The sequence below is a fragment of the Salarias fasciatus genome, chromosome 16, assembly GCF_902148845.1.
Source record: "Salarias fasciatus chromosome 16, fSalaFa1.1, whole genome shotgun sequence".
NCBI classification, from domain to species: domain Eukaryota; kingdom Metazoa; phylum Chordata; class Actinopteri; order Blenniiformes; family Blenniidae; genus Salarias; species Salarias fasciatus.
This window is the reverse complement of record NC_043760.1, coordinates 25,061,788-25,114,034: the sequence shown is the minus strand read 5'-3', so window position 1 is coordinate 25,114,034 and position 52,247 is coordinate 25,061,788. Positions and strand designations below refer to the sequence as shown.

The 52,247-nt window shown below is 44.5% G+C and overlaps 1 protein-coding gene across 1 annotated transcript; it reads right to left on the bottom strand.

Annotated features, from left to right (window-relative positions):
• Positions 1-3,371: 3,371 nt before the first annotated feature.
• On the bottom strand, positions 3,372-45,910 carry anos1 (anosmin 1). The gene is made up of 14 exons (XM_030111861.1): positions 45,664-45,910; positions 39,272-39,319; positions 25,076-25,138; positions 24,526-24,748; positions 19,532-19,716; positions 19,041-19,170; positions 16,588-16,793; positions 14,865-15,009; positions 13,737-13,883; positions 9,854-9,942; positions 8,507-8,678; positions 7,860-8,080; positions 6,992-7,133; positions 3,372-4,612 (listed from the first exon to the last, which is right to left on the bottom strand). Exons 1-14 carry the CDS (start codon positions 45,853-45,855, stop codon positions 4,554-4,556), a joined length of 2,022 nt encoding a protein of 673 aa, XP_029967721.1. The 5' UTR covers positions 45,856-45,910; the 3' UTR covers positions 3,372-4,553.
• Between the last annotated feature and the right edge of the window lie 6,337 nt (positions 45,911-52,247).

Below are 52,247 nucleotides of genomic sequence, written 5' to 3'. Positions count from 1 at the left end.
GAGGCGTATCTCATAAAAACAACAACCACCTTGGAAATCAATCAATCAAACTACTTGGGATGAGAAATATCAGCATGAGATGCTATTAGTTATAACTGAATCAGGAGGTTTCAAACACAGAAACAAAACAATATAACAGTAAATTCTTAAAATGATTACTCTAATTAATGACCTCCCATTAGCATTCGCCCCAAAGCCACACTGCAGGGGTAAACCTTTTCAAAACATCTGAGAAAAACAGTTAAGACGGTGAGATTTCAGACTTTTATGTAGATTTGTAACCTAATGTAGCACAAAACAAGACAGGATTACTTATTCTTTAACGTGCAAGTGGAGAGTTTTGGACATTTTACTGTGTTTTGGAAGAATCAAGCACCTAATCTTGTTGAAATTTTATGTTTATACTTTTTATGATGTTGCTTCTTGCATCAGTTTGTGCTGAAATATTCACAGTTCTCATTATTATTTCATTTTGCAGGTTGAGCCCTCTCAGAATTTAACTGGCCAATATGCGGCTTTTCCACTGAAATGAGTTTGACACACCTAAACTAAACACTCACCGCCAGACTAAATACTTGATGCCATGGCGTGCGCGCTCACGCTCACGCTCTCGCTTGGCAGAGGGCACAGCCGTGTCTTGAAGCGCCTGAATCGAAGATTTACCGAGGAGGAGCCGCATTCCTCAGACATATGTGCATATATCAGGTTTTGGCTTCGACAATCGACTTCGAACAAAGGGAGGTATTGTCTGATATCGGCCGAAGAAAAAAATATATAAAAAACTTGTTGCAACAGAGCGAGAGCGGAAAGAAAAACAAACGAGTGTTTGGATGTGGCGCAGCTTCCCAGTAATACAACTTTTTTAATCACAGCACAGACACGCCTGTCAGCTTCCCTCGGCTTTGTTGGCCTGTAAAGAACAGGAGAGAGTCGGCGGCGTTGTGCGTTCTCAGGCCGGGTGTGTGTGTGTGTGTGTGTGTGTGTGTGTTCTGGTCTTCATTAGACTTTAGACGGAACATCTCTGCGGCCTGACAGGGGGATCCTTTCATGTGTCCCCTGCACCGGTCCCACTCGCCGGAGCCTAACCAGAAACACGCCACCGCCCGGGGCAAGGTCAGATTTCTCACCACGCTTCTCCTAATGGAGGCGGCGAGATGGTGGGGGGGAAACACTCTGCACTCTGGTTATTTCTCATCAATCTCATAGACGATATATTCCATCTCATCACGCTGACGGAGTGCCGGTGCATTAGTCCATGTGGTAGTAATCTGCCGGGTGATCTCACTGACCTGAAACTCACATGAGAGTGAAATCTGGGGCTCTGGAATCGTCGGGGTTACGGCGGGTGTCGTCTCAGAAAAGGGGGGGGAAAAAACCTGAAGTCCATCCATTTGGATTTTTCTGCCCCGCACTTCAAAGCGGAGCTTCGGCCTGTGCCCATCGTCGGAACGCAAAAATTCCAGCCGCCGTTTAGGGAGTAACGTTACAGCCGCTCCGTCCGGTATCGTGGGACGCCCCGCAAAAAAAAAAAAAAAACAGGGCCCAGGTTTGATAAATAGCGATGCACGGCTCGCTGCAGCGTTAATCTGCAGAACGGGTGCGAGGAGGTCAGAGGAAACTTGTGGGAGAAACAGCCCATCTTTGTGCCGCTCTGAAAGGACTCACTGTGTCATTGGCGGCGCTAATAAAATAGGCGCTAATGTCGAGCAGGAGATGGGTAAATATTGAACCGACTCAAGGGCCAAGTGAATAATTCTATTTTCAGAAATGCGTGTTTGAATGTGAAGCCATTATCCCCTGCCTGACTTTCACAATAGGGACATAATGTCATGCAAAGTGTATATCAGCCCTCGCTGGCCTTGTAACGCCGGAGACAAAGCTTTTGTGCCGACGACCGGCCCATTATTTAGTTGTTGCATTTTTTTCCTTTTTCTTTTATGTCCTCGGAGACTTGGACGTCTTGCAACATGCCTCAAAGAAGGCTGGAGGCCCTTTTGTTTTGAGGTTTTCACACTTGAGGGCCATGGTATTTGTATGTGTGTGTGTGTATGTGTGTGTGTGTGTAGAGGGACTGTGACAGCCTGAAAAGGGGAGAGAGGGGCTGGGCTGGCCGACACAGAAAAGGAGCCTTGGCTAAACACTGGCCTGGCTCCTAGAAAAAGAAAGAGGGATTAGTGTGCACCGACCGAGGAACTAATCTCCTGTGACATAATAGAACTGTACATAAACAACGTCCCTGAGAAGTGAGCGGCGAAGCATTGACCGGCTGAAGAGGCTGAGTGTGTGAACACGAGGGGCTCGGGGTGATTTGTCGCCCGCCGCAAGAGAGCGGCGACGAGAGCAGGCCTCGACCGCAGATTCAAACATCTGGACGTCTTTTCTTAAAAACAACAAAACAAGCACATGCACACACACAAATATGCAGGAATCAAAGCCCTGGTGCACAGATACACGCATGACACTGAATGGAGGCTGATTAATCATAACAGCAGAGTTTGGAAACCGAGGCTTTGTTAGTGGCACATCTGGGTAATTTAAGCAGTCTGGGGAGAGTAATTGTTCTTTTATCAAATTAGGATGAATTACCGTGCAGCCTGAGGCAAAGCCATGACTCATCAGGGTTTTTTTTAGAATGAGGATGTGTTTTATTAAACTGTTTTTTTCCATTCAAAATGATATTTAATTGCTTTTTTTTTAATGCGATTGCATTAAAACAAACACCAGTGATCACGAGCGCGCATGATGTTTTTCACGTGTTTTTGAAATGAACCGAATCTGAAGGACGTGTAAAACACAACCGCATGAAAAGCAAACTTGTAAAAATGCCTGTTGTGTTAGAATCTAGAAGAATATGTCTTAAAGACAAACTGCTGTGAAACACCGCACTCAGAATTTCTAAATATCTGCTTTAAAAGGCTTTCACTTCCACACATGAGGAAAAACAAAGAAAGTTTGCTTCAGCTTTTAACACAACTGTCACACGCTCGCACACGGCACATTAGGTTTTAGCTCTCAGTGTCACTTTCCAGCTTTATTTTCTTGTAAACATCTGCACTTTTCGTTTTACGAGGGCGAGAGCCCGCCGGGCAGAAGCGGCGTTTAACGCTTCTCGAACACAGGAGAAGAAGGCCGAGCCGGTCGGCTCTCCGGCGTGTTTATTTGGACTCGCAGGACACGTGTCTCCGGCTGCAGGACCCATCAGTGGCTGCGCTGTACGCCGGCTCTGCCACGGCCGATCCCACAGCCAAAATAAGCAACGCTAATTGCCAAATACTTGCAAATTGGAGGGAAGAGTGTGTGTGTGTGTGTGTGTGTGTGTGTGTGTGTGTTTACTCCTCACAGCAGCTCCCATCAAACAAACAGCAACAGGCTCAGGTTAAGGATTATTTTATTACTTAGCAGTTTGTACAGTTTCTACCATGGAAAAATAACATGTAACATAAGACTGTATTTACAATTCCATTTTTACAAAATGTCTTTACAAGATTTTTTTTTTTCCTTTTTTGTCGGTTCAAAAATTTGAGACTAAAACACACAAAAAAAAAAACAAACATTCACATTCACACACATCCAAACCAAACTTTGTAATACACACATAAATAAATATAGACATTCACTGACTGCTCCACGACAAATATTTCTACAGCCAAGAACATGTACAATTCATCGTTTCCACACACGTGATAATTTCATTAATAAACATTACGTATTACTCCAATATATTTATTTGTTAATCTGTTAATGAAATGTTGCTAACATATCGAAAAGAAGTTAACACAGACGTTACCTCATGCCAACTGAATGCTAACGGTTGTCATGCAAAACCATTACAAGCTTACAATTTGAAGCAGGTAATTCATTTACAGTTCTAAAAAATCAAAATGGGCGACATGCAACGAACTAGGTGAGAAGGCCTGGGAGTTAGACGACGACGACGACTTTAGTTACATGATCCATCGGTACGGACTGCGTGCCGAAGCGCCTCTTTCATGGGTAAACACAAAATAAATAAATGGGTTTCTACTTTTCCTTTCTTCGTGAATGAACACTCGCTTTGACAAGTTCGGGCCTTTCAAGACGTCCTCAGTCCGGATCCCAGAGAAAATGTGCTGCTTTCAGATTTTGACCGAATCAAATTAACAGTCTGTTCCTTGTGCACAATGACAGCTCGATCACAGTAATTCTGCTGGGGAGGGAAATGGAGGAGGAGGAGGAGGAGGAGGAGGAGGAGGAGGAGGGGGATGAGTCAGGAACCAGCGATAAATATGAGAGCTCGCTGTATAAATTTCACTGTACGGGACGAAGCCGTCCGGTGACTTATAAGTCAGGAGAGGAGTTCAGAGGGAGGAGCTGACATGTTGTGGAGCCTGGAGAAGATAGACCCATATTTCATGAGCCAGGTGGGGGTGGGGGGGCGCTGGAGGGGGGGGGTCAGTTCATGGTCTGGTGCGCGGCGTTTCTGTTTGGTTCCACACATTCCTTCGCTGACAGACAGGAGCGAGCAGAGGGCCACCGGTACGTCTCCCCCGTCGGGTTCGCCTCGACCCGCAGGCTCAGTGCCTCTCTACCGACGGCTTCTGGTGGTGGGAGTGGTGCTGCCGCAGTCTGGGTCCTGGAAACACACACACATACACACACTTATTCAAAGGCTTGCGAGAGAAACACTTGAGGGGGTTAGATCTTAGTAGAGAAGCAGAGTGGATTACTGCCTTTATTCCCGCCCTTCATAGTGATCAAAGCTGCTTCACCAGCAGACGGGAGGAGAAAAAAAAACACAAATGTACTTGAATAAAGAAATGTTAGTGACTCACACGATATGCACACACTTTACAGTTTCTGTTGTTTGCTTTGTTCTGTGCTGGAGTCTGAAATGTTTGCTAGCTGGAAGATTTTTCTGATTATAAACCTTATTGTCACTCTGCAGTCAGATCCTGATACATGATCATTTGAACAGAAGCATAAAGATGTGAAGTTTTGTGTTTCAATATATTTATTTAAACTAAATCATCATTATTTTGACCTGCTATTTGTTGCACTTTTATATGATTTCCCACGCTCCACTTTAATCACAAATCCCACCCTGGTAATAAGTGATGGGAACTGAAGCTGCGTCGCTGTTTTGCTTCATGCTTTCGCTGATAAACGTAATCAGCTGAGTTACACTATCGCTTCATATCAGAAATGTTCATGATTTCAGCTTTCTCAGGGTAGTTTGGCTAAGTAGCGACCTTAAATCACTATCGCGTGTGTGTGTCACCCTGCTTTGGAGTCAGATCCAGTAACACTGGACTGGATGAAGCAGTACAGAGAGCAGAGGAGGACAGATCATGCTGTTTTTAGTTGTTTACAATCAGAATATCCTTTCAAACAGAAAACTATTCCCTTGTCACATATTGAACTTCGCCAGATTTCACTTTATTTTCTTTGGTTCTTACCTTGTGTGGCCTTCCTATGAAATACTTTCTGACAATGAGCAGGTTCAACAACTCCGGGTTTTATTTACATGAATCGTGTCAACAAACCTGAAACTGGCAACTCGAGCTGACTGAAATTTACTGGAAACTTTCTCAGCTAATTCAAACTTCTGAGCCTGTGGGAGACTTGAAACACACAAAGCATTCTGAAGCATGAAAACAGTGATGTCTGAAGGTAAATCATAATCGACAAGATCAAATGTTATAAAAACATGCTTGTCCTTGGCTGATGAAAGCAGTATCTGACACGGCTTTCTTGACTTTCTGTCTTTTGTGAATTCTAAAAGAAAGAGTCAGAGAGGAGACAATAAATCCGTTTGATGAGTTCACTGTCACTTGAATCTTTATTTATCATGTCTCAAAACTATTCAAGAGTCTAGATTTTAAGAGTTGACAGAATGACTAGTTTTAATTGTAGATAATAGCTGCAGTCTCTCTCTGAATGCAATCCTGAGCTGGAAGGATGAAACCGAGTGTAAAAGCATTAACAGTCTTTTCACCTTTAATGCGTCTCACACTGACATCTACGAGCTGAAGAAGTCGAACGGTCTGAGAATCTCTTACAAGGAGATCATGCTGATTTTTAAACAGTCGGCTTGTAATCTCCTCATCCAGGTTTCAGACTGATGAAATGTGGGTCGGATGGTGAGAAGGAACCATTTATCTTGAGCATATTGTAGTTTGGTGCCGGTTGTATTTGCAACATAAGTTACTCTGCACATGAAAGCGGTATTGTCTCAGAATTTATTGTTTTAGGTTAACTGGAATGTGGTAATAGACAAGACTATTCTGTACATCAGTTATGGCCAAAATGACAGCGTCCTGGAGGACCCCGGCCCGCCCAGCGCCCCCCTGAGGCTTCACTCAGGACCGCTGTCGTCCTTATTTCCAACAAATTGTTTGACATTTCAGAAAAGCTGGGTGTTTTCTCGCTACACTAAAGTAAAAACCGCAGACGGACTGTAGACTTTTATTTATTGCGGTGACGTCAGACCGGGATCTAGTTTGTTATTCGGCGCTCGTCAGGAAAAAAAAATAAGCACATTGACTCGGATGACAACTTCAAGCTTTGAAGAAAGATCTCAAGAAGACCATTAGCAGACGTCAGAAAACGGTGATGAAAAAATGTCTCATGAAGGGTTTATTAGTCAAATTACACCCAGAAGGAAAGACATCAAACTCTCAATGATGCTAATCACATAAAAATCGATGCCAAAACCGCAGTAATCACTAATCGGAATAAGACACTTCATCTTGTCCTTATCTTAACTCCCTGCTGGACCTGTGTGGACAAAGCCTGTTCATCTGAAGCCCCTCCCCTCCCTCCTCCTCCTCCTCCTCTCTCCCCAAACCCATCAGAAAGTGAATCTCTCCTCTGGAGGAGTGAGCTCTAACATCCATGTGTGTTTTCATTACGCTTTTTAACTGTAAAATGTTTCAGGGTGTTGATTCCCTGGTCTGTTTTTGTCCTCTGACCACATCAGTAATTCGGCGTGTCAGCAGCTGACAGTACTTACGATGCTGTATGACGGGCAGTATGCTCGGGGTCTGGAAGGTCTTGACGGTGGCGGGGCCCTCCCCGCCGGTCGTGATGACTTGCACCTCCAGCCTGTAGTAGGTGGACGGCCGCAGATTCGACACCACCAGCAAGTTATGATCCTGCCGGGAGAGGGAGGGAGGGAGGGGAGCGGCGGGGAAGACACGCAATCAGCCGAAATACAACCGAGCACGCCTTTTTTGCAACTTGACAAGCGCTTTAATTTGAATGATCTGTGAAACACGGGAGTGTGACTGTCTTTGCGCGAGCCGCAGACAAAAACAAAGACTTTGTTTTCAGAAGGCTGGCTGCCTCTCTGCTCGCTGCCAGCTTGATAAAGAGTGCGGTGGGTGGTTTTATTTATAGACGAGCTCTCGGGGCTGGGAGGTGCAGATAGGCAGAACGTGTTGTTGATGGAGCAGATTATGTCAAAGAGCGGCTTCTTTTTTTTCTGAGCGCGCACGTACGCACGCACGGGTGGATGAAAGAGGGAAGACGTGAAGGCACATGAAAAGGGAGGAGGAGGAGGACTTGCAGCAGGACACAACACCGCCTCAGATCAGTCCCGGCGTCGGTTCACGTGCCTCCGCTTATCACAAGATTCATGCAAAGAGGCCACGGCGGCGTTATCCTCAAATCACCGCCACCTCTGACAGCTGTCGCAAATTGAAAAGCTGAAGACGGAGTGTTTTGTCCTGCTGCAGAGGATAAGAGGATTCCTACTGTATGTGACAAAGAAAGGCCCCCTGTGGTATCAGAGAGGAAAAAAAAACTAAACTACATGGCCTTTAGTGTGAAGCTGTTAGCACAGAAAAATAAAATCCTCTTTGACCCTAGAACAAACGTACCGGCGGCAGGATCTGGGACTGGGAGATGATGCTGTTCGGCAGGCTGTTTTGCCGGCTCTCAGTGGTGATCTCGGCCCAGGTGACCTGGAAGCCTGTGATCCGCTGGTGGGGGGCGACCCTCGACACTCGCCACAGGAAGTTGCCGGTGATGTTTCCCTCATTGATGGAGAAGGAAGCGGTGAGATTCTCCGGCTTCGCCAAAACTTTTGGAAGGCCCGGAGCTGTTAACAGAAAGGCGGTATTAATACCAGCGGAGACGGTTTCATATATTGAATAATACTTCATTTTTTGGATGAGGAAACTGACACCACTCAAATAAGAGGAAACTCTCTTCACAGCTTTGCCAAAATATAGAAAAAAAACCTTGCATGTTGTTCTCGAACCACACAGTAATAAATGGCTTGTTATATTTCCTGGTGATTCATTTGTTAAAAAAAAAAAAAACTTTGACATTGAGTTCTGTGCCAAGATTTTCAGAGCGCTCTCAGCTTTAGCCGCCAAGAATATCTCACAGCCTCTTCTTTTCACCCGGTATAGATTTTATCCATCATCATAATTACGCCATGCCGGGGTATCTAATTACTGTGTTTGCATTGTTGTGGATCAATGCGAGCTGACCTCTAGGTGTCAAACGGCTGAGCGCTCACCTCCCTCCCCGGGGCAGGGGATGTGTTTGTGAGTCTTGCTCCGGATGGTGGCGCAGGATGGGGTGAGGAAGGTGGTGCTCTCGTCCTTGGAGCGTCTCTTGGACTTCAGCATGTGAACGGTGACTTTGTACTTGCAGGAGAACAGCAGGCCCGGGAGGTTGATGTAGTTCTCCTGAGCGGGGAGAAGCACATTATTCAGTCCTGATGACTTTGACGTGTCGCCCGGGTCAGGTCCCGCGGAGCTCGGGAGATAATTAAATACACGGCGCCGGGGCGGATCACGTTCCCCGCTCAGGCTCCAGGAGCATGGCCCACATTACCCAGCGCTCACATGTTAGGGGTGGAAGAACCCCGTCCTCATATTCTAACAGTGATATAACGGCTTTCCATAGCTTGTAACTGTAGCATAAACACGAGAGGAGTTTGAATAAGGAGAAGCGGCGGAGCCGTGTTGATGTGTAATTTACGATGAGAATAGCAGCAACGTCCAGGCTAATGAATGCTGCGCGGCAGTGATGCACTTTACATTCGTTTTGAACTTTAATCATTTATTGATCTTAAGGAAAAATGATTTTCTCGTCTCTCTCTTCGAGGAAACAAAAAAAAAAAGAAAAAAAATCCAGCTGACTAGTGGATTCAGACCATGCAGTAATAGAGGGCTTACATTAATAGGCAGTCCCCCGGGTATGGGTGTGTGTGTATATTCTCTCTGATATGAAACGGCTTTGATTAAAAGTGAATGAGGCGCTGCGCTCACATAAAAGCGCCGGCCTGGAATCCTTTGTGGTAATCTATAGAAATGGACGTATATTTCCTAGCAACCACGGCGCCGCTTCCCCAAGAATGTGTTGACTGCCAGGTCTCTGCCACGCCGCATCAGGCCGAGGCCAGGCAGCGAGCCTCTACCCCCACGGCCCCGCACACCCAGACCCGCGCACAGACAGACACTATTGCATCCTGCAACAAAGCCCCACGCAGCAGCCCGGCCGGGGCCACTGGAGGTGAACGATCCCCCCCCAACAACACCCCCGCCATTCCGGGAAACATTGTTTAAGTAAATGCGTTTTATTGGCCAACACACCACATGCCTGACCGCACGACTGACTCATAATATTCAAAACAACAGCCACCAGTGATCTGCCCGGTGCGAGCCCGGTGCTGCGGGGGTTTCGGGTTCACTCGGCGGAGCCGTTTCCTTTAGCCGAGTTGTCCTTTTCTAAACACCAGACAAAAGGTTAGGCACGTGCTTCGCATAGCACCGAGCCGCTGATCAAGCCGTGGCTCTGCGCGCCGCTCTCTGAAAGCGGAGCCCCGAGCTGGGAGTTGCCGATGGGGGGGGATGCTGACCTGCGTGACGGATTTCTCCGGTCCCCGGGTTTCGTTTTGGCTGCAGTGCTCCGGCATCCACTGGACGTGGTAGCGACTCACGGAGGGATCTGGAGACAAAGAATAAGAAGAATGATTGCACCGTTTCACTGAGGGGGAAGAAGAAAAAAAAACTACTCAGATTTCATGTATTTTTTTTTATATCTTAATAAATGCAAACATACTCCACATGAGGACGGCCCTGCAAGCTAAGTGCAGGAGTTATACACATAAAAATATACAAGGACATGCCTTTAATTCAAGTTTTGACAAAAAAAAGCTCACATTATTTCCATTTGAATGTATCACCACCAAGTATACTGTTACACATTTTAAAGTATGGAAGTTTTAAACTCCATGTTTTGACTTTCAACGGTACTTTAAATGTCAACTGCATTAGACGCGAGGCGTGTACAGTACGCCACTTCCCACATCAGTGAGGAGCATGCATCTGGGAGACGAACAGAGGAGTGCAGAGCAGCGTGACGGCGTTCGGCACTTGAATGGTGGGGGGGGTCAAAGGGCAGGGAAGATGTGGAGCTCGTGTTGCTCAGTGCTGCGCTGGTAAATAACATCTTTTGGTGGAGGCGGTGTGATGGTGTGAGGCGGAAAACAAAACAGTTCATTCCCAGTAGGTTGCACACTTTATCAATACTTTTAGATCAAATTCAAATGATAGTGAAACTCGCCATTTCAAACCAGGGGCGTAAAGCTCTGATGTGTTTTCCCCTTTGTTTTACTGCAGAGATGCTCGAGTATCTTTTTCTTGGCAACGCCTCTAATGAAAAAGCTGAAATTTCTTTGAAAGTCTTTTTTTTTTTTTTTTTTGCCACAACGATTTTCTTCAGGCTTATTTGTGCAACAGCTTTCTCAGGCTGTGAGATTTCTGCAGCCTTCAGCGTGCACGTTCGCACAATCTCTCCCTCACAGTATAGATGCTAATGTAATCTTGCTGACAAAGAAGTAGCCGGCTTTCACGGCAGCGTCTTGCTGGAATTGTCCGTTTAGTTCTTGGTCTTGCCGTTACAGAAAGGCAGATAACACATTTCAATGTAGAAAGGTACAATAACCAGAAAACTCTGTCCATGCTCAGACTCCCACCTCCCCCAGTGATTTCTACCTGTGTGTGAATCAGGTCTAATGCTACTAAAACAGTGCAACTTACAGCAAGAAAATTCCACTTAATGTCCTCTTTATAATTTTCACACTTTGCATTATCGTGCCTGTCTCCTGCCCTTTTGGCAGTTTCTGCTTTAAACTATTTATTCACACCTCGTAGCAGCTGCAGCCATGCTTATACAAAGAATACGTGTTGACAATGCTTCTGAAAATATTCTTACCAGCACAGGAAGGCACAAAAAGTTGGGCGCTGCATGAAAACAATATAAACACGAACAATTCACCGACTGAAAACAATTACCACATCCATGTACGGAGCGAAAACAACCGCTGCTGGTTCTGGCAACTGAAACGCTGCAAGATTGCTGACCAACAAAAGTGGCCTATCTATGTGGGAATTTCTTCCTTTCTCTTTTCTTCTCTAAATTCAATCGGTTAACCCAAAAAGCCAAAACAATTCCATTTAGTGTTCCCAAGAGAAAAGTCTGAGGTTTTTTTTATTTTTACTGCTTTATATAAGCCGGTGCAATGGGTCATTTAAGATTGTCAAAGTTTTGTGTCAATTATCTGTTAAGTAACTGGTAACGAGTCGCTGTAGCTTCGCTGGAACGGAGGTTTTAGCAGCTGATCTACATTATGGTCCCTGAGCTCCTCTTCCACATACAAATGTGCTTCAGCAGCGCTCGCCAACTTGCTCCCAGAGAATTACTAGACATAAAAATGTGACTCTGTGGAAAAAAAACAAAAAACAAAATGTGCTGTCAAGTAAATGGGATGTTTTTAGTCATCAAACAAATGCAGCAGGGTAAGAATAATAAAACTCCTGGCTGGATTTAGGGCCCTGGTTTATGCGTTAGGGTTTTGTTAGGATGACATTAAAAGACAATCTGACAGGCTCAAATGATTAACTGATTCACATCTCCCAGATTACAACTCTCCATATCTGAAATCGGCATTTTCACGATAACAGACGTCTCTGAAAATAAACAGAAACTTAAAAGTATTATCTTCTCCATCTTCATATTTGCTTATCAATCCTGAGCTTCCTGTTCTATGAAGCCTTTATTGAGTGGTTTGGTCTGTGCTTTGACGTGGAGGCGCTCGTCTTGGACGGAGCGGCTCTGTGGAGCGCAGACTCCAGCAGCCAGGTTCACGTCAGTAACGTACGGGAGCTTCTTACGCACTCATCAGTTGTGTTTATCGGCCCATCTCCCTCATCTTATGTTACAAGATTTATTATTCATTCCACTGTGTGCAATACTTGGTTGATTAATAATTGAGTTGTGCTATGTTCACCCCTCGGCAGGGGCCTGGGTTGTAGTGGGGAGATAAAAGGGGTCCTTTGAAGGCTTAGACACAGATCTGGCACTTGAAGCCCCTGAGCTCTTTGGAAGCAGAAGAGAGGAATTACAGGGAAGCGGGAAATTGGGGAAAAAAAAAATAAACAAGATATGCTCAGCCGAGTTTGACAGAGAGGGGAAGCGCGATGTAAAACAAGAATTGGGACATGGAAATCAGGTAGGGAACAGAATCTTAGTGTTGTTGGATAAATCACGACTGGAAGCGAGCCTCAGAAGTCCCGCCACCGCCGCGCTGCTGCGTATCGTCTGGACTCAGACAGACGAGCGATATTTTATCTGAGCTGGTGCGCACCGTACACTCCTCCTGGAGACAGCCCAGGGGCCGGGCTGCTTTGAATCACAGAGACAACGACGGAGGGTTTAATCATGGTTCAGTTAACCTGTCCCGCTCACTGTCACACAAACCAGATGTCCAGAGACCCCGGCTCTCCGGGCCATCTGCACGTCTGCATGTTTACAGTAGTGGAACCCAGGTTGTTGGGAGTCGAAGCCAGGGTCATCCCTCAGTCTAACGAGTGGCGCGCACACACACACACACACACACACACACACACCGCAGACCAGGACCACAAAACGACACACAGAAAGGGAAACGGGACCAGGATTAACTCTGCACTTGCAACACTGCGATTCCCCAGGCAGGCTTGATCCCCATCAGCAACACTCAGCTGTGTGAGAGCAGGCCAGCCCTGCTAACAGCTCCGGGCCAACCCTCTCTCTCTCCCCCTCCGCTCTCCTGCTCTCAGTCTGATTCAGCAGTTGGTGTCTCACCAGGCCTCTCCTCCAGCCAGGGTTTGCATTCTTGACTTCAAGATGTGGAGTTTGGCTTGGGCGATGACATATATTAGTAACATAACATAGACCAGTGAATGGGACTTGACAGGTTACCCTGAGAGCATGGCTTTCAAGGTTTCCATATTTTCACTTTGGTATTAGCAGAAGGTTTTGGGAATGGACGCTGCCGGGGATGGGGGTTGGGGGGGCGCTATAGGCTTTAACCCCTTGCGGTGCTACAGTCCAGCAGCATGTCTGCTCCCCATGACATCAGGTCTTGTAAAACAAAGCGCTCCGCTTCAACGCTGATGCAAGAGTGAGAATCCATTAAATGCAGCTGTCAATAAATCCCATCGCAGGGCTCCGGCTCTGTGTGTTTACTGTTCTCCGCTAAACGGTGGCTCGGCTCGACCGAGTCCACCTGCAGCTTTACAGCATCTCGCCCAGCACACACAAAAAAGACACGTTGTTCCATTTACGCCATCCGATATCACGTTTCTCAGAGAAATCCGCAAACATTTAAGTCAATAAGAATCAGTCTTAACAGTTTATCACAGCGTACATGGGTTTTATTGACTGATGGCCATAACGGGGTGCTATCGAGTGCTCACCTCCTCGGTTCTTCCAGTATACGCGGACCTGCAGCTGGCCGTCCTGGTAGAAGGGCGTGCCCACCTCCAGAGGGCCAGAAGGACGTTTGGCTAGGGTGGAACCAAGAGGGGATATCTCCTCCTTCTTCGACTTGAGCACTGATTTTGCTGGGAAGTGAAAGAAAAAAATGTTTGCTGCTATAGCTCAAATATGACAGTTCTTGCAATCGGTCCAGCGTGGTAACAAAAACACATAATAATTTCTGAGTAAGATCAGAGCAGCAAACAACGCAGCGAACAAAACGGTCGCCATGAATTATTGTGCTTTAACTTGACGTGTACACACACCGCGAGCACTGTCAAGGCTGGAGGTTCAATTTACTCGACGACAATGCTTGCAAAAGAAACAAAACTAAAAAGAAAAAAAAAAAACATTCAGCCTGTGCTTCCTAAATTATCCCGAATACTCAAAGCTCCAAATGATTGCAGATGTGCTGTCATCATATCTTGGCCATTCATGCGTTTTGCAATCCTCGCGATGATTGTTTGCCTGAAGACTGTCAGTAATTTAGCTAAATTCGGCTTTTATGAAGAGCAAACAAACAAAAACAAAAGCGGATTCTGCTCAGCCGCTTCAGCCAATCTTGTATAGATGTGCAATCAGAGAGCTGCAGTTACGGCCAGCTTTTGTTTGACTCCGGGTTCTGCGTGACCCTGCGAGTGGGTCCAAATCTGACCTGTTCGGTTCGCCAGATCACCGCAGTTATATCACTTTCTGAGTGGGTGGTTTACAACACTGATGGGTTCTGTAAACATGGCAACATTTCTACGAGCTACTATGCTAGAAGCTTTATGGGGATGTACTTGAGCAGGATATAATTTTTAACAAAACAGGATTGTCTTAATCCATTGTTGTGCATGGCGATATTGCTACACGAGGAAGGGATTTGTTCTCTAAACGACACAAACGCACGGGGCCACATAAGGATAATTAGGAGGCTCACCGAAATCAGACTCGAAATTTTAAAAGTGGATTTCACTGACTGGCGGACAGAGCCTTGCCAAAACTAAAAAAAAAAAAAAAAAAATCAATACCACACAGGGTTGTCAAAGCTGAGGGGACGGTACAGTGGAAGCAGCGATGGTTACCTGATTCATTATTCTGGTGGGTGGTGAAGTGGAGAGAAGCCTTGGAGCTCTTCAGGCGCACCTGTCCCCAGTATGTGACAGCCTGCAGCTCCACGGTGTAACTGCTGTTCTGCTGCAGCCCCTCCAGCTCCACCCAGCTCTGGCCCTGCGACAGCATAGAAACACACTCTGCACGTTGGCATTTTATGCATTACCACACCGACACTCGAGCCTCCTCCTCAAAGCCCCGGCGTTACTGTACCAGCCGTCGCGGCAGCCCGGCTCGGCCCCCGGCCAGCGCGGGCCTGTGGGAAAGCCCTGCTTATTGAGAACACATGTGGAGCGGAGGAAGAAGGGACGGCGGGGAAGAGATAGCCTTCGGGGCCTTATGAGAGAGAGAGCCGTGTTATCAGAGCCTCCCAGGGCTTCTTCGCCGTGTTTAACTTGCAGCATTCCTCCAGCAGCGTGAACTTGATGAGTTCTTGTTATTGACTGTGCCGTGTTTTGACATTCTTCAACCAGCAGGCTGCTTTCAAAGCCCCGAGGTGCCAAAGTGGAAACCAGTAGTACATGTGTCAATAGGTGTCTGGTGTCTCCCACCTCTATCGACTGCGCGCTACATCTGCAACGCATTTCTAAAGCTAATTCAGGAGAAGACTCCATAAAGGTGTGCGGGGACTGTCTAGACAATCTGTCTTTCTGCTGGAGTCTCTCACAGGCCCTGGGACACATGCTCTGTATGTCCAGTCCTCTCGCTTATTTTGTAAAAGTTACAACTTTTAAAACACCAAATGCATTTAGTTATGCGCATATAAGTGAGTTTTGAGGAGAGTCGATGATTAATTTATACAAGCTCATGGACCCAGTGCACCAGTTCAATCATGTTTTTTTTACTTCAAGAGGAAACTAAAAGTCTGTGAGTTTACGAATTTTCCAAGTTGAGAACTGTAAGCTTATGTAACTCGCTTGTATGTTTCTTTGTGAGAGAAAGCAAGGCGTTTGTCTGTAACGTGTCAAATAAAAGGTTATAAACCCTCTTTTTTTTTTGGCAGGAGCCAAAAGTTGTGAATATTCCAAGGTGAAAACTAAACTGCTTCAAGAAATAACAAGAGCCTTATTCACGGGAATCGGGGGACCCTCATTTAAGCACTATATTTATGTCACTATTACAGAATGTTTCCTCAGGTTAGGAATTTTAAGTACAGTTATGTAGACACTCAATTCTTTTGAGCCTACTGAGAATTGTGGTTGAAAAAATAAAACCAATAAAAAACAAACAACACTTCTGAAACAACAGTTTTCTAATCAAAGCCAAAGAAAGAGAAAACGAATGAGTATTTCTGGCGAGAAAAAAAGGACAACACAAACTGAAATAGCTCAGAAAAATCAGTCCTGAAATGATTAATCAGCATAAACACAGCTATTCATCACACTTAATGTGTTTTCTTTAAATTCCAAACTATGTTTAACAGTTCTTTCATCAGTATAGGAAATTCGAACAAATGAAGAACATGTTGCATCCATCTGTGTGTGACTGATAGCCTTGCAAGTACATATAAATAAATGCTACTCCTACTGCGCGTTTATCTTTTTCTTTTTCACTCCAGTGCTGTTTGCATATTTAGAGAGACATATTGAGGCTGGAGGGGGAAAAAAAAAACGCTGAAATAATCTCAGTTGGGTCTTAGAAAGAGGATAAAGGGACGGAAAAGAACACATCACTAAGACAGCGTAAGAAGATTACCCCATTGGTGGTCTTTCTCCTTTTCTTCTTGGATGGCACCATGGACTTGGTGGGCACGGTCCAGCTCCAGAACACTTTGTAATGATGGATGGGAATGTCGGGTTCTTCTGGCAGGGTCCAGTTGAGCCGAGCGGTGACCGAGCCGTCTTCGCCCAGCGTCACGTTGGTAACGCGCAGACTGGTGGGTCCGGGAGGGGCGGACGGATCTGAAGACACGGCAACGGGGGGGGAAAAAAAAGGAAGAATTTAATACACCTGTGAGCATTTATGGAGGAACACGGTGAGCGAGGAGCGACTGCCTCTTGTCTGTGACGAATCTTAGTCCAAGATTATTTCAGGTAGAAGGTTTTTGTTTTACAGGCCGGGGAACCTTTCACCACCGCAGCTGAGGAGGGACGGGACAAGTACGGCGCTGTGTAAAGTAATTAGTCCTGCACCGACTGTCTGCCATGAGGTGTTATGACAGGTGTCATGTCATGTCCGTGACAGCGTTCTGCAGGACCGTGAGTGCAGGTTAGGGGTTAACAAACACATGCTGCTCTCTTTGGCTGCACACTCAACATTCCTGTACTCAAACTCATATGAGTGTGTGTGTGTGTGTGTGTGTGTGTGTGTGGAAAGCTGGTTCTGAACCTATCCATATGTGCTGTGACCCAGCCTGCTGCTGGCTGCTGATGTCAGCCTGGTTGCAGGAGGACTGGCAGGGCCACATGCCAGACGCCAGACTATTGGGAGCGATCCTGTAATGAGAAAATGATTCACGCCGCAGCCTGGTTGGCTCTCCTTCTCCTCTGCCCTCTTCCACCTGAAACACATTTAATCCAGTCCAAATACCAATTGGACACATCGGTTCACCATACCAGCTGATGTGGGCTGCGCAAGATAAATAAGCAGTCGGTTCCTACAAATTGCCCTGACAAAGTCTAGTGGTGCAAAATTGCATTCAGATGACTTAGCTGCACTATGTAAATAACAACGGCTTGACAGATCTGCCGGGAGTTCATCAAACCCCTGACAGCTCTCATCAATCTATCAATGTTCTGGCTCTGATTGGCCTGATTGGAGATGGGTTTCCATCCATGCAGCAGGATTCCTTTCCCACCCGCTGTCTGTCTGACAGAGGCCCAGATTTGCTCTGGGGAGCAAAATGTACGATGAAGGTTTGACAGGACAGGTCAACATACTACCAAACACAAACACACTCTGCATTTGGCACTGATTCTACTTTTTTGGCAGAATATAACAAGGACATCTGCTGACACTTCGCTCAGGAACGCCTTCGTACATACATGAATACACCGATGTGCAGTATATATTACATAAATCATGAAGTCGTCCTCGCAGTGTGTGTGAAGGACATAACTGCTGGGCACGTGGTTTTCTCCTCACACGCCAAACAAATGTTCGCGATCTGATTCCAATCAGATGAAATCGAGACGCAATGATATATTTTCAAAATCTGTAATTCCCAGGAACCGCAAAACAACTGTCCGTAACAGATGCCATGTGCGGCACAACGGGGCGATTGAGAAAGTGTGGTAATTGAGAGTGAGGCGGTAACACAGGATGCCATCGCAGCTCGTTTGCTAATCTGTGGCTCGGATCTGAAATGCGCCTCGGTTACGTCACGTTCTCTGGGAGCAAGACAACACTTGCATTCATTTGAAACCTGCTATATTAGGACTAATTCAGACTTATTACATTTTATATGACTGTAAAGAGGGGAAACCCCCTCCTTTGAAGACAGAACTGAGGATCCTCTTGTAGCGCAGTAATGTGCAGACTCGGTCGCTTTCTCCGTTCCTGCAGCAGTCTGCCTGGCATCAGCATAAATTTTATGAAGTCCCCAGAGTGAATTCGTAGAAACTCTGGTGGGGAGGCCTGCACTTAAAAAAAATTGTGGATAACAAGGTACGTGAAATAATTTAGTGGTTTAATTTTGCAGTTGGGTTTTGAAAGCATCAAAGCAGCGTAAAGCCCATCCAAACTGTCAAAAGTGATTCATCTACGTTTGGTTTTACCAATTACGCCGCAGTCATAAACAATTGGCTGCTGTTGATTGAGTCATTTGATTGAGTCACACCAGGAAAGGCAAACATGACTGAACGCACGAATGCACACACACAAACACACACGCAGAGGGGCCAGTCACTTGGTCAGAAACGATTGCCTGACATGAAAAATAGAATTAAAAAAAAAAAAAAAAAAAAGCATTTCATGAATCATAATTTCTTAGAACTAAGAAGTCTAAGTAAGCTTGGCCGACATGTGGAGGGAGTATTCGTCACGTCAACGTTGCTTTTTGTGGTCAAATGAGTCTTAAAACTCTTGGCCGGACTCCACCTGTTCGAAGGTCTTACCCAGAACAAATGGAGGGCAGTGGCTGTCAAACAGGAACTTACACACAATGCAAAGCCACACACTCACACACACACATACATATACACACAAACCTCTGGAGGAGCGGAAGTGTTTGCTGGGTGCAGTGAAGCCTCGGGTCCCGTGGACATTGACCGCTGCAACTCTGAACTGGTACCATCTGCTGGCTCTGATGTCGGCCAGTTGGATGCGCTCCTCTGCAGTCTGAGGGACAGATGGGGGGGGGATGGGGGGATGGGGGGGGCAAACCACAGGGGTCAGGGTTTACGTAGGGTCACAGCCCCATGTGAGTTTGCTGCCACATCAGTCATCTGTGTGTTTCTCTTTGCTAAAGTTTCAAAGACACTGCGACGGCGAGGAATGTGCAACCGCGTGCAACAGTCTGTCAGCAGGAGCACAGCTGCAGCGTGTCGCACGCCGGGACACGTGAAACTGTACTTCAGCTGCGACTGAAGCCCATCTGATTAAAAAGAAACCTAAGAGCACATCTGACTGGATTTGAAATGAAAAAGAAGAGGCTTAACAATGTCTCAGGTGCATTCCTCAATATGTTGCAGGTTTGTACCTGAGCCACTGTCTCCCACTCGGTGGCGTCGTCCTCGCTGGGGTGGATGCCGTAGTTCCAGCGGCGCTGCACCACGTAGAGGACGGGCTCCACAGAGATGTTGAACTTGGAAGACCAGCGGATCTCCAGCTGACCCGACGGCTGCTCCAGGAACACCAGCTCCTTCCTCGGCTTCAGGGGGACTCCTGAAGGCACAAGCAGAGGTTTCTGATGCTGTGACAAGGTGTGGAGCATTTCATCTGAAAATCAACTTGAAATCTGTTGTTTCACTCTTTTCGGACAAATGTAGGCTGAGAAGATAAATGACGGCGTCAGAGTTGGACAGATACAGATTTGAAAAGGAGACATGACTTCATCGCAGCAGATTTAACGCGCGCTGTGGGTCAACAGCATCATCTTTCTACTGTGACAGATCGTGATATTTCCTGGCCAGAGTGTTTTCGTAGCTGTACGTCTTCCTGATGACACACATAGTTTGCATTAAGGTATGCGAGATGGAGCACGTAGAATTACGGTCTCTCGTTTGTCTTTTTTTTTTGAAAACTTCATAAGACAAAAGTACCAACACACATATCTGCACTGAAAGGTAATTTGCATCACTGATCTCTAAATTCAGCCTTTCAGGCAAAGTCGCCGCGGCCATGTGCAATAAATTAGAGATTTATTAAGTGCGGGACTGGGCCAAACACTGTGCCAAGTCAAACCGGCTCTCTCAAGCAAATTTATTGCTGTTGAGACGTAGTGAGTTGTTGATTGAGCATCGGGTACAGTGATAATGAGATGGAGATTGGAAAAGCAAGTTTGGTAGTACAGGAGAAGGCCGAACACATCCCACAGTCCTCAATAAATCACCGAGCACTTCAGACCATTATGTTGGACCTGTGGTGCTGCAGAGCGATCCACCGCTGCTCCACATTTACGAACAGCTCTGCTGTATGAAACTTTGCTGCATGTCAGTAAACAACCTAATGAGGACTGTGTTTTGTATGCAGAGCATTAGAGCTCCTTATATTTCTATTCAGCCTTCATACACTGCATGTAAACATGATTGATTGAGTCACATAAAATTGTAGAAGGTGGAAGATGGAGGCGGATCCTTGAGCCACATGTATATAGAGTGTGCACTTTTTTTTTTTTTTTAATCTATGCGTTCTATCAGTTCCTTGCACACGAACAGCTGGGGGTCATTGTGCTGTGGTTTCACAGCTCTGCAGCGGAGTGTGTGCGCGTGTGTCTGTGCATGTGCGAACAAATGTGTCACGGTTCCCGCACAATAAACAACACCAAGGTAACCACAGCATTCCTCCTCTCTCTCTCTCCGTCTCTGCTCATCTTCCTACAAACTTGCACACAAGCGCACACACACAGCAAAACGCACACACACCGCCGCTCGCTTCGGCGATATGTGGGAGGACAATGAATACACTTTCTCTCAGACCGCTCCCTCCAAAGATAACTTTTAGGTCAGGTTTTGGTCCAAAAATCATACAGCCTTCATTTTTCAATGACTGCGGGTTTACTCCAAGCCATGATGCAACGGCTGTTGAGGCACGATCCAGAGTGCGGCGTTCATTCATGTCCTAATCACACCAACAATTACACTCCAGGAATATAATTCTCAATACTCACGCACATACTGTCATAATGACTCCTCTAATTACAGGGCTCGAACATAACATGGCAAATTCTGTTTGCGTCGCGTCGACTCGCAGCGCAGCGAGGATAGGACGGCGTACGGAGTCGGGGACTGGCTGGCTGACTGACTTGTTGTGACAGTGCAAACATGACTCTCACCGAATTTGATTTGATCTAATTTAATTCCGACACCCACGTTTTTCTCACATTATGTTTCGGAGCTTTGCTCTTCTTTTGATCAGAAAACATGCAAAACGAGTTGAATAGCATCATGTGTGGCGCTGCTTATTCCAAGAAAATGAAGGAAATGAGATATCTGCCAACATTAAAAATAAAGGCAATGGAGAAGTCTAACACACGTGGGGGTTTTGTTCGTTTCTTTTTCCGCCATATATGCAGAGCACGTTTGATCGCTGGCACGCTCACATAAATAAAATTCTGAGACAACATTACACAGTACCAAACCGTGTACAGCTTATTAAAGTAGGAAAAGAAGAAGCTTTGTTACAGATGAAAAGCTCAGCGGGGGTCCAATATCTCAGGGGTCCTGAAGTTTTTTTTTTCTGTTAGGTGCATGTACATGGGCAGGGGATCCCAGCCTACACACACACACACACACACACACACACATCTGAGAGTGATCTCACATGGGGAAACGCTCCATTTCTCCCCGCTTGTGTTTGCTAATGGCTTCCAGCATCATGGCTCATCACAGTGAGGACTGCGTACACACTTGTGCACACACAGAAACAATTACGCTCTTCAAACCATGAGCACCTAATTAGACCTTTAACACTGAGGACCGGGACAGGAATTCCATGTGGACTTTCACCAAAACGCTCGGTGTAATTCAGTGTAAATGCGGCGCTGACGGCGACCTGTCATGAGCTCAGTGTTTGGACTAAATCAGCAGGGGAGGCTGCTTGATTCTGAAGGTCTCACAGAGCGCTGAATGTTTTTCATTGACTGGAACACTGTATTGAAATTTTCAAGGTTACGCCTGCTTTCATCTTTCTTATATTAACGTGCCGTACACCTTTTTGAGCATGACATTCACCGTGAAGTCCTTCAGGACGTTTCCAAATCAAACACAAACACTATCAGGCTCTTCAGTATGCATAAGCTCAAACTGGCGAGTCACATGCTTTTGCCACTCGGTATTAAACACAGTCCACACGGTGAGAACGTGCTCAGATTTACCGCAGTGTGACTCAAATAGCTATAGTCTATCACTGCGGCGTTTCAAAGCTTCATTTAAACTCATCTTCCACTGCTCCCACTTCAACATCTCCTCAACTCTGTTATGGCCCGGGGCTGCAAGCAATTGTGCGCTGACAGTGTACATAATGTCGTTCCAAGTCCCGTCTCCGAGTTCAGGGGCCCTGGATTCTCGCACGCAGCGACTCGGCGCCCTCAGAACATCAAGTAGCCGTGGGATGCGCTATTGCTCTATTTTACTGGAGCAAAAGCTTCTGGGTACACGTGGGTCTGTGAAGGACTCCGTATCCAATGCAGCGAACGTAAGGCGAGATGTATTTTCTAATCTACAATGGAGAAAACATAAAGAATGTGGAGGGGAAGCTGAATGCAAAGAGATTAAATAACATTCATGGTCCCGAAATATGCAGCTACGTCACTGAGGATGCAAATGTACGTTTAACGCAGAGTGATTAATTACTTCAATGCTATTTCTGAAAATTATGCAAACTGCTGCAGCTAATCACATTAAAAACAGGATGTCTGTGTTGGACCACTGCACGATATGAAGTGTCTATTGTTGAATATAAAAAGTCGAGGAGGAGGGTGGATCTATTATTAAACTGAAACCACACTGAAAACAGCTCTGAGCAACAATTTAAAAAAGGGATGAATTAAGTGCATGGACAATTAAACACGTTTATGTTTAACAGTTTTGCATCAAAGCGAGTCAGCCGGGCTGCACTACTTTTCATTTCCAGCAATTAACACATTATCATGTTTTCTATCTGTTTTCCACTGCTTGGTTTATTTCTTCATCTCCACTGTTGTGTTTAAACACACAGAACCTGTACAACCTACAAAAGCTTTTAAAGTTCCTTAAAGGTTTCTACATGTAATTTTTGGGTTAAGACTGTGTAATTTAAAAACAGGTATATCAATTTCATCTTCACTGGTTACAGAAATGCAGAAATTGACAAGGTGTTGTAAGGATCACTTTTTGCTTATCAATTATCACTTTATGTTCACGCACTAGAATAATAGAAAAATAACATTTATTGGTAATTTGGCTGATAATGACTGAGAACATTTAAGTTATACTATAATATTTCTTTGTTTTTTAGTTGTTTGAATAATTTTTATTATCATTAATTCATGCATTTTTTTCTGTTGTAGGTTATTTATTATAAAACAAAATGTTTATATTTAAAAGAAAAGCACACAAAAACAATAAATTAAGAAGGAGGAAGTATATCGTCATTTTTTTTTCTACATTTTAAACTTAATTCAGATTCAAGCCAAGTGACATTCACATGGGGGAAATGGTAAAGTTATAATGCTCACAATTATCATTTCAGTTGATTGTATTTTCTCCACTACCTTCTTGCTCTATTGAAATATGAAATGCAAATGCCTGCCTCTCTTCTGTTTAAGTGTGTGTAACTCACTTTGTGATTTAAACTGTATCATTCTGGTGACTTGATTGTTTTTGCTTTCTCCCTTTATGGTTCCGTTCATAGTTGCCATTAACATGCGTCTCGGGTGAAGTATCGAGTACTGAAGACAGGTGAGAGAAGGCACCAATCTGGTGGTCTGGCTTTATGGTGCCAACTAAACCAGTTATTTTATTTTTTTCTGTTTCTGTGTGGCGTAGAGTGGGGAGGGCGGAGCCAAGTATCACTTTACCTAAGCTAATGCCGAGTGCGAACAGGGCCGATGGCGCAGCTTTACGTTACAGGCATTCAGCTCAGAAAACATGGAGGGTGTTTACTGTGAAACAGGCAAGAATTGCGAGAGCTGGCAGCCACTGTTCATTAAAAATGCATGAACAAAAATTAATGCTGGCATTTTATTTTTATCAGTGGATCAAATTTCAATACTGCAATAATGAAATGGATTAACAGGCTCCTCGGCAATGTACCATAAAGTAAGCTGACTTGTGCAATTTGCATGAAAAAATAAGGTATAGAAGAATGATTTAGGCTTGCAAAGTAAGTTTTCACTTGTTTTTGGTTGCATTTTTAACAGTATTTGTGAATATTTGCTATAATCGAGTATAAATGAGATCATAAGTAAGTGTGTTTTTAATGTAGTACCACTTTGACATACACCTGTTGTTGCAGAGAGCAATAATATGCAGCTTTATTTGTCATTGGCATTACCTTTGTAGAGATTCTTGGGCAGCTGGCAGGTGTGGCCGCAGCCGTTGGAGCAGCACTTCTTGACCGCCGAACACTCTCCGTCCTCCTCGCAGCTCTCCACGCAGGCTGCCGCAAAGCCGCTGGCCTTCTCCGGCGCAGGGCAGTCACCCTGCTTCACTCCCTCCACCGACTTTAGGAACTCGCAGCTCGTAAGACACTCGTAGTGCTTTTTGGGAAAGAGTGGCTGAGAAAGGAGGAAAAAAAAAGCAGAAAAAGAAAGAGGGGGGGTGAAATAAATGTCAAATTGCTTTTAAGACCAACCTGCCCGGCTACAAACAGGCACCTCTGTGAGCTAACAGTGACTGTCCTGTTTATGTTTCGGCTTATGAGTCACTGGAGCTTTGAGTACATGAAACGGCTGTGATTCAGTGTTGTTGCAGGGCAGAAAGAGTTACTTCACACTCCTTTCAAACTCTCCCCCCCACCACCTTTATTGAATTTTCCCCACTAGGTCTGAAAAGCTCTTACAGTCCAATCTGAGGTGACCACAGTGTGCATGGCAGTGTCATACCTCGCATAAATCTTGGCACTGGTTCTCCTTCAGGTCCCAGGATTCTTTGCAGGGCTGCAGGCACTGTGAAAAGGAGAAGGGTGTCAGTTCTTCAAAGCGCCAGCCGCTTCAAAGCGCGGCGGCGGCTGTGGAGATGGTGCCTCCTGAGCTCATGCGCTGGCTGCCTGACAGGCACCTCTCCCCCGACCACACTCCACACCGACCAAGCCACGCCCACTTTTTGTTACAGATGCCAGGCATACCTTCTATAGGCATAAACATTCTTCTAAAAAAGCAAACACGGGGCAATGGGGTTGTCTGTTATGAGAAGACAGGCACAAGCTGTCTCTGAAATATCTGGGTTTTGGTTTGTGTGGGTCCTGACAGATTCTCTCTTCACGCCTTAACACTACCAGCTTCCCAAACTGTCTCTGCCTCGTTGTCGTCCAGCCTCTTCTCTCGCTCATGTCTGGGCTTGATACACTCTGGCACTGGCACTGAACTCCCCTCTCTTTGCCACGCTGAACAGAGAGTGTTTAATAAATGATACACTTGGTTTAATGTGCTCGGGATTCCCTTTCTTTCTTTCTTTCTCTTTTTTTTTTTTTTCTAACCACGTGGAACAAATTTACTGAATGCTAAGAATAGGCGTAGCATAAAATAAAAAAAACCTCAGCATGAGCGCAGCTCATTTTGCCAAACATAATAGGATGATAAAACCTGAAATGAAAGTTTACCAATCTAGTCAAACTCCCCTTGCTCTAAATACAGCAACTCACCCCGAACGAATCAAATTCAATAAAAGCGAGTGTAATGTAACACAAAAGGTCCATGCATGTCCAATAGAATCAGGCAGATCGTGCTGCAGAGGAGCGAATGTATTCAGACTGGGAGGGAGAGCAGCTCCGGGTCTTCTGTGCTCCGGCTGCTGGCCACGGAGAGGTAGTGTGAAAGAGGGGAGCGAGCAGCAGCCGAACCGCTGCCAGGCTGCTTCTGTGCTGCTCTGGGAGCAGACCAAACCGCACCAGCCGTCGACCTGCCAAAGTCAGTCATTCAACCCTATTTAATTTAGCCTCCTTCACCAGCGACAGCACCAAGATAGACACATAAATTTTCAACACATTCCTCGACATTCCTGATCCAGGACTGACTAATATCTCAGTCAGTGGGAAGGGGCGGGTGGGGAACGCGACACGGAGATCTGCTATCGGGCTCGACGGTCCGCTCGTGGCTGGAAAGACGAGACCCCTGCAGACGGCTCACAAGAGCAACATGCAGATTATGTAAGGTACAGTACAGAGCAGCGGCTAAATGAGGGCACCTACTGTTGAAATGGCAACACTAAAGTCGATGCGAGGAATCTCAGTCACACGGCCTGAGCTGTAGTTTAACTCGCTCATTAGGCAGCTCTGTCATTATTACACCACCGCCAGTGAAAAGTTTATTTGCATTTTATGGAGAGCGGTGGACGAGCGCACGATGAAACATAAACCTTGCTTCTGGAGGAACATGCTGTAATCAGGACGGCGCACGAGCCTGCCAGTGCAATTACACTCAGCTTCTTGGTAGAGTTCTCTGCTTTGCTCTGCATTGTCTGAGAGGCAGGCGGCAAACTCTGGCGGCGTGTTGAGTCCTCAAAAGAGCAGATCAGGTTAAGGGAGGAGGGTGTTTTCCTAATTACATCACAGCAATATAGATATCACACCGCTAATGTGAAATATAAGGTGCCAGGAAGAGAAATGGATGGCTTGGATGGTTCTGACAGCGCAGAGCTCCAAAAGAAACTAATGTGGTTTCAACAGAGCTGATCAGGTGAAACCGCTGTAACACCTCAGAGATTTAGGATGACATACGAGCTCACTCGCACTGTCCAAGCTACGCCTCAGACTGTGCCGTTCGAAAATCATCTGCTATTAATAATATGGTGACCTTATATCATTAGCTCTCCTCTCGATTGCGTCCTCTGGGAGCGGGGCCTGCGGCGTGGCAGCGGCGGCGACCTCGGCATCCCAAACTCATGCAAAGCGCCGCGCTGGAACAATGAGGTGTTGAGGCAATAACCGTGTGCTGCAGCGGCGTTTGAAGGACACGCTGCCAGTAGACGCACATGTTAAAGCCCCCAAATCCCCTCTACAAATCACTGAACATACACACATAAGCCGGGGGATCAAGCTCATTTTACTCATTGAAAGATCTTGTGTGTGAGGCCTGAATGCATTCCACCGGCTTTTCTCCACGATGAGTCCTTTTCTCCGGTTTTGCCGCAAACACAAGTGAAAAATAGAACCGTCGTTACCTCGAGATGCTCAGACTTGTGTGCCAAACAGCATGAATTAACACAGCACATTGCGCACTGAGGATATTGCAACACAGATCAGAATGCTGGCTGTGTGCTCAGTGATGTCTCACCATCGCAGGCCAAGATCTGTTTCATTTTTTTATTAAATCTTCAGGACAAAAGTTCTCAACTAACAAAAAAAAGTTGATTCTTCCTGGAACTTGTATTTTCTGAATGTATCGGGACAGGGGGTCGCTTCTGCCCAACGAAACAATACATCGTAATCGACACTGTTAGGGAGAAAAAAGAGAGTGATAAGCATCTGCGTTGAGGCAGAGATCTCCCTGCAGGTGTGCTGGAAACTGACAATCTGTCAGCGTTTCTTCCCGGACACACCCACAATCTGACATTTAAGTCGGGAAGCGGAGGACTGATGACAGATGCCTTGCCAAAGCAAATAAGGATGACTGGATATAATTACAAAGGCGCTCTCATCAATCAATTGTCTGATTCTTATTTATTCACTTTTGTTTTTTCTTTGCTCAACCTAAAACATGTTGCAGATACGGCCAAAAACATGCTTCTGATGGAGCCATCGCATATTTCCTATAAGCTCTCATGAAGCATTCTGGGAATGAGCCACACCTTTGCCACATCATAGGCAGATCTGCACTCTTGTTTTTGTGAAATTTATGTTTCTGCTTGTTTGGAGCATAAACATGTGTTACACTGAGTGAACGTGAATGCTAATGACCCTTTATACGTTAAATGACATTTAAAACGGCCTCTGTTAGATTAATGGGCTCAGAGAGCTAGCTGGGGTTAGCATTAGCAGATCCCCTCGAGTTTTGGCGCCCTCAGACGTTTGAACGTCTCATAGCTGGTGTTTGACTTCTGGAACACAATCTGGGAAAACACACCATGGGACTGGTAGATGAGAGCATAATTGAGCTGGACATAGTGTATCTCTCGCGCCCGGGCGCCAGCGTTAGGTCCGCCTCAAGCGAATCTCGCAGGCTGGAAACACAACCGCCATCTGTTTGAGTAGCATACGGAATGCATGTCATTATCCTATGCCGATGTTAACATATTCCAGGACAAATTTCACCCCCTGAAAAAATAAATAAAAATGCTTTGCTCTGAGTTGTAAACAAGACCACGGGGGTTGTTTCTTTGGACCTGAGCTGTTGCTCTTAACAAAAGCATTTGAGCGGCTGATTTCCCCTTTGTCCCCTTATCTTCGGACCCAATGGTGACACATTCTGCATGGCTAAGTAGGAACATCCATAGCGCTCTTTCACTCCCCATTTCACGCTGTAATAAAACGCAGCAGTTGTTACTCTGGGGGACCCTGAAAAGCATTCTGTGGGGCCGATGAGAGAGTCAGGCTGAATGGCAGCCAATGCCACAGCCCATCTTCACTTCTTTTTTTTTTTTTTTTCATGCCTGAGACGAGGCGACGGCGGGGGGGGGGGGGGGGGGGGGGGGGGGGGGGGTGGAGGAGAGAAGAAGTGAGATATGTTTAAGGTGGGAAGCAGAGAAGCTTTTCTGCATCACCCATGGTTATCACCATACATCATATAATCACTTTCTGCCCTGAGTGGGCGACTAGAACGACCGAAACTACATGCAAGCGTTTTGTTTTTTGCTAATGAAGCACAAACTGCTACCAAACGAGGCTCAACAATACACTGTGTGGACAAAATATTAGATGGTTCACAATTCAAAACGATGGAGACATTCTCCTATGCTGGTGGAAGGTAACTGCACAATCAGAGGAAGATGTGCAAAACAGCCATGACCAGCTGGTATTTGGGTATCTGTGTTCTCCATTTACTTAATACCTGAAGGAATTCAGCATGTCATCCCCAAAAGCGCATATGTAGCATCTGGGAGATGAAAGTATTGATCCCTGCTCTGAACGTGAGTATGAAGCTCCGAGAGGTGCCAGCCAGTATTTACAAGGTGCCTTTGCTGGCCCCGCGGATGAAGCCCCAGCTCTCTGCTTCTCTGGGAAACTCCGATACGGAGGACGAATCTCTGTTGTTGATCACACACATTGTAAATCTCACCTCCCAATCTCATTGAGTTATGGCTATTTTTTTGCTGGCCCGGCGCTTTTCGCACTGCCGATGACCGGACTCAATTATTCCAGCAGCTCTCAGCTCCCCTGCTCATATCTATCGACCCATCCAGGAGCGAGGCGCTGGGTTCTGCTCTCTCGGTGAAGCAGGCACTTACTCCACATATTCACTCACTTCTCACTCTATTTCACTTTTATTTGGCTGTCGTCTCCCCTCAGCTCCCTCGGTCCGTCCCTCCTTTTAGCCTTTTGTTTCCTCTCTCGCTCTCTCTCTCTCTCTCTCTCTCTCCCCTCAAATCCTGATGCATTTTGAAACTTTTCATTTCTCTTTCCGCTGCTCTTCCATCTCCACTAAGCCAGTGTGTTCATTTTGATGTGCTCCAAAACTCTCTCCAAAGCAGATAAATCTGGAACGCACCAGGCTCACACTGCAGTGCAGACAAAGAATTAGCTTTTTATCATTTTATCATGTGATATATCTTTCACAAACACAAGCAGCCAGCCAGAGCACTTTCCCTTGCCAGCTATGTTATGAGGCAATGTTTTTGGAGCCTGCAACACTTTTCTCCTATTACTCGTGCACGGGTGCGTGCGTGTATATTTATTATCTAGCATTAAAGCTCGGTGTCACCTACACATTTTGCATCCCTTTAGGGAAATCAGTGTTTTTCAAACTGCTGATCGCTGTACTTCATTACACCTACTGGTTCCTTCTTTATAAAGTAGCAGATCTGAGTCAGTTTCATCCTCACTGTACTGTTATTCTCAGTTTTGAGCAACACCAGGACTTTTCAAATCACGTATGAGTGTGTTTATATATGTTTTATTTATTTGAAAATATATGTATATGTATGCAGAATGTTTAAAGACTGATACAGAAAATACGGAACTTTAAAGCCGGGCTGTAGCTAGAAGACTCCATGTATTATTCATTAATATGATAATCAATTTTTTGTATAAAGCTGTCAAGAAATTAATTCAAAAACTTTAGTAAAAAAAAGTTAAATGAACTCAATAAAAAAACAATTTCCATCTGGGATACTAAACTCAATTTGTGTTTGGCATTTCTGAAAATATGAGCAAAACTGTTTTTGTTTTTCGGGGGGGTTGGTCAACTAATTAATTAATTTAATAATCTGGCTTTATTTGGTAATGGAGAATGACTGTGCAATCAACTCACTTCCTTTCTAAACAGTATCTATTTATATTCTGATGGTGATGAATTAAAAGAAATAATTGTGTTTGTTTGTTTTTTACTGCTGGAACGTTGGCGTGATTTGGTCATTATGTGAAGTAAAATTGAAAGCACAAGGAAGAATTAAATAAGTACAACTCTCTTCTCTAACTTCTAGGCCACCAGTGCCCACAAATAAATCAAATGAATTAGTTCATTCATCCATCAGCTGACAAACACACACACACACACACACACACACACACGAGAGAGAGAGAGAGAGAACATGCAAACTCCACTGCTTTCCTTGTTTTCATTCTCATTAAAGACACAAGCCTTCAAGCTACTTTTCATAGGGAAAAATAATTTCACAGACTGTGGCAACAGAGTTTTATCAAAGGTCAACCGGTCTGAAGCACATTTCATGGAGCGCCGGAGCCGTGATCTGATTGAGTGTAAAATCAGATGCTCGTAAGGCTTTCCAATACATCGCAAACGTGCCATTAGGTTTCAAGGGACTGTAAAAATATAGGGAGTAAATCAGGAAGAAGATATCCTCGTCCCGGGCTGTTATGAAGTCTAGACACAGTATTTCCTCAACCTAACGTGACCCTAATGGTGCATTAAGTCCAAGAGATATTGTGTATTTAATTTCTGCGCTGCAGTAAATCAGCACAGGTGTGTGTGTGTGTGTGTGTGTGTGTGTGTGTGTGTGTGTGTGTGTGTGTGTGTGTGTGTGTGTGTGTGAGTGTGTGTGGAGCAGAGACAGGGTGGATCAGGTAGATCAAAAAGATTAACAGTGCGCGAGATGTGAGTTTGCAATTCTTCACTCAGCCGACTCACACAAGAGGTGATGAATGTGAGATGAGAGTTTCCATACGATGGGGCTTGCTTATCTCAAAGTCACACTGAGGTTTCCTGAAAGGGAACTTTAATGAGAACTTAATCCAGTATCTGTATTAAAGTTTCACATGCAACACAAAAGCCTTGTGGAGAAACTTGATGTGTATATTTCATATTCATACAGACTTTCGGTGTTATTTGATGAGGGAAACGATAAAATTATACCACGGTTGTATAAGTTTCCTATTCAGGAGTTACATAAGCCCCTCCAAACTGAGAGGGAACCCACAGGGCTCGTCGCGTCAGTGGAGGATTGCTGCAGTTCCAAAAAGACAACAATTACTGCATGTTGGTGCTTCTTCGCTTCATTTCTTCCAGGTAATCTCTATGCGGAGCAAACTGGCATCTGTCTGCTTGTCTTCTGTCTGAAGATGCATCCAAACCATACCGAAACTTGGAATCAGATCCGACGTAACCTCAGCAAGCCTTTCATTTGTTTATAGTCATCGCGGCTGGTTTTGGGAAGGACAAGCTGTCAGCTGGCGATATCCAACGGCACCTGAGAGATACGAAAGTTTCCCAATGTGTTTTTTGGCGCTTCGTCTGGAAATAGGAGTCGCTCGCACTATTTCTATTATCGCAGCACCCCATCGATTGTATTTCATGATTATAAATAACAAGAGAGCACGTTGTGATAACCGTGTTTTTTCACGTGGACTGGAGATTGACGCAGGGCTCTTCAAATTTCCCCCTGCACAAATAACGACATACTTTCCAAATCTCCAAGAGTTTTACGGCTCTGACAAGAGCATATGCTGTGAGCATTTCCACTGTCATAATTCCTTCATCTTTACAACCAACTAAAACAAGGCAGTTGTCCAGCTCCGGCGGTCTGAAAACCAAAAGCATAGGTTTCAAGACTTTTTAGGTTTTTGTTTGTCAAACCAGAGATGGAGACGGTGAGTAACCTAGCAGGTGGTGTCATAGACAGTCTTTGAGCATCACTGTAATTATTAATTTAAATGCAGTTGAGGGTGCAGACAACAAAGAGCCGAAAAGGAATAGCTCGGCAGAAAGTGAGAAGAGAAAAAAAAAAAAAAGAAGAAGAAGAAGCCGAAGCGGGAGGGGCTTGCATGAATTATACATTTAGCCCACAATCAGAGGTGCCTGCACTATTTATGAGCAAAAAGCCCACACAGCTTAGCCAGAATTGTGCTTTGTCTGCTGTGGAATGCAATAGCAGTTCACTTAATACTTAATGACTCTGAAGTTTCGCCCAGTCTCACACACACACACACACACACACACTTCGATGCCCTCGCTCCGGACGGGCTCCTTCTCTTACAGGCCCTCTGCCATCTCAAGTTGTTATGTTCCGCAGTGACAAGAGTCAAAATTACAGTGGCTGTAACCAGAGCCTCAGTTATCACCTACCTCTGGGCTCAGTTTACATTTCATGACAATTAGACTCAACAGGATGTATCCATCATGTGGGGTCAGATTGGTGATAAAGAGGCCAGAAAGCTTTTTCGCCGTGACATGGCATGGGAAAGCCAAACCCTCTCCGCTGTTCCCTGAAAAGCATGTCGAGTCTGCCCGATGCATGATTTACTGTATTTCCTCCCACAGAATCGCACTGAATAATGTTACGGTGACTGATGCATGGAGGCAAAGTTGAGAACGGGATCATGTGATAAAACACTTCCTCAGCGCCACGGCCATTTATTCTACATGTCCATACAGTTGATTTACAGCAACATATAATGAACTCGCATTTTTCCGCGAAGAGGGATGAAAAATGCATTTCTGCCGTGGTGGTATCCGTCACTGTCACTGGAAGATAGTAAATAAGATAAAGGGCGGCGGCCCTGCTGGCCTGCTCCTGCTATGACCGCTGGAGCTGTGTCAATCCCAGCCTCATTTCCGACCGTATCACACCAGGCCCGGAGATTCTGTCCCAATGTAGGCCAACAACATGTAAAACACGACACGCTGCAGAGGGGAGGAAAGCCGTCCTAATCCGTCTCTGCAGTCACATTCCGCCACTATCTCCTCTTGTTTATTTGAGTTTTAGAAACATTCGAATTTCATTAATCCTACTTGGCTAGTGCGGCTTCCACTCACAGATCCTCACCCCTTTCCTTTCATCTCAGCGTCTCTGAACGCTAAAATATCAAGTTTGTGGAATAATACACACCTGAAAAAAAAAAAACAACAAAACAAACAAAGATGCAATGAATTGTTGTTGCTGGAGGTGACGGCTGAGTTCTCCTTTATACTGATTTCAAAATGCACAACAAAGACTTCACCGGTGAGGGCAAACCTGGGCATGTTGAGTCAGAAGACTTCTGGATTTATATGATTGCAAAAAAAGCAAACAAAAGAACAAAAAGCATGCTGTGCGCTTCATCTCTCATGCATGCTCAGTCTGGAATATTTACCAGATAAGTCTCCTCTGATGTAGTCATATCCAAGCCAAAGGTTAAGAGAGCTGCTGATGAGTGAGTCTCTGACATACATTCTGGTTTCTGTTGTTCTGAAACTGTCACACACAATCTGTGTGATTTATCTGCGTGATGCGACAGCGTCGAGTGGCGCTGGTACACATTGAAACGCTGAGCCATCTACTAAGCACATCAGCTGTAAGACACTGTAATCTTCCTTTCACCAATTTAGCTCTTAGCACAAACCGTTTGGGGACAAAATTTTAACTATGAAGACTGATAAAAGCCACATAACTATTTTCTGCATCAACATTTCATCTCGTTCTGGAAGATGTGTCTAAAGGTCAGCGTGGTGCGTGTGCATTCTAATTTGTAATACTGGGCCACTGCATCCTCAGATTGAGAATAAACACACGGATGACAGCAGATTGTCTCAGTGTGACTGGTCATTACTGCTAAAAGAGGATTTCACAGCAGCTTTGATGACATTAATCCTTCATGAGAATCAAATCCCGTCTGACAGGGAGAACATGGGACATCAGGCTATCTGTGAAAGGTTGATTATCTCACAAAATAAATGGCTGCTGTTTAAAAGGCCTCAATGCTCTGTGGGATCAATAAAAACACAGGCCTGTATGAGCCAGTGAGTGTATGTGTGTCTGCTTTTGTTTTTTTTTCCACGGAGGATTTCCTGGAGTGCTTGTCGTTCCAAAATTAAAGTCCTAGCACTGCAGTGAGGAGCTTTGGGTTTGAGCTTCCTTTGCTGACAAAGACCGAAGACTTAACTGCGTATCTACAGCCACAGTCTCTTCACCTCCTCTCCTGTGGTCATGTCTTTGGGTTTCTTTTTTTTTTTTTTTTTTTTTTTTTTTTTTTGCTGTGGGGGTTTTCATTCCCTGCCACCCACCATGTGAATAATGAGCTCCACAGATAGCAGCCAATGAAGCAACCCCCCTCCCGTTAACCAATGAAACTTAACAACCATGTCCAGATCAGGTCCTTCCTGCTGGGACTGACCAGCCCCGCTTCACACTCCTCTGCCACCCACACACACACGCACGCACACACACCAACACTCACACTGCCTCAAACGAGACAAAACGCGAGCAGAGAATATTCAGAAAAGCTACAGGGCTTCCACGACTCAGAATGCATCTCTAGATTTCTCATAACTGTATTTAAAACTGTAAAGACTGACGGGGAGTGTTTCTAAAGCTCTGCTTGGACACACACACACACACACACACACACCGGCGAGCCATCCAGACACAGCCTACTTGACAGATTGATTTCCAGCACAGCTTGCTTTGAGGTGTTGGTGCTGGTAATGTGACTAACACAGAGAGGTGCGATGAATGTCTGGCCCCAACGTGACCAAAAGGTGCTTTGAAGTCTGTCTAAAGCGCCGAACCATTCCAGCCGTGCCCCGCTGTAAAACCAGCAGCCAGCAACCCCTTTATCAGAAAATACTGCACCGCTCCAAAAAGAGGGGATGGACACAAGAAAGACTTTAAATCACACTCATTCTAAAAAAAAAGTTCACAAGAAAGTGTGTTTTATTTTTGGTTTTTAATTAATAAGACGGTGCTACTGAATTAATTTTATAGCTTCAAATGACCCGGAAAGAAAGAACAGCTGATGGGGTAGTTTGACCATTTTATTTTGGCGTGAGAAAATGTCTGGGTTGGTTTGGGGGGGTTGACAGTGGGCTTTGAAAGACACTTTTGAATGTGACATAGTAGCATTCCACTGATTGTTATTCAGGAAAACCGCTCCAAAGCTTCCAACATGTGAAGACGAAGGCGCGCGTTATCCAAAAGAGTAAACACTTCTTATTCTTGTGCTGGAATTCGCAGCTTTAGGGTGTGATTGATAGAGAGAGAGTGCTCAAAAGAGCCACCTGGGAAATGTGAGACATCTATGAAAGACATGTACGACTCATTGCCGTCAAATGGAGACGAGACAATGCGGCTTTCTGCGCTTTTCCGCCGCACATGTTCGATAAGTGAATGCAGGGAAAAAAGGCGAGATCACAGAGAAACGTGGAGCCAAGTCAATGTGTCCCTGCTAAAAAGACGTTACATTTCAGCCCACAGTTCCCGTCACAAATCAGCTGTGAGTCACTGAGGTGTTGCTCTCGACGGGGGGAATGTACACAAATAGGGAAAAGAATATTCATTGTGCTGGAGAGAAATTATATTACACTTTCTTGCTCGGGAATTACAAGTGATTGGCACTTTGAAATGACTCGCTGTAGGCCAACTTATCCGGGCTTAATGCACATGTCCTTTCTTCTCGGCCCTCCCCGGGAGAAGTTTGAGTAATGAAGCGCACCACTTTGTTGCCGACCGGCATTTAGCTGCCTTAAGTCAATCCCAGCATTTGATGTGGAGCCTGGATCACACCCATGGGGAAAGCAAACCCGGCTAATATCAGCTATGCTCTGAAAGTGGAAAGCTTCTTGGCTGCTCCTGCACACCCTCCCAGCACACAAACACACACACACACACAAATCTATTTTCTTTGCCCCGGCAGAAGAAGAGAACACCCTGGAGCTTTAAAAACTTTCAGGGAACACATCCAAACTTCTCAAGAGGAGAGCTCTAACAGTAGGGAGACCAAATGACAATAGCTCATAGAAACGCCTGCTGTCTGCTTCGCTGGCGTCTCCCCGCTGAATGGAGTTTGTCTGCCGGTCCAGTGTTATGGCACGATAATGACTCCCCGGCTCTTCAAATGCTACTTCGCTCCGCTCTGGAGAGAGGGCAAGCAGGTTAATTACCATGACAATGGGGACACTGAGAGCAAGGCGGACTCTGGACACCGCATACGAGATGACCGGGATGACTTTCTCATCACAAATGGAAACAGGAGGCTTTGATTTGCACAAATGCAGACAGATGGACGGGGTCATAGCATCTTTGTCTAAACTATTAGGGAGCGCTTCCTCGCATTTTCCTCACAGGCAGGGAGCTCTTAGCGGGCCTTTAATAAAAAAAAATCCCCTGGGTGGACAGGCCTTCTGCCCTAACGCACTCCCCCAGAGCCACCGCCTTTGTCTGTCTGTTTGACTGTGTGCTGTTCATGAAGTGAAGAGGCTAATCAGTGGCTGTAGAGCTATTCACAGGGGACCACTGTACAGCATGGGCCCATTCGGTACGATTGTTAGCGCGTCCACAATAGGTCTGTGTTTTGACACAGTAAACACATGCCCTGAGTGTGCACTCCACTCATTGATGTGGATGTGCAGCGGGGGTGATGTTTTCCACCAAAACATTGACTTTTTGCCGCAAATTAAGTTTAAGCACCATTCCCTGGCTCGCGTCCCGAACGGCTGAACCGAAACCCAGGATTCATTTAAATGGCTTAAATTTGGAGAGCTCTTGAAAGCAAAATGGTAAAGTAGCAACTGTAGAACGGCAACACAAGCATGTCATTATTTTTAAGGGCTCACATCAAACCCGGCCTCATGTACTCGCAGCCACCGAGCAGGATAAAGAAGTGCTAACTGGCATGCTTGTTACGGCAGAGAGAACAAGAAGTCCATTAAAGGGTGTTTGGACGTTTGCAGAGTTTCAGCAGTGTTAGCTGGTTGATTATGAAAACAGTATGCTGTCCTCAGACTCGCAGCCAGCAAAGAGCCTTTTTCAAACATAAAACTCGGCTGTATGACTGGGGAATGACTCGTGCCAAGAGCTGATGTTGGCTATCACAGTGGAAAGGAGAGAAACAACTTTCACAGATCCGTGGCGAAAACAAAAGCGGCTTGCCTGCTTCGCTGCCTGTTACACAAGTTTTAAAACATGACACAGTTTGTAATCACAAGTTTCTGGTAATTAGACAATGTGCATTACACGGAAAATCATGAATTAGTTCTTTTGCTTGAACTCTGTGCCTCAGTTCATTATGTCCTTATGGCACAATGGTGAATGTTGTTGAGTCCATTATTATGTGGATGCAAAACTTAACCTGTCACTGTTTTTCTTTTATTATTATTATTTCTAGATTTTGTTAGTTACGACAAGTTTTCAAGCCAAATCTAGCTACACACAGAAATAATCACACAGAAATATTGTTGTTGAAAGAATTATGGCTAACTTCGTAGTTCTCACACAAAATAGTGAAGTTATGCAGGGTTGCATTAAAAACGAGCAGAGCTGCAGCACCAGGCCTGGACGCCACAGTGATAAATTAATGCTTTGTAAGGTCACAGAAATGACCGATATGTCTTCAGGTGTAGTAGAAAGCACAAAACACAACGACTCTGTTGTATCCAAGGCAAATGCAAATTGCTTAGGAAACAATTTGAAATTCAAAAAAGAAGTTTGGAAATCAAACACGAGGGGAGAGGTTTCAAAGCAGCCGATATTAGACACTGATTGTGATTAATATTAACACCGCATGTGAGACCATATTAAGTAAGCATGATTAGCTGCAGAGAGTCTGTATTTTAATTACTTTTCAATTAATCACCATCATTGCTGTAATGTTATGCTTTGAACACATTCCCAACTTGCATTCCTCTCTATAAGTTCAGCGACGCCTATGGACAAGGATGATAAATCCTTTCAGAGCTACATCTTGCACAATTAGTCATCTCCTTTACTATAACATCCTCCGAGTCCCGATATGATATTTTGACAAGTTTTTTGAAGCATTGAAGCAAAGTCTGGAAGAGAGGAAAACCAGATGTACAGATTCATGTCAGAAGAAAAGTGTCGACCGGTGAATATGTGTTGCATATGAACTATTTTAAATCCTAATGGGCTCACTGCGTTGCATTCGGTTTCACTGACTGTGTGAGGAGACGGGCGCTTCAGACAGCTAAGAGAAGCGTCGTGTAGCATTTTGCTTGGACCGGGCTCTGCCGGTGCATCCTCCTTCTCATGTGAGCTTCTGTCGGCAGTCTATATAGCACATCTCTGAGGGCCTTGTCAACGGCTCCAGGAGAGTCTGATAGAATTTGTCAGCACTATCTTTTCAGCGGGGCTGTCAACGCCAGCTTTGTCTCAACCGTCTTTGGGACAGGACACAAAACACAAACAAGCCCTGTGGGAGACATGCCATACAGCATCCAAGTGAACTGCCAAACGACAACAGGAAACAAAAACAATCACGCTTTGGCTTTTTTAGAAACCGGCACACGTTTAGCCTCCTCAAATTATTAATATTAGTGGCAATAGAATTCCAATTACAATGGCTAATGGTTATCTCTGAAGGCAGAAACAGTTTAAGTGAGCACAAGCTGAAACAAAAACTATTTTGCTTGGGATTCCTGCAGGCTTGGGGCAAAAGAGAGAAAAAAAACTTGTCCTGTCTTGACTTGTGCACTTTACATTGTTTTATCCTGCATGTGGCATGTGTCTCATTCATGAAAGAAATTAAAGCGCACTACCTTGGAGCACTGCTTGTGATTCTGGCACCACACCAGCGACCCATTATTCTGTGAAAGAGAAAAGAAAACATCATCAGTCATTAGGAGTACTGTTGAAAATACATTTACAATAATCTATTCATCAAATGAACATGAAACTTTGACCCTTTTTCCCCTTCCATCACAATACGCCCATCATACTGATTTCCCCAAGTCGAGGCCTTCTTGATTAACAGTCGTGCTCGGAGCAGAGAAACGTATAACGCTGGCCTGGAGTCAGCTTTCTTTGCATGGTGAGTTCACCTAGCCAAAGCAGGAAAGCCGGGTCACCATAGCAAAGCGAGGGCGAACCTCTGGTCAGTTTCAGCAGAGCACGGCGACCTCAGCTTTTCCGAGGATTTCTTTGATCTCTCAACACACGTCTCCGAGGTCAGCGAGGCAAAAACTGATGTCAGCACTCCCGCGTCGACAGCACACACTGCCAATTTCCTCTAATTGCCGTGGAAGTGCCACCTTCTGCACTCAAACAAGGCCAACATTTGGTCCTAATAGTGCCGCGTATTTATAGACTCTCAATGCATGAAATATGAAGGATTATCAGGCGGAGGACCGCTGGGGGTAAATGTCCTGCTTGAGTGGCCATTTCCTGTTTTTCACGAGGAAGAAGAATTATGCTGTATTTTTGTCAACACAGATGTTTCTGCAAAGCAAGTGCTTCTAAATAAAAAGCCAGCTGGTCATAACAAAGGAAATAAAATATTTTTGGAGGTTCTTCATCTTAATATGAGACATTACGGCAATTGTTTGACTTCTGCTACATATGATTTATTCTTTCTTTAAGCTGACGTTAATAAACAGTAAAGAAGCATTGATTAGGGTCGCTGTCCAGCACGGTTTTGACGTGTCCCTTCTTGAACATACCTGTTAGCAACAACTAGCTAGCATACCTTCTGCACAGATTCAACAAAAAAACAGCTTCATCACATTCAAGAGCTTTAGAGTAAATAGACATTGAAGGTGTGCGGGATTGTGGCCATTCAAGATGATTATTACCAACGTCTGACAAGACTTCCACATATTGTGAGATATTAGTTTACTCTCAGCCACACAGTGTGAAGTAGATTTCTCAAACTTGGGCACAACAAAAAAAAGAATTGAATGCATAATATCAGTCTCTACTGAATCAGAAGAGGAAACAATGACAGACTTCAGTATGCAAGAACAGCAGTGTTAATCTGAACACCATTTACATATAATAATAAACAATAGATGAAATTCATCAAGGGAAACGGAGCGCAGAATAGCAGCTGACAGAGTATCCAGAATTTCACCTTCATGGGAATGTGCAAACTCCAAATAATTTTGATGTAGCACACTTGTCAAGTTCAATGTTGCATACTTTGCTGCTATAGATCGCAATCTTGAATTTATGTACAATGTCAGAAGATTATGTTGGACTAACTGTGGTCTGAGATTGGACAAAAGAGAACCATTTCTAAATCCTGACAATGAGACAAAAGTCTTGAAAGTTGAGTAGAATAAAGTGATGTTAAGCTGCTAGGTTTGTTTTTGTATTTAAAAAGAAGAAAAAGATCTGAATCAGTTCAAAAGATGTAAATAGCAGGAGGGGGCAGCAGAAATCAGGTGAGTTCATCACTGCAGTTTGGATCCATTGTCACAGCAAACATTTCAGTTTTGACCTTGTTCACTCTTCTCCTGGACATCTGAAGGACTGACAATAAATCAAATGTAAAAAAAAAAAATCCCAATGGAGACTCAGTGGTTCGTCAGTTTAATGGAATTCATCAATTGGATGACCTGGCTCTGGGCTTGAGTGTTGGATGTTCCCTCTGATTCTTGTTGAAAGCTATGAAGCACCGAGAAGCAGCCAAACGTTAAGGGTCTGCAGGCAAAAGGTCTGCTTCAGTTCAATGTCAAGTTCAAAGCTTTCTTCCAACAATGTAATCCAGAAGAAATTTCCCATGAGACACTGGGAGAGGAGTTATCATTAAAGGGTTTAATTTGACATCCAGTACCAGTAAGTGCCGTGTTTTCAGTGTCAAGGATAATGGTCAAAGGGCTTCAAAGAAATTCACGATCGGGTGTCGTCAGAGGATCTCCTGCACAAAACACTGCAGATAAGGATGGAAATGTCTAAGCATGAGCAATAAAGAGATTTAAAATTGTTAAACCACATAATGAAATAAAAATTTGGGACGATTTTGAAGATTCATCAGCAGAAAAACACTTTCTCAGTAACCAAATGATTGGCATATGATCTATAACTCACCGCCTGTATATAATGTTGTCCCAAGTTGACAGATCAAAATCTGTATGAGGACAATTGATCTAAATCTGAAATTATCTATCACACCGAGCCAAGCTTCCCCGCTGACACACCACATAAATACGACTTTGACATTTACTCTGGCAGGCAATGCCTCCAGATAATTTATACAGATTGCCACAACTCCAGAACCCTGTCCTAAATCATCAATCTGTTTTTGACACCTTTCTTTGCCCATCCATCAGTGGAGACAGGGCCAGATCCACAGAAGAGCTAATTTTGCTGTGTGACAGCATCCCTGTAGCAGAGAAGCTCAGCAGGATGTTGCTCCAGCTGTCCAGGTCTGACCCCACCATTTCAGGGACCAACAGGGGAATAATTATAGGTCAGGACTTCATCCCTCTGACTCACCATGACATTCCTCTGCAGTCTGAACATTATGCAGCGCTGAGGACTGTCAAGGACTTCAGTGAATGAATTTTTTCCAGATACGCTCCGGTGTGACCGGGGTCGAGGAGAGGAGGCCAGACGGTGGTCTATGAATATGTGGCGAGGGTGAACCCTGCGTTGTCGGCGACGGTGGATTGACTAACCGAGTCGTGTAAACAGGGCATTTATCACAGAGATGCATTACCGCTGCTGTCAGCTGAGAAGTCGGAGCAGGTGGCCAGGGGCGTGTTGTATTGTCTAGACAACTAAGAGGAACATGGACAAAACCCCTTTTATCTCTGAGGACGCCGTTCCACCTTTTGTAAATGTTTCCTGTTGCCCTCTGATTTGGATTAAATGGATCTCAGGTTACATTGATGTCTTGTTTCCAAATTGCATTTAATCCTCTTTACATGTCTCCAGCATTTTATTACGGGGAAATACTGCTGTTTGAGGAGACCTCGCAGCCTCCATTTGTGGACGAGTTAACAGCAGACAGGACTTCAAAGAGCAGACTGGCGTCTCTGTCTCTGCATTGACAGCTCCGAGGACCTCAGGCATCACCAAAATAACTTCTCCTTCAGGCCACATATGCTACACCGGAATAAAAGGCCTAAAGATTTAGGCATTGACTTGAGTGTGTGTGAGGGCTGTGGTCATTCTGCTCATCAATTATTCACTTTATATGAATAATTTGACAAACGCTCTGAAAGCGAGCTAATGCGTTCAGCGCATGTCCACTGTTAACATGAAAGGGAGTCTCGGAGATCTCAAACAACACTGGTGTAAAGTTGTCTCCACTTAGGAATGAGGACTATTTGTCAAATGAGGTAGCTCGGGGTATAGCAGCAGCGGCTGCTCAGATTTACAGACAGGACTGTCATGGTTTAAAAGCATTTACAGAGAGGTGAGGCCAAGCTGCATAGACCCCTATTCATCCGCTGTCTTCGCTAATGAAAAACTCCACACATGAGAAGAGCACTGGCTGAGGTTTGATTCCACCGCAGGTTATTTAATATCAAAGGCCAAAACAAGAGGACGCGGAAAAACTACTTTCCAATGTTTTTCCTTCCCTTCGCTTTAAACACAAATCTCTCAAGCAGGATGCTCAGATTTTACTGTGCGGCGCATAAGAAATGAATGACTGAATTTAAAATGTTAGATTTTTATTGCTTTGAATGTAATAACAAGACCTCATGGACACACCTTGTTTTTGGCTGCACAGGTCTCCACATAAATAATCCACTACAAGGCTGATGCTTTCAGAATACATTATTGCACAGGGCTCCCAGAACGCTCTTAATATTTTAAAATGTCCGGGGCTAATATTTACGGCTGGGTGTTCCCCTTTGTCTATTGTACTAGAGTGACAAGTTCCCCGAACGTGGAGTAAAATGTCAATAAATGTGTATTTGGAAATACTATTACATCAATAAATCTGGAAACGCAATAAATCTGACAACCAAAGGACTTCCCACGGGGTTCCTAACTTTGTCACTCCACGCTTGTTTCCATTTCACACTAATTCAGAAGAACTGCGGCAATTAAAACAAAGTCTCTGATATTCTGATTCAGCCACATGAAAAGGAAAGATGTGTGGGTGTTCACAACATCTGTAATAACATCAAATTGCTCCAAGTAACATTCCCGTTTTCACAGAATGATCAAACTGACGTTCAAAAATGTTTTATTTTCCAGCTCCAGAATGTGTTATGGGAACAAAATGCCTCTTGCACCGTGACCAAAATAAGTAGCAGTCCATATAGATTACTAGACATTAGGAAATATAGTCGGTGTGCTGACATGCAGCTGGGGCATTTCACTTCCATTAAGATGGAAAGCGTTGTACGTCTTGGTTTTCCTATCGAGTATTAAATGACCCCTGAAGGATGTCCGCATTGAATTGAGAGGTCTGTCGTCTCAATCATTGGAGTGGAGCTCTGAGGCTGCCTGTCGACCCGTCGCTGTAATAAGATCTGGCAGCGGAAGCAGATCCACCTGTAGGTTGTGCTGACTGAGCATGCTCCACTGTTGTGGCAACATCACATTAGAGCTTATCACATTTAGCACAATTGGGCGCCGGCGTTTAGCAGGAAGGTGACCTCGGCGGCGCGGCGTTGGTAGCTCGGTGAGTATCCTGTGCATACCTAGTAGGTGTGATGCTGGCATTTATTGGCAGGGCAAGGGGGTAGAGGGCATGGGGGTGGGGGGTTGGAGAGCCATATGTTTTTGCAGCTGACCAGACCCCCCATTCTCACATGAAAGGACTGTGGAGAACTCAGTGCAAAAGACAGCCTTCACAGATTATCAACAATAGGCGTCTATTCTTAGACCCACAAGCTTGCTCAAGCAACCTTGCTTATCACTAACCACAAAAATGCCCCTCTCTTTGGACAAATGCCTCCCTCTCATTTTCCCCCGACTGAAGACTGAGTCAGACTCTGGGGCTCTGTAGTCAATTATATCGACTATTAGCTGTTCATTAGAGGTGAGACTCCTTCAGTAATTTGACTTCTTGGCTAGTGACTAATTTCATTCCCCAACTTTGCAACCCTGGGCTGCACTGCACTCCTGGAATCCCCTCAAAACAAATCCCTGACACTACTTGCCAAGTTGCACTTTAAGAAGCACTGTTTTCAATCTTGAGTGTTTCAGATGCACCGCACAGCTATTTTCTGTCCCAACAGGATGTTCACATTCATTCTTTAACCCTGTTGTAGATTATCCCTTAATAAAACTGCTGGAATTAACCACAGTGGGTCTATGTCCCGTGAACCTGCATCAAGAGCTACTACTACACCAGATCAATAAGTGCTTTTAAAGTAAAATTAACTGGCAACAAAGAAAGAAACAAACAAGCAAGCAATGTGTTCTGCTCATCTTTAAACTTAATTACAAATCTGCCTTGCTGCACAGCGTTTCCTGACAATTAGGGATTCACTAATGCACCTTGAGAAAGACAAGCCTTGCAAATGCAAATGGAATGAGCATAAAGGCAGTGGCCAGAGAGATAGCTGGTGAAAAGGAGCAGAGGGAAGGAGGATCAGTGACCGCTCTTTTCTCTGGAGTCCAGTGTCGAGAACAGTGTGTCCAGTGGAGGGTGAAAAACAACTTCTGACACCACAGACCGAATCATCCAAAGCATACAGCCAATTCAGCCCCAGACAGCTTCTGCATCACAACAATTTGGGGCAAACGAGACAAAAAAAATCCTCACTGAGTCCAGGAGAGAAAAGTTACCCACAATATGAGGCAGCGAGCAGCATCCGCAGCAGCAAAGCCACTACATTTATATCGAGAGAAGGGGGCATCTCATTTTCCAGTAATTAGCAAGTAATGAATGGAAACTGGCTCCACTGAGAGGCATTCATCATTACCCGGCCTCAAAAACACAAACAACGTGTTAATTAGACTCCATGTATTTGAAAGCAGCCGCCTTAAAACACGCACGTGACAAGTTTGCAAGCAACTCAAACTAGAACATTTATGCCTGCAACTGGTGCTTTTGACACCCTCTGCTTGGAAATGTCTCATTCCCCTTGGTGAAACTCCCCCGGTCCTCCCAGCACCGGTAATGATGAAGACCTGCTCCTGTGCTCCTGTCTTTTTTTTTTTTTTACAACGGGCTCAGCAGAAACAGGTCTGAGCGCGTGAGGCAGGTTCGAGGGTCCCCCTTCACGTCCGCCGGCTCTCGTACCTGGGAGTGCTTGAAGAAGGCAGAGATGCGAGTGATGTGCAGACTGAGGCATCTCGAGGCGCATCTCGCTCGATAAATGCTGGCAGTGAAGAAAGAGTCGTCCTGCTTCCTCGCGGACACACTTCCCGGGCTCGTTAGCGCCGTAATCCACAAGCACACGCTCACGCACACGTTCAGGCTCCTGGAAAACATTGCCCCCGCTGATGTCTATTTAATCCCTCCACGGATCGGGACAACACTGCGTGCAGGCTCCGCCGAAGAAACTAAAGAAACTTCAATTATACGCCGGGGAGGAGTCACGGGCTCGCGCGCCTCGCGATTGGAGGATCCCGCGGTGAGTGACGGGCACGAGGAGCGTCGGAGCAGGTAGACGGCTGCTGCAGTCCAGCACGTTATTCCCGACATGCACGCTGTTTATTACACGGGCTGTACAGAGAGCACGGACTGCAATCACAACTTGTTTACACTGAAACAGAGAGGAGATTGCTTTATTATCTTGTTTTTTTTTTTCCCCACTCAAGATTCGTCCAACCAAACAGTAAACAATTACATGCAGCTGCATAACTGATATACAGGCTTTTATCAAAGGAGCGTATCTATAACACACAAATAAATAAATAGATAAATAAAAAAATTTAAAAATTTAAAAAATTTAAAAAATTAAAAATAAATAAATAAATAAATAAATAAATAAATAAATAAATTAACAGGTCATCTTCCACTTCCAATGCCATGTTAAACTGTCCTTCAGTAAGACATTGAACCCATAGTCGGTGTGTGAGAGGACCTTGCATGTCAGCTTTCAGCATTATATTGAGTGTGTGGATAAATGAATGTGATACATAACCTAAAGTGCCTTAAGACTCCTCAAGCAGTAAAATGAGCTCTCTATATATTTAAAGTCTATTTACAGACACACAGTGTTATACTGTCCAAGGACACTTTCACACAAAGAAGGATGGAGATGAGAGATTATATGCAAACCTTGGGACTGGAAGAAAACTGGCTCAAAAAACGAGAGAAGATTTAAACCAAACACTGATATTTTAGAGTGTAGCCAATACATGTATAGTTTTGCATGTATTTCAGTCATAATATCAACATTGAGGGGAAGATCATCAAACTACATCATAGAAGCTTCATTCAGCTGGACAGTCAGAGATATACTGAAGTAAATCTCACATTAGTACACAAAATGAAGAGTCGTTGTTAGAGCCCGAAGTTGTAGTCGTTACTTTTGTTTTTCCAAAATTGTACTGTTTTCACCTTCTGTCTATTCAACTCCAAGATTCAACAGACTTTCAGAGTCTGGCTCTCTGTGCCAACCAAGCTGAGCTTTTATGTGCAAAACAGGCAGCAGCCCATTAAAAGAAATGTGCTTCAATGTATATTTATATGAACTGCCAACATATCTACATTTCTCAGCGAGAAATGTTTTTATTCAGCCACTTGTGAATTCTGTATTGAAATAAATGCACTAAATCATTGTAACCAATATACCAATCAAATAACGCCATGTTCACGTCCTGGAGCATTAACTCCACGCACACACCTGTCTACTCAGAAGAGCTCGGCCTGCTGCCAGTTGCCGATGATACAACTCCACTGAAATGTGGCACAGACAGGTTTTCTGTATCAGCCCCTCACATATGGCCTTGGAGACGCCTGCCAGCAGCCCAGGGAAGCCCTCTCGCCTCCCCGTTTCACAGTAGCTTGGAAAAACAATTCTACATGGAAAACTATTAAAACCATCCTGAGTAAATTCCTCAAGATGGACTCCCAATTTCTGGCATAACTTCATCGCCCAAGGTGCGGAGAAAATATGACATGTAGGAAAAGCTTGAAATCCCTGCTATTTATTGGAGTTAAGGAGTGAGTGTTTAATTAGAAAGTTCCCTCAAGGGTTTACAAGACACTCCTGCTTTTGTCAGCTCCTGGAGTACTTTCCTGAACCCCATTACAGCAGCAACATAATGAAGTTTTATAGGTGTTGCTCTTAAAGTGGATGCAGAGTGGTGGTGAACACACACTCGCACATCATCCGATCTGGCCGGAGTCACCTTCCTGCCTCCACTGAGCCAAAGAGTTTGACCTGTTTGTCCCCCTGGAAATATTAAAAATGCTCATATTAACACATCCTAAACAGCAAACTCTGTCTCCAGCAAACATCGGGGACCATAAAAACAAACTAAAAATTTCCAACATGCTCCAATTCACTCATAATTGATAAAAAAAAAAAAAAAGAAGTCAGTGTTTTGTTCAGCGGGGTGTGAGGAGGCCACATAATTGAGAACACTTGCCTGTTGAGAATCATACAAATCCCCTCACAGCTCTGTAATGATAAAAATGATGTGCATTTGTTTCCCTGGTGGTCTCGGACGCACAATGTAACCCAGGGTGAGAGATCCCTTGCTACTCTTAAAACATTTAAACGCGGATGTCTGTGTACCTTGAAAACAATATAATGGCTTAATTTGTTGGCTTATTACAGCCATGTGTGGTGGAGGGTTTTATGGTGAGCAGTGGAGGAAACACGCTGTCTGTGTGCGGTCTTGATGTCTCCTGCAGCCTGTGGGACGCGTATCTTTCTGACGCCATGCTTTCATTGACTGGGAAAAGCCTCTCCCAGCTGTGAACTCAGGCTATAAAGTCATGTAAAGAAGGCACGGTTGTCTGGCTGGATTTCATCTCCAGCTCATGTCCCGGCATTAATCCACACACCTATATTTACAGGGAGTCTCCATTAGCTACGTGTGTTTACCTCCATAAACAGATCTGAACATAGATACAGCGGCGCATGAGTCAATAAAGTGTAACATACCATGCAGTGCAGTGTGGATTATTTCCTACAAGGTGCAGCACAGCCTTTAGAAAGCAATGCTCAGCTTTGGGTTACAGAGAACACCAGAAATAAGATATCGATCATTAAAAAAAAGCCATTTACAAGAAGCGTAGAAGCATTTACAAAAGCCAACCAACCATTTGAGATAAAGGTAGGATAAATAATGGAGTCTCGTTAATGTCAATAAAGACTCTAAGGCCAAGAAAAATGGTATTAAAGAATATGAAATACAATACAAGATGTTAAAAGTGTCCTCGATGTTGCAAAATGGGAAAGATATGTTTATCTTCTCAATTATTGTTTTAAACTGGAGAAAGAGGTCAGTCAGATCTCTCTACGGAGAGAGCTGAGCTCAGCTTCCAGATTCAGCTTTCAGAGTGCCATAATATTTACACCACATATTATACTGCTGTGTTTAATATAAGCTTTATATCATCTTGATATCATCCTTTCCCCTCAGAAAATAGCATCAGTATTATTTTTGCGGTAGAGCCAATCACTGTCTCCATGTTCGATCCTAAGCAAGTAGGATATTTTTGGTTCGCATACAAATCCATACGATTTCTCTTCTTTCTGTGAGGCCCTTTGTTCAAGAACACTCATCGGAGCCTCTTTTCCTCTCTTGTCAGATCTTATTCTGACAGACGACTGGATATACCAACGCGAGAGGGTCCGGGACAAACAAAGAAGCAGAAAAGAAAAATGTGGGTTTCTGTCACATGATCTCACAGAAACATCTTAAAAGATAGCGCCGTGCGATTGGTTTTCAGCCTGCATACTCTCGACAAAGGGGGCACCGCCACGATCAAACACTTTGTGCATCTTTGATGCTTAAAGTGGACTCATAGTTTGCACCTTTGAAGAGAGGCCACTCAGATCAGAGGAGAGCAGCTTTTGTTGTGAACAGCAAAACAAAAGAGAAGCAGATTAAGTCAGATTAGGGTGGCATTTGAGGATGATCCAGAAGTGCAGTGATCTTTAGGATGTTACATTTTTGATTGAGTGTTTATGAGTTAAGCTGTAAAATCCCCCATACATAATCTAGAAGCATTGATCACATGTGTTTATTATAGGAGCAGGCAGCGTGTTCAAAAATGGCATCCAACACAAATAGGAAAATGTGAGACTAGCTGGTATATTCTCATCAGTTAAAGTGATGACTGCAAAAAAACTACGAGTTCACTCTGGATGGCTGAAGAGTAATATAAATCAGGTTTACAGTGATGCGAGCTTTAAGAAAACACCTTGAGGCAAATCAGCAGTCGCCACAAATCAAAAAAGTGATTTGTATCTGAAAGAGCGAGCTACAACAATGACTTCATTGCAGGCACACAAAACGCTGACAGATAATACTCACATAGTGGCTGATTAAACAGCTTTCATCACATGCCAAGTTAACCAAGGCAGTCATTATCTTTGGAGCAGCAGAAAGAGAGGGAAAAAAATCTATTTTTGAATTTTGTTTGGTCTATTGATCTTGTTTTTCCTCATAACAAGTCAAATAGCCAAGACCCAGCACTGCTATCACACAGTGTATTAATTGAAAGTTTCTCACATTACCGTCATTTCATTCGAGTTAGCCTGAGCGAGGTAATTTGCAGTGAAAACAGGTTAATTATTCCACTCCGCCGGCAGAATCGGTGCAGCGAGCATTGATGTAATGTGTCATTTAAAATAAGAGCTGTGTGCATATTTTTGGCTGATTAAAGAGGGGGTGGTAGTGATTTATGGCATGTGTTATCACTTGGATTGAGTTGTGGAATCTGTACATTGAGTCTCACTCTAAAGCTCAAGCCTCTTCTTGTGGTACATTAAAGCAATATTCTCCCAGCAGAATCATTGGTCTGCTGGTTATGATAAAGTATATGATGTGGAAAATATCCCTAAACTCTGAATAGACTTTCTCCTGCAGCTGCAACAGCCAGGCTTTTGTCTATTCACAATGTTCAAGTGTGACGGCCTGCGTGTTCACAGAAATTTCTAACATCCCCTGTGAAAATATTTTTCTTGCATATGCGGGTTTGGAAAAAGCTCCTTGGTGTACAAGCGTGCATACATTATTTTCCCTCCTTCACCCCATCCCCAAAACAATGCGGCGTTGTGCAATCAAGAGGGCATGACAGTAACGCTGCACAAGATCTTATTCACATGCGGACCCACCCCGGAGAGCTACAGTTTGCTCTCAGTTTAGATAGTGATGGTTGACTGACAGCTGAGTGTCCCACAGTGGCTGTTAGCTGGTCGGGTGATAATAACTGCACCCGGTGGACTGGTGTTTCTTTTCAGACTAAATGTGATAAATAGACTGAGAGGACACCAGGAGGACATTCATGAAGCAGCACTGATTTAAAAACCTTGTTATCTAAATGAGGAACCTCTTAATGTTTGGGTGCTGTACCATCGTTGTACCACTAGATGGCAATGTGACCACAGACAAGTTTCAGGCACAGACAAACGTGTGCCCCTCTCTCTCTCTCTCTCTCTCTCTCTCTCTCTCTCTCTCTCTCTCTCTCTCTCTCTCTCTCTCTCTCTCTCTCTCTCTCTTCTTTTTATCCCAGTATTTTCCAGGAGACCATCCAGCCCTCACATCCAACAATAGAGAGAATTTATCAGGAGGGTTTTTTGCTCTCTTGTCTGAGGCAAACAATTATCAGATATGATGGAAAAATGGAACACAATTGGAAACTCAATGTAATCTCTCTTTGTCTGGATCCATCACACACTCTGACTAATACATTTAAATGCTTTTACACAAAACACACGCAACGGTGACACCGAGTATCTTGATTTATCAAAGTTTTATGACCTAATTTGGTAGGGTAATGTTAACAGATGGTAATGGCCCATAAGTCATTTTCTTTTACATATCTTTTGACAAGGTGCTTGACATCTTTAAATGAACGACTTTAATGTATGTGATAAGTGCTTCCTATTCTTATTCAGGCCAGTCACTCTCAGCCAACATGCATATCTCTCTGGTTCTCACTCTGATCATCGTTTATTTCCAGGAGTAACAGCAACAACCAGCTCTGACAGCCATTTTCTACTGTTATCTGCTAAACCTGCGGGTCAGGAGAGGATTTATGGAGCGTGACAAGTCATAACGCTGTATTGGGTGTCGAACTGAGTGGTTGCTCATTACACACCATTATGCTGCTGTGACAAAGCAGGAGACTGAAACCAGCAATGGTCTGCACACCAGATATGCCCATCCCCAAGCTCCTAAATCAACAGCACAGTGTCACCACAAAAACACATCTCCTGTGAGATTCTCCCTGCAAGAACTCTTACAAATTCTCCCAGAATGTCCACTGAGAACCTTTTTTTTTTTTTTTAAAGAAAATAACTGTGGTGCATTAAGAATCATTTAAAGCAAGATAAGCTTCAACGCTACAGAATTTAGGACAATACATTATGCAACAATAAGACTATAGTTCATAGTTTGTTGCAATTACTGTACCAAAGGACAGTAAAAATGTCACTATTATCTATTTGTTTGACAAAACTGATATTACTCTCATCCACATGTTGCATGTGAAGTAGGAGCCAGACAGCAGTTAGCATTAGCATTAGCTTAGCATGAAGCCAAATGAAAGCCTCACATATAAAAAGAAATAGAGCATAACAGGCGTTTGACATTGAGCAGGAAAGAAGATGGATGGATTGGTGAACTGTCAATGTGGAGTTTACATGACGTGGCTTCCAGTTTCCCGAAACATGAATCTGAGGTTTATTGGTGCGT

Bases quoted from the DNA above. Each gene is read 5' to 3' on its own strand.
- anos1 (XM_030111861.1), bottom strand. From the start codon at position 45,855: ATGTTTTCCAGGAGCCTGAACGTGTGCGTGAGCGTGTGCTTGTGGATT. The intron at 39,320-45,663 runs GTACGAGAGCCG...TCTCTTTCACAG, and splicing joins CCTTCTTCAAGCACTCCCAG to AATAATGGGTCGCTGGTGTG. The intron at 4,613-6,991 runs GTAAGTACTGTC...GTGTGTTTCCAG, and splicing joins ACTGCCCGTCATACAGCATC to GACCCAGACTGCGGCAGCAC.